Raw genomic sequence first — 70,816 nt, 5'->3', positions numbered from 1 at the left:
AGCCTCGCCCTGGGTGAACCACCTTCTTGATCACGGTATCGCCCCTGCCAGGTAAGTATGAATTGGACCGGTCTCGCCCGGAGGAGTCTCTCGCGCATGCCACATGCTAAGTGGTGGTCTCATCAGGTCGCCCGCAACAAGCCCAGCCACTGGACCTGTGTCCAAATTCAGAGAACGTACTCTGGTTGTCTCAAGGAGTCGGTCTGTGTGGCTCTCGTGTGACTTCATTCTGAGCAAAGGCAGCGGCAGCAAGTGGCTTAGTGCAGTTGCTGCAGACGTTCAATGGGGAGACTGGAGTACTGACTCCACGTGCCTAGTCACACCATGTAACATGAGAGGCCAATATGTTTAACCCTGACACGTGTAGACATGCGAGGTCGTCATGAGTCAGTGGGTTGTCAGGTTCAAACTCCTGTGACACTTGTAAAAAAAACACTTAAATGCAGAAATACAGAAGAGACAGACAACAATATTCAAAGTTACTCGCAGCGAGGACAGTGAAACCACATACCCAGTGGCATGCCGCTCCACTGTGAATATGCAGTTCACGCCCCTCTCGTTTTATTCTCTTTCAGGGGTCCCCTACGGTATGGTCGTGCAACACTGGGGGGAGGCAGTTGTACAAGCTGTGTTTGTTTGTCTATGTGTGTGTGTGTGTGTGTATGTGAGAGTAATTACTCTCATTGTTTTACGAGTTCTTTTCTTGACACATTCTTGCAGGATTAACGTGAACATCTGCAGGGTCGCTGTTGGCGCTTCCAGGCACCTCCAGGACCTGGGGCTCGCTGGGGGTCTCTGATCAGGGTCACGGGCACATTTCTTCTTCAGCACATTCAAACACTTTCTATTGTCTAAGCGAATGGATATAAGGGTGATAACTGATGCTATGTTTGTTCTGTCTACATTTTATTCGAACATGCGTGCAACCGGTCCTTTAGCTTGTCATGCCGGAAGTGCCCTCCTCCCCTACGAGCGCCCATCGGCATCGCTTCTCGGCCTTTTGGCTAAGACTGCGGTCACCTTCTTTGGGTGGAGAATTGTATGCTAGAGGTGCATAGAATTCTGCCAACATTCGGGAGGAAATTTCCTACGCTTTTCAGTGTATTTTAACTTTTCTTATTCCCGCAGCAGTGCAAGGTAAGTTTTATTTTTTGTATTTATTGCTTTTTTAAGTATTTATTTGTTTTAAAACTCTCATTGAGCAAGAAAATTTCAGTTGGTGGTGCCTCCACCATGTCGGCCAGCTATGCCGGTATGCGGAGGCACCACAGTGTGCGTTTCACATATAAGGAAATGGAGGTTGAGTCACTGGGACTGTCCAGATTGGATTTTTCCAGAAAAATCATCCAACAAATCCTTCAATTTAAACCTGATGACCTCAACTGCATTTTGGCACTGCCTTACAACAAAGGCTATGATGTAAGTTTCCAGTCTGCTGCAACTTTGAGAGAATTTTGGACGCGTTATGAAGATGTGAAATCCCAGTTGCCTGTGTTCAACGTTGAAAAACTGACTGACAATGCGGCTAAAACCGTTATTGTTAGAATGTTTAATGAGACAGTGACTGCAGATGACATTTGCTTTTGGCTGGGAAGATATTGCACGGTTAAAGGCCAGGCTATGAAGGTGAGAGGTCTGTGGAAACTGAACTGCTCCCTGCTGGAAGATCAAGATTTGGTCAACCAGTACAGGGAGCGGTTCAGGGACTGGCAGACCCTTCAAGACTTGCATGAGTCACGAACACAGTGGTGGGAAATGGTGAAGGCAAGGACCCGGACCTTTTTTTAAAAAAGCAGGGCGAAAAAAACGTAATAAAGAAAAGAGATGCATGCTGGGACTGCAAAAACGTTTACAACGTTATTTTTACTTAACACAAAAAGGGCTGAATTTTAATGAAGAAATCAAACAGGTAAAAAATGAAATGGCTGCCTTAGCGGAAATTAAAAGTAAAGGGGTGCTTCTAAGGAGTAAGGAAAAAGAAATTGAAGAAGGAGAAAAATGTACCCGGTACTTCTTTAAAAAGATTATGAGCAAAGCAGGAGGTATTTTTAAATTAAAAAACAAAGACGGGTACATGGTGGAGACAAAAAATGAGATAAATGAAACGGTAGAATTCTTCTACCAAGAACTATATGAAATCAAAAATACAAACCCAGAGGCCATCTCAAGAGCACTAGATTTTATGGAAAAAACAGTGGATGAAAACATAGTTTTAACACAGGATTTTAGTCACGAAGAGTTAAATAAATGTATCAGGGCTTTTAAGAAAGGGAAGTCCCCCAGGGAGGATGGACTTCCCTTGGAATTTTATTTAACTTTTTGGGACATTTTAGCACCAGACTTACTCACTGTTTTTAATGAATTTGACCAAAGTAGCCGACTACCTGACAGTTTTAGAGTAGGGATAGTGACACTCCTTTACAAAACTAAAGCCAAGACCGACTTGAAAAACTGGAGACCGATCACCCTTTTAAACTCTGACTGTAAACTTTTTAGCAAACTTTTAGCCACACGTATGACCATGGTTTTAGACGACTTGATCAACCCGGATCAAACCTGTGCCATCCCTGGGAGGAAGATCACAGACAGCCTCATGCTGATCCGTGACACCATCTGTCTTGTGAGAGACAGAAATATTCGGCTAGTAGTACTAAATTTAGACTTTGAGAAAGCCTTTGATCGGGTCTCGCACCAGTACCTTTTTAGGGTACTGCAAAAAGTGGGTTTTCCAAAAAGGTTCGTGCGTGGGTGGGACTGCTGTACCAGGATATTACCAGCAAATTTGTGGTTAACGGGAATCTGACAAAAGCAGTTAAAATCAACAGTGGCGTCCGTCAGGGATGTCCGTTATCTGCCCTCCTGTATATTTTATGTATAGAACCCCTGGCACAGATTTTGAGAAGGGACAAATGGATCAACGGGGTGACTATTCCAGGGGGACTGACGACAAAATGCATTTTATACATGGACGATTTTAACATTTTATGCACAAATATGTCATCAGTTAACAGAACACTGGACCTGACTGACTGGTTTGGAGGGGCCTCTGGGTCCAAACTCAATAGGGATAAGACCCAAGCCCAATTTTACGGACCCTGGACGGCAACAGAGAAAATAGGACTTCCACTGACTGTGACACAGACTGACCAAAAAATACTGGGAATTAAATTTGGCAAGGAAGGGGGAGGGGAAACCAACTGGGGAGACGTGGTAGGGAAAGTGAGACAAAGACTGGGCTTTTGGGGACTAAGACAACTGACTTTAGAGGGAAAGGTTTTAATCATAAAAGCTGTGATTTTACCTTTGCTTTTACTGATCAGCTCTGTTTTTATCCCCAAAAGACATGTGCTTTTAGAACTAGATCGAGCCATTTTTTATTTCCTTTGGGGCTCCAAGTGGGAGAGAGTGAGAAGAGATACTCTCAAAAAGGCAAAAGAAAAAGGTGGAAAAGCAATACCAGATCTGAAACTGTTTTTAGGCGCAAGATATATAGCATTGCACCTGGAAAATGCAGTGGGCTCATCCAGTACTCCCAAGACCAAAGCCTTGGTACGATACTGGATGGGCTCCTACTTAAGAAAACTAAAAATGATTCCAACAGATCTAACGATACCTGTGGCTTTTAACTTACCACCGGCATATATATTTATAAGGACTTTTTTAAAACATTTTAATTTGGAAAGACAAACATTAGACATTTTAAAAAAATCATCGCTCTGTCATTTCTGTTGTGCAGGAGCGGGACCCAGTGAGTCCAGTGCGCGGGCTTGCTTTCGGCGAGCCCACATCGGTTTGGCGCAATGTGAACCATCCTGCTCTCCCAAACAGACTTCGGGACCTGTCATGGATGGTGGCCCACGAGATCCTCCCAGTCAGGTCTGTTATGCACTCCCGAGGAATGTCAGCGAACCCAACTTGCCCCCGACCGGGTTGTGGCGCACCGGAGTCGGTGAGGCACCTCCTCTGGGAGTGCAGTGCTGCCGTAGACCTGTGGGCGACAGCCGGCGACCTAAATTTCCCGGACTTGCCAGCAAGGGAGGTCCTAAATGAACAGCTTGTTCTCTACGGGGTGAGCCACCAGAAGTCAACCGACAAAGACTTCGGAAAGCAGTGGCTCGCCCTCGCCGCCATCAAAGACGCCATCTGGACCTCCCGCACCTTTCTGGTAAGGAGGCACAGACAGATCCCCCCCCGCGGCTGTGATCCGAATGGCTGCAGCAACCCTCACAGCTGCAAGCGGCGGGCCAAGGACACAGCCACAAAGAAGAATCGTCTGTGCCCACCCGGAGGTGGCAACCGGAGCTTCACGGAAAAGGTCTCGGCAGCGGCAGCCTGACTCTCCGAGAGAAGAAGGAGGAGAAAGAGAAGAAGGATAAGGGTCTGAGGGTACCCTGACAGTGTCCTGGAGATTAGCTGTCTGGGAGAGTGGGATGTAGAGACTATTGATAAGGACTCACTGCGCTCCTGTAGAACAGAAGACATTGAAGCTTCTTTTTTATGATATTTTAAAATGTTTTGTACAAATTTTACACATTTTACTGCCCACAGCACTAGTTTTTAACAAAAACAAAAGTTAATTGAACACTTTTATATTAAATGTGGTGTGTATTTTACCTTTTTTTTAAAGGGCAGTTTTCAAAAATAATGAAATGTGGTGAAATTTTGTATTAGTGACAATAAACAGTTTCAAAAAAAAAATCTGTTCTTATCAGTTTAATATCTGATACGTCCCCCAACAGGGGACTAAATATTAAATTGCTTTTTGGAACAGGGAGCTGCGATTGGGGCTTGCGCCATCCGCTCCACGCATCGACCTGGTATTGCAGCGCTTCCAGGAACTGTGCACTTCTCCTTCTTGTGTAAACAGCAACAGCAGACTCTGGCAGGGTGCATCTTGTGGATGGTGCTGAAAGAAATGCACTGAACGTGCTCACGTTTGGTGCCCCCCTGAGCAGTAATTCTGCAGAGGAAATGGCTCCTGGTAGCGGGGCACTGTGTCTGCGCACTCCGTGGACCCCACTTCCCTCGCAGCAGCCGGTCTCCAGAGGGTGTCAGCCACTTTTTGTCAGCCTTGCCTCCTGCAGTCTCCCACCGGCTCCTGATGCTCAGGTTTCGTGCGCGTTTCCCGGGGCCCTGTGAGTGTCGCATTGATCAACTGCTGGATGGAATCTGACACGATGATCTTGTCTGGTGGAGGCCTTCCGAGTTTCCTCCACAAACCAGTGGCATAAGGGGCTTTTCCGTCTTCCGTTTGGCTTCTCAGGGTCGGGTTTGGTGGCCCTTTGTGTGTTGGCTATGACAAAAAAAGGAAAAAAAAAAAAACCACGTGGGATAGCCACAGGCGGTCAGAGCCTGTAAATTATGCGTCTGCCCCCTCGGTGAGTGAGTGACCCGGTATTTTCTGCTCTCTTGTTTGCGCTTCTGACAGCTTCTGGCTCGGGTTCCAGTGGGCGAAGGAACTCAAAGTGCAGGAGCTGGCCTGTGCGGGTAGGTTTACCATGAACCACAATGTTGTGGCTTCCATCTTGGGTGTCGCTGCTTGCCTTCCTTGGACATAAAGATCCCAAGCAGTTGCCTCTGCGGCTGGGAAGGCCGCTGAGAGCGACAACACAATTGGAGCCGCTTCCGCTTGAGTTGGACGGTCGTTTCTGACGGCCACCTCGTCCACTGTGGCCAGTGGTTCCGGTGTGCTGGTAAAGTGGAGGCGCTTGGCCGACGCCCCTTTTTCTGCCTGGTTGCCGTTTTTCATTGAGGTTTCCTGACTGAGAGCAGATCGGCCTCTCGGCTGGTTGGTTGGTTGTCTCCCGCGGACGGGCAGACCTTTCCAGCAAGCGTTGGTCGTGCTGGCCTGGTCGTTTCTTGCTCGAGTCCGGCTGCACTCGCAAGCCAAGGAGCTCAAAAACAAAGACGGGTACATGGTGGAGACAAAAAATGAGATAAATGAAACGGTAGAATTCTTCTACCAAGAACTATATGAAATCAAAAATACAAACCCAGAGGCCATCTCAAGAGCACTAGATTTTATGGTAAAAACAGTGGATGAAAACATAGTTTTAACACAGGATTTTAGTCACGAAGAGTTAAATAAATGTATCAGGGCTTTTAAGAAAGGGAAGTCCCCCAGGGAGGATGGACTTCCCTTGGAATTTTATTTAACTTTTTGGGACATTTTAGCACCAGACTTACTCACTGTTTTTAATGAATTTGACCAAAGTAGCCGACTACCTGACAGTTTTAGAGTAGGGATAGTGACACTCCTTTACAAAACTAAAGCCAAGACCGACTTGAAAAACTGGAGACCGATCACCCTTTTAAACTCTGACTGTAAACTTTTTAGCAAACTTTTAGCCACACGTATGACCATGGTTTTAGACGACTTGATCAACCCGGATCAAACCTGTGCCATCCCTGGGAGGAAGATCACAGACAGCCTCATGCTGATCCGTGACACCATCTGTCTTGCGAGAGACAGAAATATTCGGCTAGTAGTACTAGATTTAGACTTTGAGAAAGCCTTTGATCGGGTCTCGCACCAGTACCTTTTTAGGGTACTGCAAAAAGTGGGTTTTCCAAAAAGGTTCCTAGCGTGGGTGGGACTGCTGTACCAGGATATTACCAGCAAATTTGTGGTTAACGGGAATCTGACAAAAGCAGTTAAAATCAACTGTGGCGTCCGTCAGGGATGTCCGTTATCTGCCCTCCTGTATATTTTATGTATAGAACCCCTGGCACAGATTTTGAGAAGGGACAAATGGATCAACGGGGTGACTATTCCAGGGGGACTGACGACAAAATGCATTTTATACATGGACGATTTTAACATTTTATGCACAAATATGTCATCAGTTAACAGAACACTGGACCTGACTGACTGACTAAAGGTCACTGGTTCAATCCCATGTTTCAGCACAGTCCCTCCAGTTTGAGAAGGCCTTTGCTGAAAGGAATATCACTAAATTGGCAAGCAATTTAACCACTGGTCTTTTGGGGCAGTCATGGTGTCAGGACGCCTGTGACCACGATGGATCATCCGAAATCCCACTAAGTAGTTGTGAGCCCGAAGGGCCACAATGGGTCTTCCTAAATAAAGCTAACACAGGTTCAAACTAACCGGTTCAAATTCTGCCGACAACATGCAGTTTTGGGGGCACTTGTGGTGTCAGGACGTCTGTGACAATGGAGATCCAGGTGAAATTGCCTGGATCTTCATGGTTGCTGACTGAATTGGCAGTTTCCCTTGCATTTCAACTGAAAAACAACGGTATAATCGGCGAAGTTCTTTGCAAGTTGTTGTGGCCGAGTGGTTAAGGCGATGTCTTGGGAAAGTCTATTCCAGGGTGCTGGAGAGAAGGGTACAACTGTTGGTCGAACCTCTGCTACAAGAGGTCCAATGTGGTTTTCGTCCTGGTCGCGGAACACTAGACCAGCTCTTGTGACAAGTTGTTGTGGCCGAGTGGTTAAGGCGATGAACTAATCCATTGGGGTTTCCTCGCGCATCAAATCCTGCCGACAACGTACAGTTTTGGGGGCACTCTTGGTGTCAAGACATCACTGATGGTGGCGATCCATGGGAAGTCATCAGACCAAAATCGTGTCACAGGATTCATGGGAATTCATGAGAGAGTGCCCCCAATTCTGCCGACAACGTGCAGTTTTGGGGGCACTTGTGGTGTCAGGACGTCTGTGACAATGGAGATCCAGGTGAAATTGGCTGGATCTTCATGGTTGCTGACTGAATTGGCAGTTTCCCTTGCATTTCAACTGAAAAACAACGGTATAATCGGCGAAGTTCTTTGCAAGTTGTTGTGGCCGAGTGGTTAAGGCGATGGACTAGAAATCCATTGGGGTTTCCCCGCGCATCAAATCCTGCCGACAACGTACAGTTTTGGGGGCACTCGTGGTGCCAAGACTTCACTGACGGTGGCGATCCATGGCAAATCCTCAGACCAAAAACATGTCAGGGAATCCATGAAATCCTTTTCAGTCATGGTGTAAGGACACCTGTTACAATAGAGATCCAGGTGAAATTGCCTGCACTGGAAAAAGCAGAGAACCACATTCGCAGCTGAAATAGCTCAGTTGGGAGAGCGTTAGACTGAAGATCTAAAGGTCGAGGACAATGGACATGACCAGGAAAATGCCAGCTGTGGGATTTCAAGCAGTGCCTTCTGAGAGAAAAGAGTCTTAATCTGGTGCTTAAGACCAATCATCCACACAACCTAAAACGGTGCCCTGATCAGGAAAAAACTGTGACCTTGTGAGGTTGAAGGAAAAAAACATGTCAGGGAATCCATGAAAATTGCCTCCATTGGGGTTTTCCCGCGCATCAAATCCTGCCGACAACGTACAGTTTTGGAGGCACTCTTGGTGTCAAGACATCACTGATGGTGGCGATCCATGGGAAGTCATCAGACCAAAATCGTGTCAGGGGATTCATGGGAATTCATGTGAGATCCCCCAAAACCGTGAGCTGCAATACCACTCACGAGTTGACAAGTCTCATGGTTGCTCATAAAATTGGCAAACATTTTCCATTGCATTTCGACTGATATACAACAGCATAATCTGTGAGGTTCTGTGAGGTTTGTGACAATTTGTTGTGGCCGAGTGGTTAAGGCAATGGATTAGAAGTCCATTGGGGTTTCCTGGCACATCAAATCCTGCCGACAACGTACAGTTTTGGGGGCACTCGTGGTGTCAAGACACCTGAACAAATAGGTCAGCCAGAAGGACCACGATGGACCATCCTAAATCCCACTAAGTCGTGAGCTGGAAGGACCACAGTGGGTCATCCTGAATATCACTAAATTGGCAAGCAGTTGTCCTTGCAATTTAACCACTGGCCTTTTGGGGCAGTCATGGTGTCAGGACGCCTGTGACCACGATGGATCATCCGAAATCCCACTAAGTAGTTGTGAGCCCGAAGGGCCACAATGGGTCTTCCTAAATAAAGCTAACACAGGTTCAAACTAACCGGTTCAAATTCTGCTGACAACGTGCAGTTTTGGGGGCACTTGTGGTGTCAAGACGTCTGTGACAATGGAGATCCAGGTGAAATTGCCGGGATCTTCATGGTTGCTGACTGAATTGGCAGTTTTCCTTGCATTTCAACTGAAAAGCAACGCTATAATCGGCGAGGTTCTTTGCAAGTTGTTGTGGCCGAGTGGTTAAGGCGATGGACTAGAAATCCATTGGGGTTTGGGGTTGTCAACGTACAAGGAGCCGGACAAAGCAACACACTCCTCAGCCTCCCTGGGAAAGTCTATTCCACGGTGCTGGAGAGAAGGGTACAACTGTTGGTCGAACCTCGAATACAAGAGGTTCAATGTCCATGGCAAATCCTCAGACCAAAAACATGTCAGGGAATCCATGAAATCCTTTTCAGTCATGGTGTAAGGATGCCTGTTACAATAGAGATCTAGGTGAAATTGCCTGCACTGGAAAAAGCAGAGAACCACCTTTGCAGCTGAAATAGCTCAGTTGGGAGAGCGTAAGACTGATGATCTAAAGGTCCCTGGTTCAATCCCGATTTTGAGCCTTTGCTGAAAGAAATTTAACTTTACATCCAGCCAATGCCAGAGGAAATTAAAAGCCAAACCATCGACTGCAAGGGCACAAGTTGAGTCCACCGAGATACCAAGGTGACCCCAAAGGTAGCTCAGGTGTTTCCTTCACAACTGTTTTTTAAACCTCGCACAGGAATCACTGAAACACAGTGAATCGTGAATCGTGGTGGAGGGGTTTGAGTGCCCGGGTGATTCGAGGGGCTATGTTTTCTGGGGCTATATGCCCCTGGTCGGGTCTTCCAAGGCAAACAGGTCCAAGGTGACAGGACAGACCAAGAGGGATTCAGAAGACCCTTATGATGACAACAAAGAGGAGGAACTGCACCTCGCCCCAATGTGGGATACCAGGGCCTGTTCTGAATTCCGCTTTGGCCAATTGACACCACAAATGCTCAGGAGCAGTCCTCGTTAGTATAATGGACAGTATCTCCGCTTGTCACGTGGAAGACCGGGTTTTGATTCCCCAACGGGTAGTTGTTCTTTTGTATGTCACGTTGAACCTTGAGCAGGGTTGCGGTTGCAACAACCAGTCCGGGAAAACAAACCCTCCCCCCCCTCGAACAAGACGTCTTTTAATCATTTTCTCGAAGTGTTCAGCTGAGTTGTACAATCTGACAGTCCTTTGCTGCCAAATCATTCCAGTCGTGGATAATGGACCTGACCAGTAAAATGCCAGCTGTGGGATTTCAACCAGTGCCTACTGAGAGAAAGGAGCCTTAAGCTGGTGTAGGCCCTTTCCCTTATATGTGAAACTAACCTCTTTTGTCCCCCTACTGTGCTCAAGTACAGTATGCAAGAAGATTTCTGCTCCCTCATCCTCAGCACCGAGAAGGCCAAGGAGATGACCTGCACACAAGGAATAACTTGTTTAAGTAAACCTTTTCGACCTAGCTGACCCATCAAGAAGTCAATCTTTGTTTGCTAAATTCTCCCAGTCACCATGAGGATGTGCTGGTTTAGTGCATATGCATAGTTCCCATCGTGTAACGATGCATGGTGTGTTTGAGGGGGTATAGCTCAGTGGTAGAGCATTTGACTTGCAGATCAGGAGGTCCTGGTTCATATCCAGATGCCCCATGATGCACTGCCTTGGTTTTAGGATTATTTTATTTATTATTTACTATTTAAGAATAGTCTAAAAGTACATGGATGCGTGGCTCAAACACCCTTGAGAATTGCAACAACTTGTGGTAATGTGTCTCGAATCGGTGTAATATAACTCGATTGTTTCCGTTTTTGCATGGTTCCTTTGGTCAATCCAACTCAAGTGAGGTTGGTTTTGGTTTGTTTCCATAAAGGTATGGGAAGGTTACTGTTGTAACCCTAGATTGTATCCATTTTGGCTCCATTTTGCATGGGAGTTTATTGTTCAGTTGCATAAATATTGAAGTCAAAAGTCGATATTCCTTCTGATTATGACTTGCTAACTGCAGGCTGTATCTATGGCAATTTCGGGACCGGGGCTTCTTCATCTCTGTCCATGGCAAGGTCAAGTACAGTATGTCTAAGTATGTAAGTTTTTGCCTTGTGAGTTCCCCTCATTCATCAAGGGCCTGTATAGCGCAGTTGGAGCATCAGCTTTTTATTCGCAGGGTCCAGGGTTCAAGACCTGTTCAAGTGACCCCTTCCCTTAAATGTCAAACCAACCTCTTTTGTCCTCCTACTGTGGTCAAGTACAGTGGGTGCAATGAATAACGCATCTGACTACGGATCAGAAGATTCCAGGTTCAACCCCTGGGACTCGCCAACCTTTCCAATTGACCTGAGTCTAAAATTAAAGTTTTGCCTGCAGACAAATTTGGAGCAGCTGAAATGGGCAAACTGCACCTCCGAGTCCGAGTTCATGGGTTTTGGCCGGAAAAGGACAGCTCTGCTCTTCATGAGGTGGTCGGGTGTGTTGCACCAGCCTGCAGACATCCTGTACACTACCATGTCACATTGCTCATTTATAACAGCAGGAATAGAAGTAATCCTTTTGTGCAGAGCTTCGACCAGGTTCAGAGGAGGCAGGGGTGTTCTGTGCTTCCATTGTCGAGGCGGCTGTGGCCGTAAGGTGGTCGGTGCTTGCCGTGGCGGTAATCTTAGAACCCATTGGTGGATACCATTGGTAAGGGATGCCGTCAAGCTGAAGACCTTTTTGGCTCATAGGACTTCAGCTGACAGGGGGGGGTTGGGGAAGCCATGGAGAATGACTTCCGGACGGCTTCGAAGAGATTCTGGACCACCATCCGGCGTCTCGGGAAAGGAAAGCATTGCCCAGTGAAGTTCTATCAACTCTAATGTAATCTGACAGTGTGTACTTCAGGACCCTACAATGCACTTGTAGGTTCTGTAGTGTAATGGTTAGCACTCTGGACTCTGAATCCAGTGATCCAAGAACCTTCTTGCCCTGCAGCAATCGAGTGTTTGGACTGTGTCTTCCTTTAACAGTAAGTGTATGATGACTTATTTACTTACTCTCCAAATCAGTGGTGACCGTGGATCAGGATGAGTTCCTCAAATGACGCGAATGTCTGTGACAGCTGATGTCAAGGATCAGCTGGCAGCATGTGAGGAAGACACTTGGTTTGTGTGCGGGGCTACACAAGTCTTTCCAGTTCCAGTTAAAAGCCAGGCTCCTCATGTAGTTTCCATAAAGTACCAAGGGATTGTCCTGTTGCCCTTTTTTGAGGGCAAAAATGAGGCATTTGCAAAGTGGACCTCAGACCTGGTCACCTGAACAGGGACTCGAATCCCGGACGCTCAGATCAAAAGTTTAATGTTCAGGTGACTGGCTCAACCTTTGTCTTGTCTGACCATGAACTCTTTTTGTCCAGAAGATATTTGGATTGTCCATATGGGCAGTTTAAGACCTCAGTCGATCTTGGAGGTGACAATTTCAGGACCACGGTTTATTCATGTCTGCAAGGTCAAGTACAGTATGCTAGCAGATTTTGCCTTGTGAGTTCTCCTCTTTCATCAAGGGCCTGGATAGCTCAGTTGGTAGAGCATCAGACTTTTAATCTGAGGGTCCAGGGTTCAAGTCCATGTTCCCTTAAATGTCAAGCCAACCTGTTTTTTCCTCCTACTGTGGTCAAGTACAGTATGCCAGCAGATTTCTGCTCCCTCGTCCTCAACAGTGAGAAGGCCAATGAGCTGACCGTGCACACAAGGAATAACTTGTTTAAGTAAACCTTTTTGACCATGCACCTTTGCCATCTTCCAGGACTGGTGCATCACACCCGAGCACCTCATGAAGACCAGAGGACAATCAGTCGTAACAATCAAGACGGGTTTGCTTTACCCTACTGGTTGTTGCAATCGTAACCCTGCTCAAGTTTCAACATGAAATTGTGACATACAAAACAGGAGCTTCCCGTCGGGAAATCACACAACTGTCTACAATTCTGAAAATTGTTGTGGTGTCGATTGGCCAAAGGGGAATTCAGAACAGGCTCGTGGCGCATGACCGTTTTTGTGGTAGCTGACAACTTCAACCAGTGAAATCCATCCATTTTCTGTACCGCTTATCCTCATCAATGGACTGTATTCCCCACCCGTTGCCAGCATGGGGACATTCCAACCCAAGATGAGAACACATTGGGCCAGGTATAAAACAACATAGGACGTGGCACAGAAACAGCTTCCCCCTACCCCCACTTTTCGCCCAGACCACAAAAGCAGAACGCCACCTTTGCAGCTGAAATAGCTTACTTGGGAGAGTGTTAGACTGAAGTTTTAAAGGTGCTTGTTTCAAGCCCGAGTTTCAGCACAATTCCTGTCCATGTTGCGACTTTGCAAATAGTTTGAAAAGGCTCATTGGCTGGCTGAAAGGACATTAACTTCATTCTTCAAAAGGCCACCCATCCAGTCAATGTTAGAGGCGGTGACAAGCCAAATCATTGACTCCAAGCGCACAAGATGAGTCCACTGAAACATCAAGGTGAGCCCGAGGGTGGCTCAGGTGTTTGTTTCACAGCTAGCTTTTAAACCTTTAAAGCCACAATTGTGATTTCTTATTTTGTTGAAGAAAAGCCCATTATTCCCCAACAATTTTCCCTACAAAGGAGAAATATTTGTCAATTTGGACAATTGTCAATCTGCCCCCAATTTGGACACATTGTCGTGTTTCATTGTTTGGTAACTGCTTTGTGACTTCGCCAGTCCCCTTAAAAGCCCCTTCTTTCAGGTTTCCACAGTGTATCACGTTTGCCTCAAACGCAAAGGGTCCCTATATCCAAACTGGGTGGAAACATGGCTTTTCAATTCCTTCTTTTACAAAAAAATCAAGGTGACAAAGAGCACAAGAGAACAAGGATATCTGCTTGATCTCTGAAGGTGTGTACACGAGCATCTGTCCCTAGTTTGGACACACAATCCATATTTCCCAGATGACTGATCGGGTGCATTACAGGCCTGCACGAAGGGGCTTTTAGGAAGGAGGTGGCCGCTGTGGTGTCGTTGCGTGCAAACAACATCCTCATCCTTGACACAGCGAAGACCAAGGAGGTGAATAATCGTCGGTTCTGTCCGCTTAGACTGGCGTGATTTCACCAGTACTGTTGAAAGCCTGGCCACTCGTGTGGTTTCCTTCACGCAGTGGTTCACCTAACACTGACGACAGCCCTTCACCGGCGCTGTGGATTAGTTGGTCAAAGTTCCTGTCTTGTAAACAGGAGACCCTAGGTTCAAATCCCAGCAGTGCCTTGTCGGTGTTTCTGCGACTCCTTTGCTGTTTTTTTTCTCTCCAACATGTCAAGTAAATGTTTTGAATTAGATGTCTTGTTCTGTTGAAGAAATATCCATCATTTCTGATGTCATATGTAGTATACATGTCATATGTACTACAATGCTCTCAAAGGCAAAACCATTGTGAATTTGGACATTTGTGGGGCTAAGAAAATAGACCAGATTAGCAAGAGCAAAGAGGTTGGGGTTTAACATTTAAGGGAAGGGGCCCACAACTCACCGCCTGAACAGATCTTGAACCTTGGACCCTCAGATTAAAAGTTTAATGCTCTATGAACTGAGCCAGCTAATTAATTCATGGCTAAAGGCAAATGCACCCGATCAGTCATCCGGGAAATATGGATTGTGTGTCCAAACTGGGGACAGATGCTCGTGTGCACACCTTCAGAGATCAGGCACATATCCTTGTTCCCATTCGTCACCTTGATATTTTTTTTGTAAAATAATGAATTGAAAGGCCATATTTCCACCTATTCGACCGAGGCCAAAGACAAATCCGATCTATAGTCATTACCTGCCCAAAGTCAGTTCCCTGAACAGGTATGGAACCTGTGCCGCGGCAGTGAGAGCACTGACTCCCGACCACTAGACCACCAGGGACGGTATTCTGGCTGCACTCAGAAAGGTCCTGACAGTGTGTCCATCAAAAGAACCCAAATAGTTATGAGACCTTCGCTGCCTACAGTACAACAGCAGGGGAATTAGCTCAAATGGTAGATCTCGCTTTGCATGTGAACGGTAGTGGGATTCGATACCTGCATTCTCCAAGGAATCCTTTGTTTTATAATAGAATAGATGTTGGGATCAGAAATGAGTCCAGGATCAGTCCCTCAGCATCCTCAGTCAGTGAGTAAATTACCAAGTCCCAATCCCAATTTTGACGTCATAAACAGCCACAGATATCAATCAAAACCCAGTCCCAATTACATTCTCCTGCCAAGCATCTTGTCTTATTGTGTAGGCAAGTGGTGCAATGGATAAAGCATCCGGCTACAGATCAGAAGATTCCAGGTTCAACTCCTGGCTCGCTCGGCAACCTTTCCAAAATAAAATGCAATTTTGCCTGCAAATGGGCAAACTGCACCTCCAAGTTCATGGATTTCGCCCGGAAAGGACAGCTCTGCTCTTCATGAGGTGCTCGGGTGTGTTGCACCAGCCTGAAGACGTCCTGTACACTACCATGTCACATTGCTTATTTATAACTGTAGGAAAGAAAAGTATTCCTTGTGTGCAGAGCTTCGACCATGTTCAGAGGGAAGCAGGGGTGTTCTGTGCCTCCATTGTCGAGGTGGCTGTGTCCGTAAGGTGGTCGGAGCTTGTCGTGGCGGTTATCCTAGAACCCATTGGTGGATACCATTGTTGAGGGATGCCGTCAAGCTGAAGGAGTTCTGTTAGGCCTTTTTGGCTTATGGGACTGAAGTTCCTGTCAGCTGAAGCTGACAGGAACCGACAGGCCAAGCGGTCCGTGGCATTCGCTGAGGCAAAAACTCTGACATGGGAGGAGTTTGGAGAGGCCATGGAGAATAACTTCCGGACGGCTTCGAAGAGATTGTGGACCACCATTCGGCGTCTCGGGAAAGCAAAGCAGTGCACAGTGAAGTTCTATCAACTCTAATGTAGTCTGACAGTGTGTACTTCAGGACCCTAAAATGCGCTTGCAGGTTCCATGGTATAATGGTTAGCACTCTGAATCCAGTGATCCAAGTTCAAGTCTTGGTGGAACCTACTTGCCCTGCAGCAATCGAGTGTTTGGACTGTGTCTTCCTTTAACAGTAAGTGTATGGTGACTTATTTACTTACTCTACAAATCAGTGGTAACCCTGGATCAGGATGAGTTCCCCAAATGACTTGTGTCTGTGACAGCTGATGTCAAGGATCAGCTGGCAGCATGTGAGGAAGATACTTGTTTTGTGTACGGGGGTACACTAGTCTTTTTGTCCAGAAGATATTTGGCTTGTCCATGTAGGCAGTATAAGACCTCAGTCGATCTTGGAGGTGGCAATTTCGGGGCCGTACTATTTTTTTTTACCTTTCCCCGGGCGGTTGGCAGCCTTGATGGGGGTGTTTCACAGTTGACTGGGTTGTGCGCTGTTGGTTATGGGGCCCGGGGAGTTTTAGGCCTGGGCTTTTGTCACCGCCATGCTGTTTTCCTTGTGGCGGTGTACTGTTGGTAATGAGGGCTGGGGTGTTGTCGACATGGGCTTTTGTTGTTCCTTCACAGTCCGCATTCTCTGCACTTGTGGTCTAAATTTTGGATAATGGGGTCCACTGCCCCCATTGATCTGCTCCTTGCAGTCTTGGTGACCAAGGTGTTTGTTGCCGCTCTGTTTTGACATGCTGTTTTCTCTACCTCTCCCTGGTCTTTCTGCAGCCTTGTCAAGGTTGTTTCACACGTGGGTGCGTGATCACCCACCTATGGATGGGGTCCACTCTCTGGTGGGTTGTCACCATGAGCTTTTGTTGTTCCTGGAGCACATAAAGATCAATACAGGTCAATACAGGGGTTGAACCTTGGCGTTATTAGCACCACACTCTGACCAACTGAGCTAACCGACCACAGGTGGTGGTGTACTGATCGTTGCTCATGGTCGAAATTTGTGTTCCAGGACAATGGGGTCCACCTGCCCCCGTTTGTCTTTTCCATGCAGTCACGGTGGCCGAGCGGTTAAGGCGTTGGACTCGAAATCCAATTTGGTCACTTATGAGCTTTTTTTCCCCATTGGCAAACTATTATTGTGTCCGTGCCAGATACACAGGATTTCCTTTTCTACTAAAGGCACCATTGTCAAGTTTGCATGCTTTGCAGGCACTATGCTTGAGTTGTTAAATTACATGCCTAGGAAAGAGGGGCTCGTTGGTTCCAAGTCCAGTAGTCCTCTACTGGTATTTCCATGACTCTGGTTTTCATACTTTTTATCAGAGGTCATCTTAAGGTACAAAGACTGTTTTCTGGAGAAATGCAAGACCCCATGGTGCGATTGGTCTTCTTTGTACACTTTTCAGCAGCAGACATGTTAAAAAGCACCCCTGGTTTACTGCCCAGGAGCAGAAGCCTCAGACACTTTAGAATGGGGGTGACGCCACTTCAAGACGCAAGAAGCTGTCAGAAGTGTGACACTTGTGTTGGAGCCCTTGCATTCTTCCCAATTTGCAACCCTTTGTATCGGTGCCAAATGTACGGGATTCCCCCTGCTGACTAAATGACACACGACTTATGGTGGAGCCTGTGCAGGTCTTCCCGTTCCACCACAGAGAAGGAAGTCGACAGCAACTGTGCAAAGGCGCTGTATAAAGGGTGATGTTCTGAGGCACACTCACAAAGAAGCCGTCGCATACAGTGGAACAAGTCCAGCTTGATGACTATACTGTTGTTGTAGGAGGTCCTTGATGCACATGTATTCAACAGGTTCCCAGATGTGGCCTCAGTAACAATTGTGTCAGTTGTTTGCCATGCATCCCAGTTGAGATGTTCCTCTGCAGAAGAGCCTGAAACCCTGAACGGTGCAAAGCAATCTCTGAGAAACACAAATAACAGTGCACATGTGAAATAATGACACTTAATAGAGTTAATTTTTGATTAAACATTTGTGGTTAAAGTGATGAAGTCTTATCTGTCAACCCACTGAAAGCACGCAGCATGTTCAACTTTGATATCTGCCCACAGAAGAACAAGTTCAAGTCCAGGTGGAACCAACTTGCCCTGCACAATTCAAAACATTTATTTGAAATGTTGAAGAAAAAAAAACAGCAAAGGAGTTGCTGAAACACCAGCAAGGTACTGCTGGATTTGAATCCAGGATCTCCTGTTCACCAGACAGGCACTTTGATCAACTAAGCCACAGCTCTGGTGAAGAGGTGTCTTCAGTGTTAGGTGAACCACTGCATGAACGAAACGACACGAGTGACCAGGCTTTCAACAGGACTGGTGAAATCTTAAAAAAATGGTTAGATCAGTCGGTAGAGCATGGGCGTCTTAATCTCAGCGTTGTGGGTTCGAACACTACGTTTGCAGATCAGCACTTTTGTGGATACATTTGAAAGATATCTTTCTCTTTGTCAGAGGACCTCACAAGGTCACAGTTTTTTCCTGATCAGGGCATCCAGTTTCTGTCCCTTTTGCTGCTGTGCAATGTAAATTTCCTCACTGAGGGACGAATAAAAGTACATCTAATCTAATCTACAATTCTGAAAATTGTTGTGGTGTCGATTGGCCAAAGGGGAATTCAGAACAGGCTCGTGGCACATGACCGTTTTTGTGGTAGCTGACAACTTCAACCAGTGAAATCCATCCATTTTCTGTACCGCTTATCCTCATCAACGGACTGTATTCCCCACCCGTTACCAGCATGGGGACATTCCAACCCAAGATGAGAACACACTGGACCAGGAACACAGCAACACACGTGGCACAGACACAGTTTGACCCTGACCGCCCCGACTGAAAAAGCAGACCACCGCCTTTACAGCTGAAATAGCTCACTTGGGAAAGCGTTTGACTGACATTCAAAGGGTCCATGGTTCAAGCCCAGGTTTGAACACAATCCCTGTTTCTGTTGCGACTTTTCAAATAGTTTGAAAAGCCTCATTGGCTGGCTGAAAGGACCTTAATTTCATTCTTCAAAAGGCCACCCATTCAGACAATGTTAGAGAAGGTTACAAACCAAATCATTGACTCCAAGCGCACAAGTTGAGTTGAATCGTTTACCACTGATATGTGTTTGAACTCAAATCTACAAGTAAACTAGGAATCTTACTCTGACTCTTAGAGAAGACACTGTGCACTGTTGTGATTTTTTTGACGGACATGAATTAGGAACCAAATGGTCCTTCGACTTCGACCTGCAACACAATTCCACTGTGCCTATGCAGGCATTGGTGGATCAGTGGTAGAGTTCTCGCCTGCCATGCCACGACCTGGGTCCGATTCCCAGGCAATGCAACAGGGCTGTTATTATACCTTTCATTGGTGAAAAAAGTGCCAAGACCGTTTTCGGGACCAACACATGACCTCTGAATTCGATCAGAAAAGTCGATCATCTCTACCTGAGACTTGATTATCTTGAAAATTCTGTCAAAAGTGGCATTCTCAGCCACAGCGTGTTGGAGCCCGCAACCTCAATGAGACGCCGTGGAACACTCAGATGTACTCACTCGCCCCAAACCAACAAGACCTTCGATAGCTCAGTTGGAAGAGTGGGGGACTGTAGTGGTTCAAGCTTGCATCCGTAGGTCGCTGGTTCAAGTCGGGCTCGAAGGACAAGCTGTTTGCTCTTGTCTGAAGGACCTCAGAGGAAGTGTGCTGGGCTCATAACCCAGAGGTCAATGGATCGAAACCATCCTCTGCCATCTGCATATGTTCCCATTTGTCACCTTGCTTTTTTTGTAAAAGTAGTAATTGAACGGCCATGTCTCCACCCAGTTTCAAACTGGAGACCTTTTGCGTGTTATGTGATAACCACTACACTGTGGAAACCGGGGGAAAGGGACTGCCGAAGTCACAAAGCAGTTGCCGAACAATGAAACAAGACAATGTCTCCAAAGTGGAGGCAGATTGACAATTGTCCAAATTGACAAAGATTTATCCTTTGTTGGGAAAATTGTAGTTCATTTTACATGTTCCAGAAATAATGCTTTACAGAATTAAAAACAATTAAAAAGAAAAAAAATTAAAAGAAAAAAAAACCCAAATACTAAGAATGTACTGTTATCACATTTATTTTTGCATTTTTCAAGACAAATCTTAGTTAATCACACACTCTCACGCTGTCCCCTTGTGGCCAAACTTGAGATAGCTTTCGTTTTTGCCCAAACGTGTTCCAGCTACTCAGTCTGCACACAGCCACCACACAGTGCACATCAGTGACGGTTCATCTGCAGTTTTCAGCCTTGGGGTATCTTAGTCCGTAAGTTTTGAAGTTTTATATGTGTTTCTGCAAATATGAGTGTTTAATAAAACGTAAACTAGCATTTTGAGCTACAGTTGAATGTGAATGCTATGCTAGATTTGCACATGTGACTGTTAGCTAGGCTAAACGTTTTCATTTTGAGTTTTTTATACTTTCACTTTGCATTTTCTTTCATTTTTGATGGAGCCTGTACACATTGCTGATACACTGTTTTATTTGTGTATTACAGTTTTACAACTTGTTACAAGAGATTACTGCCTGCAAGCCAAGTAAAGCTCTAAGAACATACATGGCCACGGAGTATTTCTTTGGTTGTTTGCTATCTGTCTAGCCTTGGTAGACGTCACACCATCATGAGGACAGAATAGTAAAAGGACTGTTACACAGCGGGCTAAAACACCATCTGCTGTTACTAAAGCACGTGTCCAGACGATACAAGATGGAGCAGCAAAACGAGTCGGACCAGCCGCAAAAGCTCTACGACACCAGGTCAGTCGCCTCAAAAACAAAGACTTCAAGGTCCAGCAGGTCCTCAACCAGCTCCGCAGCCACCAAAGCAAGGGCTAGTGCTGAAGCAGCCCTGGTGGAGGCGAAATATGCAGTCCGAGAAGCAGAAATGATGAAAGTAAAGGCTAAAATAGAGGCTGAAGCAGCACAACGCAAAGCAGAACTGGAGGCCAGTCTGTATGTGCTAAAGATCGAGAGAAGTGCCACGGCAGCCGCAGCTGAAGCAGCAGTCTATGAAGGCGCAGCAGCAGTGGAAGGCAGCTCTCTCAAAGACTCAAAGAGGTTATGTTTGATTACAATCAAAATAGGTCCTCACATTGTCCTCCTGCTCCAGTGTGTCACACAGCTAGCCTCAGAGACTATCCTTGTGAACCAGCACAAATGACTGATCTTACTAAACATCTCGTTAGAAGAGAACTTGTGAGCTCTGGACTTTTGAAATTTGATGACTGTCCAGAATACTACTGGGCCTGGAAAACCTCTTTCCAGGATGTGATTAGAGGGCTTAATTTAACAGCTAGAGAAGAGCTTGATTTACTGTTAAGGTGGCTCGGCCCCGAGTCTTCACACAGGCTATGCGTATCAGGTCCGCACATGTTCACAACATTACAGCAGGAGTAGCTTTGGTGTGGGAGAGGTTAAATGATAACTATGGCTCACCAGAGGTAATTGAGAATGCTCTTTTGTCAAAACTAGAGAACTTCCCTAAAATCTCGAACAAAGATAATCAGCGTCTCAGAGAGTTAGGGGACATTCTTTTGGAGATTCAGGCAGCTAAGGCAGAGGGATATCTGCCTGGTCTAGCTTATCTTGACACAGCTAGGGGGGTAAATCCTATTGTCGAGAAGCTTCCCTACGGTCTGCAAGAACGCTGGATATCACTCAGGTCTATGTACAAAGAAGAACACAGGGTTTCCTTTCCACCATTCACTTACTTTGTAAGTTTTATATCCAGGCAAGCAAAAACCCGAAACGATCCAAGTTTTGCGTTCTCATCGAACTGCGCTGTAACTCAGACAAAACATGAAAGATATACAAAACAATATAACAATCCCAAAACAGTTTCAGTGAGAAAAACAGAGGTAACAGCAAAACCTACAAGTAACAGTGTTAAAGAAAAGAAAACAGATGAGCCAGCAGATCAATGCCCAATACATAACAAGCCACACCCCTTATCAAAATGTCGTGGGTTTAGGGTCAAACCGTTAGATGAGAGAAAAGCTTATCTAAAAGAAAACCCAATCTGTTTTCGCTGTTGCGCTACCACAAAACATGTAGCCAAAGACTGTAAAATAGCTGTGAAATGCAAAGAGTGTGGCAGCGACAGGCAGCAGTTTTATTGATACATCTGAAAGATATCTTTCCTGTTGAAAATTGTTCAACATGCAGAAAACATTTCATTCCAAATACACAAAAACAAATCTTCTGACCAAAGGCCTGGGGGCTCACTTCGTAGGGCATCAGACTCTGAGTATCAAGAGTTCAAGTCCCTTCAGAGATCAAGCACATGTCCTTGTTCCTATTTGTCACCTTGACTTTTTTTGTAAAAGAAGGACTTGAAAGGCCATCTTTCCACCCAGTTTCGACCTGGGGACCGTTTGCGTGTTAGGCAAATGTGATAACCATTACACTATGGAAACCTGAAGGAAGGGGCTTTTAAGGGGACTGGTGAAGTCACAAAGCAGTTGCCAAACAATGAAACGCGACGATGTGTCCAAAGTGGGGGCAGATTGACAATTGTCCAAATGGACAAAGATGTCTCCTTTGTAGGGAAAATTGTTCCAGAAATAATGGGCTTTTCTTCAACAAAACAAGACATCACAATCGCGGCTTGAAAGAAACACCTTAGCCACCCTCGGGGTCACTTTGATATCTCGATGGACTCAACTTGTGCCCTTGGAGTCAATGGTTTGTAAATAGGCTTGTAACCTCCTCTAACCTTGTCTGGATGGCTGGATGTCTGGCCTTTTGAAGAATGAAGTTAAGGTCCTTTCAGCCAGCCAATAAGCATTTTCAAACTATTTGCCAAGTCACAAAATAAACAGGGATTGTTCTGAAAACCGGGCTTGAACCAGGGACCTTTAGAACTTCAGTCTAACGTTCTCCTAAGTGAGTATTTGTCAGGTTCAAACCCCTGTGACACTTGTAAAAACACTTAAATACAAAAATACAGAAGAGACAGACAACAATATTCAAAGTTTCTCGCAGCGAGGTGAGTGAAACCACATACCCAGTGACATGCCGCTCCACTCTGAATATGCAGTTCACACTCCCCTCTTTTTATTCTCTTTCGGGGGTCCCTACTACATGGTCGTGCAGGTTGGAGAAGACAGTTGCACGAGCTGTATTTGTTTGTCTATGTGCGTGTGTGTATGTGAGAGCAATTACTTTTAATGTTTTATGAGTTCTTATCTTAACACATTCTTGCAGGATTAACATGAGCATCTGCAGAGTCGCTGTTGGTGCATCCAAGCACCTCCAGGACCTGGGGGTCGCTGAGGGTCTCTGACAGCACATTCAAACACTTTCTATTGTCTAAGCAAATGGATATAAGGGTGATAACTAACAAAATAATACCTGTATCTACATTTTATTCTAACACTCGATATGTGCTCCGCAGCGCCTTGTCATTCCAGCCGCTCTCTGTCGCTATCCAATCGACTCGACAACCGGCTGCGGGAGCGCAGCACACAGCAGAGGGCGGAGCCTCTCCGACCCACACGTCGGCTCCAAATCCCTCCTCCTGGGGCTCTTCCGGCACCACTCCTCCCTCCCTGCTCCAGCAGTGGCTGTGCCTGTACTGTGGGAGTCCTACACACAATTTCCCGCTGTCCAGTTCGCCCAGCACGCCAACGCTCTTCCTCCACCAGGGATATTCCCCAGCTGCTGGCACTGCCCGCTCCAACCACACCGGCTGCGTCATCCGCTTTGGTGGGCCGACTTCAGGTGGAAGGTACGATATCCTGGGCGGGGGAAGCTTCTCCTACCACAGCATTAATTGACTCTGGGGCGGACGAGAACTTCATTGATAGCGGACTGGTCAGTTCTCTCAACATTCCTGCTGTTGAGCTTGTCCCCCACAAGAATGTCCGCTCGCTAGATGAACATCACCTGGCATGCATTACGCATCAGACGCGCACCATATCCTTGGTGCTGTCGGGTAACCACCACAAGGTCACAATTTTTTTTCTTATGCCCTCTCGCTCAGCTCTGTTAGTACTCGGCCTCCCCTGGCATCCCGTGTGTGTGTTGTGATTGTGATGTTTTGTCACTCAGCGCCACTTTGCAGTTTGTTGACATTTGCTGCCAGCCAATCAGGATGCGACACAGACGTCAGACAAGTAAAGAGACTCGCCTGCCACGCGGGCATGATTACCATTACCATTACCATCGATCAGGGATGGCAACTGAATTAAGAATCAATGCCAGAAACCTGCAACAGGATTTCAGGACCTGACTTAAGGTGACTACACTTCCAAAGTTCCCAGTGATGACTGAACCTCTCGCTTCTTGTCTTCCCCGAGAAACTTGGTCAGCTGTGGATTTGGCCAGGTTGTAGCGGCGAAAAGGCCAGGTTAAGCAGAAAAAGGCCTGCTCGCGGGAGACAGGGGTTCGATTCCCCGACGGGGAGTTCCTCTTTTGTATGTCACAATGTCAACAAACAAACCCTTCTCATTAGAACAAAACCTCTCTTAATCTTCTTCTCAAGGTGTTCAGGTGTCTTGTACAATCTGACAGTCTTTTGCTGCCAAATCATTCCAGTCGTGGATAATGGAGCTGACCAGGAAAATGCCAGCTGTGGGATTTCAACCAGTGCCTCCTGAGCGTAAGGAACCTTAATCGGGCGCTTTGGATCACTCATCCACCCAACCTAAAACGGTGCCCTGATCAGGAAAAAAAACTGTGACCTTGTGAGGTTCACTGACAACAGAGGACACTCAAAAGGAGCCACACAAAGCTGGGTACTTGTACAGATGTCAGCAGCAGAGTGGCGCAGCGGTAGCGTGCTGGGACCATAACCCAGAGGTCGATGGATCGAAACCATCCTCTGCTATGGCTGTACTCTTTACGTGTCCTTTGAAGAGCTTGCAGATGTATGGTCTTTGTTACTTAGCTGACCTGGTCCAGTAAAGAGTTCACGCTTCCTTTACTGCTGTTCTCGATGCATTTATTGCTCTTGAGTGCATTCACACGCCATTGCGGGACATTGAAGCATCGTGAAACACCGTAACTGTCCTCACTAGTCCATTGTCACTCTTATGGACTTGAAAAATCCCAGCCAGTTTCCATTCGTTTCGGGGAACCTCCTCTTCTTTGACGATCACCTCATCTCCAACTTGCATGTTTCTTCTTGGCGTATGCCATCTTTGTCTCAGAGCAGTGTTGGTCAGATACTCCTTCCACCATTTGTTCCAGAACTATTCCGACAAATATTGCAATTATCTCCATCTCATTTTTAGTATACAAGTCCATCCATCCATCCATCCATTTTCCTCCGCTTATCCAGGTCCAGGTCGCGGGGGGCAGCAGTCTTAGTAGGGAAGCCCAGATTTCCCGGTCCCCGGCCACCTCCTCCATCTCCACCGGGAGGACACCAAGGTGTTCCCAGGCCAGCTGTGAGACATAATCCCTCCAGCGTGTCCTAGGTCTGCCCCGGGGCCTTTTCCCGGCTGGGTATGCCCGGAACACCTCACCAGGGAGGCGTCCGGGAGGCATCCGGACTAGATGCCCGAGCCACCTCAACTGACTCCTCTCGATGTGAAGGAGAAGCGGCTCTACTCTGAGCCCTCCCGGATGACTGAGCTCCTCACCCTATCTCTTAAGGTGAGTCCAGCTACCCTACGGAGGAAACTCATTTCAGCCGCCTGTATCCGAGATGTCATTCTTTCGGTCATGACCCAAAGCTCATGACCATAGGTGAGGGTGGGAACATAGATCGACCGGTAAATTGAAAGCTTTTTTAACCACGACGGTTCGTTACAGCGACCGCATTACTGCCGAGGCTGCGCCGATCCGTCTGTCGACCTCACGCTCCAACTTTCCCTCACTCGTGACCATACCTAAGATACCTAAACTCCTCCACCTGGGGTAGGACCTCATTCCCAACCCGGAGGGAGCACTCCACCCTTTTACGACTGAGAACCACGGCCTCTGATTTGGAGGTACTGAGTCTCATCCCAGACGCTTCGCACTCAGATGCAAACCGTCCCAGTAAGCGCTGAAGGTCACAGCCCGTAGAGGCCATAAGAACCACATCATCTGCAAATAGCAGAGATGAGATTCTAAGGCCCCTGAAACAGATTCCCTCAACACCTTGGCTGCGCCTAGAAATTCTGGGATGTCCATAAGTGCACTTGGCACCAGGACACCCTTGGCTGCAGGTCTATGATCGACTTTGCAGTCGTGTCATCAGACCTGCGTCCGCATGTTCTGGACAGGCGGGTGAAGAGAGGGGCTGAGCTGTCAACTGATCACCATCTGGTGATGAGTTGGATTAGATGGCGGGGGAGGATGCTGGACAGACCTGGTAGACCCAAACGAGTAGTGAGGGTGTGCTGGGAACGTCTGGCAGAGTCTCCCGTTGTCTCCCGACGTGGGCGGTTGTCGAGGCAAAAACTTGGGTGTGGGAGGAATTCGGTGAGGCCATGGAGCACGACTTTTGGTCGGCCTCGAAGGGGTTCTGGCAAACCGTCCGGACCCTCCGAAAAGGGAAGCATTGCTCAGTCCACACTGTTTACAGTGGAGACGGGGCCTGCTGACCTCGACTGGGGATTTGTTTTGGTGAAGTAGGTGCAGACACATCTATTAAAAAATGAAAATACAAAATATACAGTATACAGTATAAATATATGTACACAGTCTGTTTTTTGTTTGTTGTTCCGGAACTGCAGTCTGATTGTTTTTCCTAAGAGTCCAAACTGAGCGTTAATTTAACGCATATAGAGTGTCAAAGTGGCAGGATGAGGCAGAGGTGGGGTGTGAAAAGTGTCGGGGGGGGGCGTTCCAGGACTTGTTGATGAGGCTGACAGCAGATGGGAAGAAACTGTTCTTGTGGCGTGAGGTTTTGGTCCTGATGGACCGCAGCCTCCTCACAAAGAGACTGTGTCCGGGTTGAGAAGGATCGGCCACAATCCATTTCTGCACGCCTTAGGTCCTGGAGGCGTACAGATCCTGGAGGGAGGATGGACTCAATGATGGAGCTGTAGAAGTGCACCAACATTGTCTTTGGCAGGATGAATTTCTTCAGCTGCCATAGGAACGTAGGAAGTACATCCTCTGCTGTGCCTTCTTGATGAGGGAGCTGATGTTCGGCTCCCACTGGAGGTCCTGGGAGATGATGGTACCCAGGATGCGGAAGGACTCCACAATGTCAATCGTAGAGTCACAGAGGGTGATGGGGACAGGAGAGGCTGAGTTCTTCCTGTTGTCCACAACCATCTCCACTGTTTTTAGGGCGTTGAGCTCCAGGTTGTTCAGGTTGCACCAAGTCACCAGATGGTCAACCTCTCACCTGTAGGCAAACTTGTCGCCGTCAGAGATGAGTCCGATGAGGGTGGTGTCGTCCGCAGACTTCGGGAGCTTGACAGACTGGTGACTGGAGGTGCAACTGTTTGTGTACAGGGAGAAGAGCAGAGGAGAAAGAACGCAGCCCTGGGGGGATCAGGTGCTGACGGTTTTTGTATCTGAGATGTGTTTCCCCAGCTTCACGCACTGTTTCCTGTCAGACAGGAAGTCTGTAATCCACCTGCAGGTGGAGTCAGGCACGCTCACCTGGGAGAACTTCTCCTGGAGCAGAGTTGGGAGGATGGTGTTGAAGGCGGAGCTGAAGTCCACAAACAGGATCCTAGCATCGGTCCCTGCGGAGTCCAGGTGCTGGAGGACCAACACACCAAGGCAGCCGTCCGCAGCGCCATTTTGGAAACACGTGGTGGCATGGGAATGAATGACTACATGGTAATCAGGTGGTTAGGTGTCAGTGGTTCCAGACACATGGGTTGTTTACATTGTCCACAGTAAGAGGGTGATTATTCACAACAGACATGGCTTCCCAAAGAAAGGTTCTCAAGGAACTGTCACTCAACCTGCCAGCACTGTTTGCTAGGACTGAAATGAGCACGCTTTTGATGGTTCTGATCTGGCGCTCCCAAACACCTCCCATATGGCTTGCATTTATGACAAAGTTGCTTTGCTTGTCTGCCAGGTATTCTGTTACTCTTTCTGTGTTTATTTCCTTTAGAGACGTTTCCATTTCATTTTTAGTTCAAACTAAGTATGTTCCCTGATCTGATCGGATGTGCCAAACAGCACCTCTGATGGCAATGAAGCATCTTGGGGCATTGATGAATGAGTCAGTGGTCAAGTCCTCCAGCATCTCTATGTGAACACCTCCAGAACATAGACAAGTGAATAGTAGACTGTACTGTTTTTGTTCTTTACGCCCTTGTTTTGTGTGAAAGGGGCCAAAACAATCCATGCCACCATAGGTAATTGGTGGAGAAGGCTCAATGTGGTCTTGAGGTAAGTCAGCCATCTTTTGTTCCTCTGTGGCTCATCGAGCTTTCCGGCATGGGATGCACTGTCAAATATGTTGAGCCACTGCTTTGCTCCCTCCCACGATCCACTAGTCATTTGCTCTGAGTTAATTCAAGAACCAATATAGTTCTGAGACTGGACCTTCTCTGCCAATTCAGGAAAAGCAGGGGAATTAGCTCAAATGGTATAGCGCTTGCTTTGCATGTGAGAGGTAGCGGGATTGATTGCCTAAATTCTACAAGGAATCCTTTGTTTTATTGGCTAATTGTAGGCCATTCGCACACCCCGAGGTTACAGAGGTCAAAGGTAAGCCCATATTCAGCAGCACAGTGGCGAAAGGTAAATTTATGTGCATTACCGTTTCCACAGGTTCCCGATTTGTACAACCCGGCATTAATACTGTGGCAGAGAAGAGAGGAAACCTCAAATAATTCTGGCCACCTGAGCAGGAGAAGGACGGGGGAGTGATTAATTAGGGAACACCTGTGAGCATGAAGAGAACAAAAGGGCAGAGTAAAAGGAGATTCAGTGTGTGAAGTGAGAGTGGAAAAGAAAGGAGACGATCAGAACTAAGAGCAGATTATTTTTAAGTCATTCAAGACACTAATCGAAAAAGGAATGAACTCAAGTAAATGTGGAAACTGAAGGAGAAACTGAGACAAGACAAATTATCAGCGGTAAAGAAGAAAGTTTCTTGAAGCAGGTTGTATCTGAGGCTCTGTTGGACCTGCTGTCCGTGGCTGTTTTGTCCCTCCTCTTTTGTCGGCAAAAGCTAAGTCTGGTCTCCTTCCTTCGACTCTCCTGGCTTCCTCCATTTTCCTTTCTCCTCACATTCCCCTTACCTTCTGGTTTCCTCAGCTCCTGGAACATTACAGCTCCCAACCCATACACCTACACTAATCATTGCCCCTTCTTTCATATCAAACTGGACTGAACTGATTGTGAAAGGACTTGTGAACTATTTAACCCCCTGCAAACACTACAAACACACATACACATACACACACACACTCCCACGCCTCACGGAGAGAACAGACTATCTGGGTTCCTAATTTATCGAATTTAATTAATGGACATTTAATTTATTTTTTGTGAATCCGCTTTTGAGTTTGCAGTAGATTATTTTGTGAATATGAATTTTTTCATTATGAGAATTTGAGGGATTTTTTTTGTGATTACATGAAATGCAAATGATGATTTGAATAATTTGAATGTTCTTTTTCTGGATTTGAATATATAAGTTATATTGACTTTGAGTATCTTATGTATTTTTTTTCACTTCTGTAGCACAGGTTAGGCTAGCCGGATGAATAAATCCAAAGGTTATCTTGTTAATTGACAGGTCAGGTTATCTTTTCCCTGTCTGGTGCCCAACCATTGTTCCTATTTGTAATCGTTTTGATACCTTTGGTAAAAGCCTACGCTACAATACCTCTAAGTGTAATTCTACCTTACTGGTGGATGCCTTCTTCTGGTCGCTCCTCAGGGCTGACCTCTGGTAGTGGTGCGGTGGACCCGACGTGAGTGATAGGTTACCGACCGAGAACATGACTGGTGTTTGTGCCCTGATTTCTTTCCTTCCTCCAATAACAGTATTGTCAATTGATGCGGAGCGCCTAGTGCATAGTGCTACTTCCGTAGGGTCTCACCTCATGCCACGGACGCCCTGAGGACCAGACAAGGTGTGTCAACCTCACCCTGGTTCGACGCTTCCAACCTGACGTACATTGACCCTTGGATAGGTTTTCCTGGTGTCCTGTTGGTTATGAGGGCGGGGTGTTGTCGACGTGGGCTTTTGTTGTTCCTTCACGGTCCACGTTCTTTGCACTCGGGGTCTAAATTTTGGGTAGCGGACAATGGGGTGGCCGCCCCATTGATCTGCTTCATGCAGTCACGGTGCGCGAGAGGTTTGCCACCGCTCTGCTTTGCCATGCTGTTTTCTTGACCTTTCCCCGGTCAGTTAGCGGCCTTGATGGGGGTGTTTCGCAGTTGATTGGGTTGTGCGCTGTTGGTTATGGGGCCCGATGGGTTTTTGCCGTGGGCTTTTATTGTTCCTGGAGCAGATAAAGAAGAGTGGTCAGTACGGGGGTGAACCCATGACCGTGGCTTTATTAGCACCACGCTCTGATCAACTGAGCTAATCGACCACAGGACACCATTGCATCAAATGTTTCCAGCTAAAATCGACTAACTCATCCTTAACAGACCGCATTCTCCGTGCCATGCTGTTTTCTTTACCTTTACCTGGTCGGTTGGTTGCCTTGATGGGGGTGTTTCGCAGTTCACTGGGTTCTGCGCTGTTGGTTATGGGGCCGGGGGGTTATGAGGGGCAGGGTGTTATCGACGGGGGCTTTTGTTGTTCCTTCACGGTCCGCATTCTCTGCACTCGTGGTCTAAATTTTGGGTAGAGGATAATGGGGTCCACTGCCCTCCTTGCAGTCTTGGTGACTGAGAGGATTGTTGACGCTCTGCTTTGACATGCTGTTTTGTTTACCTCTCGAGGGTGTTTCACTGGTGACAATTGACACTTTGGTCTCCCTCCCTTGTATGAACATGTTTCCCCATTGGTGAACTGTTTTTGTGTCCGTGCCAGATGCACAGGATTTCCTTTTCTACTAAAGGCACCATTCAAGTCAAGTTTGCATGCTTCACCGGCACGATGCTTTAGTTGGTCAAATTACATGTCTAGCAAAGAGGGGCTCATTGGTTCCAATTCCAGCAGTCCTCTACTGGTAGTTCCATACTTTTTTATCAGAGGTCATGTCAGAGCCTGTTTTCAGGAGAAATGCAAGACCCCGGGATACAATAGGTCTTCTTTGTACACTTTTCAGCAGCAGACATTTTGAAAAGCACCCCTGGTTTACTGCCCAGGAGTAACAGCCTCGGCCACTCTGGAATGAAGGGTGACGCCACTTCAAGATGCAAGAAGCTGTCAGGAGTGGGATTCGAACCCACCCCTCATTCGAGACTGCATCCTGAAGGCAGTGCCTTCGACCACTCGGCCACCCTGACCCTCCAGAGCAGGGGTGGGCAAATATTTGGACTCGAGGGCCGCATTGAGTTAACAAAATTGTCTGGGGGGCCAGAACATATACGTATTTAACACACACACACTATTTTATGCTTATCATTTTCCTTGAATTATTTGTCTAATTTTATCTGTAAAAGTGTTATCCTATATCAGTTGTATGTTCTCATGTCCCTTTTTTAGGAGCACTTTAAACATCACACCACATCAAACTATGTCATTTAATTTGACAGTTTTGTTGTTTATTTTTTACTAAATCAGACATCCGACTTGCAAGTCATGTTGCCAGTTTGTATGTTAAAAGTTGAAGTTACTTAGAAAGCAACTGGCGGGCCGGATTCAAACGCTTGGCGGGCCGCATGTGGCCCCCGGGCCGTAGTTTGCCCACCCCTGCTCCAGAGGCTACTTTTTAAAAGGCATTCACACACTCTGCGTTTTGTTTCCCATGTGGGTATTATGTTATGTTAGTCCAGATTAACAGCCTAGTTATTTGTGTCAGTCCCAGGGACCATTTCCAGACCCTCGTGTGACACTTGTGTTGGACTCTTTTGGAGAGCCCTTGCATTCTTCCCAATAGGTAAACCCTTTGTATCGGTGCCAAATATATACGGGATTCCCCACCTGCTGACCAAATGACACTTGATTCAGTGGTAGAGTTCTCGCTTGCCAAGCGGGAGTCCTGGGTCCAATTCCCAGCCAATGCAGTGTATCTCAGCTTGTACCTTTCTTTAGAGTTCATGTGAAAAAGTACAAAGGCTCTTTTTCCTGCGAAAGGGCAGAACTCAGAATGACACCTGAAAAGAGAACGGACCACCTGACAATTAAGGTGGACAGCACTTGAGTATTTGCACATTTCTGTCAGAAGTAGAAACTTATTGAAACCTTACTGCAGTGATGCTGATGTAGTCTCTGTGCAATTGGTCAGAGCGTTGGCCGGGCCGCGCTTATGTTGTTGACATTTGCTGCCAGCCAATCAGGATGCGAGACAGATGTCAGACAAGCAGAGAGACTTTGGAGAAATGAAGTCAGGTATTTGAATCCCGTCTAAGCCAGCAGTCAAGTTACAGTTTTCTTCTCCACAATATTATTTTTTTCCAATTAATCCCTATATAATTACAAATTATTCCTATCAGGCTTATATTGATACCAGTGCTTGAAATAAAATACAAAATCAATGCAATGTCACAAAGAATATTTATCAGGTTGCCACACTCAAGAACACTCTCAATAATAATAAAAAAATCTACATGTAAGCAGTTATGAATAATGAATATACACATTGTTCACTTATTTTGCCGCCTTTGTTTCTCCTTTTCATAGAAAGGAGAGGCCTGGAACTCCCTCCAGCTCATCTCTTTTTCCATCCTGTGCTCTCTATAGATGGAGAACACTTTGGCAGGACAGTAGATGTACTTCTCTGAAGCCAGTGTGGATGCGGGGGCTTTTCAGGCCCTGCTTCAGCTGCATCCTGCAGAGGCACTTTCGGACAGGGGGTGGAGGAGATTCATCCCTCTTTCTCTTCTTCTGCTGTTTTTCCTCCACCCTCTTTCTTGTCTCATCCACCTCTCGCTGGAAGAAGTCTGTTTGACTGAAATCTTTAAATGGCATCTTAGGGTCTGTCAGACCTTCTGCAGCAATAAGATTATCTGACAGGGCCTTGTTGATGAACGTCGTGGTTGATGTCCCATCCACTTGATATTTTGATTTTGGTTGGCCACAGCACAGACATGGTTTTTGTTTGAGTTTTTTGGCACAGGAGGTGTTTGCTGCTGCTCCAACGGGGTATGAGCAGGTGGTGGTGGTGAAATAACCATCTCTGCAGGCAGTGTCACTACAGGCACAAGATGCAACTATTCCAACAAAGGGACAAATGATTACGTTTTTACCTGGCTTTGCTTTGGCTGAGCGAGAAGTCCTTTCAGGCAAGAAAACAGCAAAAAGCAACACACACCAGCCGTGACTCAGACAAAACACAGAATACAAACAACAACACGATTACGGCTATAAGCTATCCTTTTTTAGGTGAGAACCATGAACTCCTACTCAGAGGTGCGGATTGCTCATTCTCGCTGCTTCAAATTTGCCTGCGAGCAAACCTTGAACTTTAGACGTAGATCAATCGAAATGGTTGCCGACGCCCCTTTCTCTGTCTTGTCGCCGTTTCTCATTGAGGTTTCCTGGTTGTCTCCCGTGGACGGGCAGACCTTTCCAGCAAGCATTGGTAGTGCTGGGCTGGTCGTTTCTTGCTCGGTCTGGCTGCACTCGCAAGCCAAGGAGCTCGGCGCGGTGCTGTGCCTGCCTCTTGTTTTAAACACGGGATAAGGGGAGAGCGCGAGCGCAGTCCCCCACTACCACAAATTATGCAGTCGAGATTCCCGCATTTGGGGAATTCGCAGAGGTCAGCTCAACCCATGTGCAATGGCTGAGCCTCGCCCTGGGTGAACCACCTTCTTGATCATGGTATCTCCCCTGGCAGGTAAGTATGAGTTGCACCGGTCCCGCCCGGACTAGTCTCTCGCACATGTCACATGCTGAGTGGTGATCTCATCAGGTCGCCCACAACAAGCCCAGCCACTTGACCTGTGTCCAAATTCAGAGACAGGACTCTGGTTATCTCAAGGAGTCAGTCTGTGTGGCACTCTTGTGACTTCATTCTGAGCTAAGGCAGCGGCAGCAAGTGGCTTAGGGCAGTTGCTGCAGACGTTCAATGCGGAGACTGAAGTACTGACTCCACGTCCCTAGTCACACCATGTAACATGAGAGGCCAATATGTTGAACCCTGACACGTGTAGATGTGCAAGGTCGTTGTGAGTCAGTGGGTTGTCAGGTTCAAACTCCTGTGACACTTGTAAAAACACTTAAATGCAGAAATACAGAAGAGACAGACAACAATATTCAAAGTTACTCGCAGCGAGGAGAGTGAAACCACATACCCAGAGACATGCCGCTCCACTGAGTATGTGGTTCAAACTCCTCTTTATTTATTCTCTTTCGGGGGTCCCTACTACATGGTCATGCAACTCTAGGGGTGGCAGTTGCACGAGCTGTATTTGTTTCTCTATGTGTATGTGTGTGTATGTGAGAGGAATTACTTTTATTGTTTTATGAGTTCTTATCTTGACACGTTCTTGCAGGATTAACGTGAACATCTGCAGGGTTGCGGTTGGCGCATCCAGGCACCTCCAGGACCTGGGGGTTGCTGGGGGTCTCTGATCAGGGTCACAGGAACATTTCTTCTTCAGCACATTCAAACACTCTTTCTATTGTCTAGGCAAATGGATATAAGGGTGATAACTGATGCTATATTCATTCTATCTACATTTTATTCTAACAAGGATCTATCCCTGAGCATCCGACAAATGCTCTGTCTCACCCTAAACCCAGTCCTGACAGCATTCTCAGTCGAGGACCTTGTCTTATTGTCCATGTTTTGTTTATATTTCTGCTGTCAGTCGCTTCAGGATGACAACGGTTTATGCTTCAAGATGACCCGAACCATTCGACCGAGGCCGAAGTCAAAACCTACCCAAATGTCAATTCCCTGACCGGGAATCGAACCCGGGCCGCGGCGGTGAGAGCGCCGAATCCTAGCCACTAGACCACCAGGGACTGCTTTATGTCTGCACTCAGCAAGGCAGAGACAGTGTCACTCTGACGTACTCCAGCAAAGGAACCAAAATAGTTCTGTGACTGGACCTTCTCTGCCAACATTGCAGCAGCAGGGGAATTACCTCAGATAGTAGAGCGCTTCCCTTAAATGTTAGACCCGAACCTCTTTTGTTTTGCTAATGTGGTCTGTTTTCTTAGCCCCGCAAATGTCCAAATGCACAATGTTTTTGCCTTTGTCGAGAGCATTGTAGTACATATGACATTTATGCTACATAAGACATCAGAAATTATGGATATTTCTTACACAGAACATGACGTCTGATTCAAAACATTTACTTGACATGTTGGAGAGAAAAAAATGGAGTCGTTGAAACACATATGCAAGGCACTGCTGGGATTTGAACCCAGAACCTCCTGTTTACGAGACAGGAACTTTGACCAACTAAGCCACAGCGCCGGCGAAGGAGTGTCTTCAGTGTTAGGCGAACCACTGCATGACGGAAACCACACCAGTGGCCAGGCTTTCAACAGGACTGGTGAAATCCTGCCAGTGTAAGCGGACCGAATCCACGATTATTCTCCTCCTTGGTCTTCGCTGTGTCAAGGATGAGGATGTTGTTTGCATGCAACGACACCACAGCGGCCACCTCCTTCCTATAAGCCCCTTCGTGCAGGCCAGTGACGCACCCGATCAGTCATCCGGGAAATATGGATTGTGTGTCCAAACTGGGGACAGATGCCCGTGTACACACCTTCAGGGATCAAGCACATATCCTTGTTCCCATTTGTCACCTTGATTTTTTTGTGAAAGAAGGAATTGAACGCCCTTGCTTCCACCCAGTTTCCAACTAGGGACCTTTTGCATGTAAGGCAAACGTGCTAACACTACACTATGAAGGGTGAGCCCTTTAAGGGGACTGGTGAAGCAGTTGCCAAACAATGACACAAGACGATGTGTCCAAAGTGGGGGCATATTGACAATTGTCCAAATCGACAAATGTTTCTCCCTTGTAGGGAAAATTGTTCCACAAATTATGGGCTTTTCTTCAACAAAACATGAAATCTCAATCACGGCTTGACAGGTTTGGCTTGTAACCTCCTCTAACGTTGTCTGGAGGGGTGGCCCTTTGATGAATGAAGTTAAGGTCCTTTCAGCCTGCCAATAAGCATTTTCAAACAATTGGCAAAGTCGCAACGTAAACAGGGATTGTGCTCAAACCCAGGCTTGAACCACGGACCTTTAAATCTTAATTTTCGCACTCGCCCGACTGAGCGATTCAGCTGCAAAGGTGGTGTTCCACTTTTTCAGTAGAGGCTAAAAGAGGGGCCAGGGTGAAGCTGTGTTTCTGCCACATGTGTTGCTGTGTACCTGGCCCAGGGTGTTCTCATCTTGGGTTGGTATGTCCCCATGCTGGTAATGTGGGGTCTACTCTTCTCCGCCTGAACAGGGACTTGAACCCAGGACGATCAGATTAAAAGCCTGATTCTCTACCGACTGAGCTATCCAGGCCCTTGATGAATGAGGACAACTCACAAGGCAAAATCTTCTGGCATACTGTACTTGACCTTGCAGAGATGAAGTTGCCGAAATTGCCACCTCCAAGATCGACGGAGGTCTTAAACTGCCCACATGGACACGCCTAATATCTTCTGGACAAAAAGAGTTAATGGTCAGACAAGACAAAGGTTGAGCCAATCACCTGAACAATAAACTTTTGATCTGAGTGTCCGGGATTCAAGTCCCTGTTCAGGTGACCAGGTGGCCACGAGCCCTCCAACTAATGCACCTGCAGTTTAAGGCTATGTTCTGGATTATCAGTGTTTCGCCAAGAGTAAAATTGGGTCGAGCGAGAAGTCCTTTCAGGCAAGAAAACAACAAAAAGCAACACACACCAGCCGTGACTCAGACAAAACACGGAGCGCCATCTGATGACGTCGGGAGTGTCGTCCCCATGCAACTGGGAGCCAGTCGCCTTTCGTCAGCGGAGAGGAGTCACCCTCCACGCCTGTGGCTGTGCCTGTACTGTGGGAGTCCTACACACAATTTCCCGCTGTCCAGTTCGCCCAGCACGCCAACGCTTTTCCTCCACCAGGGATATTCCCCAGCTGCTGGCACTGCCCGCTCCAACCACACCGGCTGCGTCATCCGCTTTGGCGGGCCGACTTCAGGTGGAAGGTACGATATCCTGGGCGGGGGAAGCTTCTCCTACCACAGCATTAATTGACTCTGGGGCGGACGAGAACTTCATTGATAGCGGACTGGTCAGTTCTCTCAACATTCCTACTGTTGAGCTTGTCCCCCACAAGAATGTCCGCTCGCTAGATGAACATCACCTGGCATGCATTACGCATCAGACGTGCGCCATATCCTTGGTGCTGTCGGGTAACCACCACAAGGTCACAATTTTTTTTCTTATGCCCTCTCGCTCAGCTCTGTTAGTACTCGGCCTCCCCTGGCATCCCGTGCGTGTGTTGTGATTGTGATGTTTTGTCATTCAGCGCCACTTTGCAGCGGCACATCCACTCGACAATTTAATTTGTTCTCCGACAGTGTTTCCCAATGTGGCATTGGTGGTTCAGTGGTAGAATTCTCGCTTGCCAAGCGGGAGGCCTGTGTCCGATTCCCGGCCAATGCAGTATATCTTATCTTGTACCTTTCTTTAGAGCTCATGTTGAAAAAGTACAAAGGCTCTTCTCCTGCTAAAGGGCAGTATTCAGAATGACACCTGAAACGTAACAGACCGGACCACCCGAGAGTTAAGGTGGACAGCACTTAGTGAAACCTGACTGCAGTCATGCTGTTGTAGTCTCTGTCGCGCAATTGGTCAGCACGTTTGGCTGTTAACTGAGAGGTTGGTGGTTCGAGCCCACCCAGGGACTCTCAATTCACACATTTGTTGGACTTTGGACTCCCTCCCTTGTATGAACATTTTTCCCCATTGGCGAACTGTTTTTGTGTTGGTGCCAGATGCACTGCCGGCACTGTGGCTAAGCTGGTCAAAGTGCCTGTCTAGTAAACAGGAGATCCTGGGTTCAAATCCCAGCAGTGCCTGGGTGCTTGGTCAGTGAAACTTTGGCAGCTGATTTGTCAACCATGTACTTCTTTTTGTCACTTGCCCTTCAAGAACGAATTGACGTTGCATCCACAGCTGACGTGATTGTTGTGGATCCCATTACGCCAGAAAGTGCTTGAATACAAAGAGTATGACATTGTGATGTGTTGTCATTCAGCGCCACTTTGCAGAGGCTCATCCACTTGACGGTTGATTTTTTTTTCTCTTACAGTGTGTCCCCACGTGGCATTGGTGGTTCAGTGGTAGAATTCTCACTTGCCAAGCAGGGGCCGCGCGCGTGTTGTTGACATTTGCTGCCAGCCAATCAGGATGCGACACAGACGTCAGACAAGCAAAGAGACTCGCCTACCACGCGGGCATGATTACCATTACCATTACCATCTATCGGGGATGGCAACTGAATTAAGAATCAATGCCAGAAACCTGCCACAGGATTTCAGATAATGTTTTGATGCAGACTGGTCATGATGCCTTTGATTCATTCAATTAATTAATTAATTAATTAATTAATTAAAATTAATTAAACCACTACCTGTGAGAGGTAAGGTACACCATTGCTCTAAACATTGATAGAATAGTTAGTAATGGAGTTAGTCGTGAATAACTAACAATGCTTGTGGGGATTTTTTTGGTGTTGGACATCTTTCAGATAAATAAACATGCAAACTGACCCGGGAACATCATGGCTGTTCCTGGCAAATGAACATAACAGGAGGGTTAAGATGACTACACTTCCAAAGTTCTCAGCTATGACTGAACCTCTCGCTCCTTTGTTCCCTGAGAAACCTGGTTGGGTGTGGAATTGATCAAACATCAAGAAGACCACATCAATTCAAAAAAATTAAAAAGTGATATTGTGGCAGAAAAATGCCCGGTTAGCTCAGTCGGGAGAGCATGAGACTCTTAATCTCAGGGTCGTGGGCTCGAGCCCCACATTGGGCGGTTCAGCTCTTTTGGTGATACATCTTAAAGATTTCTTTCCTGTGGAAAATTCTGCAACATGCGGAAAACATTTCATTCGAAGTACACAAAAACAAATCCCATTCTTGTAGGACCACAAATGGTAGAGCGCTCACTTCGCATGTGAGATGAAGTGGAATCCATGCCTGCATTCTCCAAATGGTATATTATGCCTTTTTCTTGCCAAAAAAGCATTCTCAATCTCCCACATCGTACCGGATGCTTGGATTAATTGCATTCTAATGATGTTTCCTAAAAACACAGGTGGTGTCAAAACTGATGCATTAGTATAGTCCGATGAGGATGGGATTCGAATCCATGCGTGCAGAACACAATGGATTAGCAGTCCATCACCTTAACCTCTCGGTCACCTCATCTCCTTTGTGGATATGGTCTTGTTGACTCAAAATGACACATCTTAATTAGTGTTTTGGTGTTGCAGAAATTGTGGCAGCCTTCCTGTGCAGCGGGGGGATTTCACTCAAAGGCTAGAGTTCTTGCTCTACATGCAAGAAATAGCGGGTTTGATACCCGTATTGTCGAAATGATATGTTATGGCTTTTTTTGCCAACAAAAGCGTTCTTGATCTCCGACATCGTACCTTATACTTTGATTCATTGCATGCTAATAATGTTTACTAAAATAACAGGTGTGGTCAAAACTAGTGTACTTTTACATCACCACACTTCAAGTGGACAGACAATCTTGTCTTTTCAGACAATACAATTACAAAAGCAACACACACCTGCCATGACCCTGAATCGGCCGGGGTTGTTGCGGCCACAACACAGAGTAGGAACCACTATACAATTACGGCTGTGAGCTATGCTTATCTGGGCAAGAACCATAAACTCATGTTGATGAAATCAAGAGAACAAAGTCACCCCTTTACAAATTATTTGCCAACTCACGATGTAAACAGTAATTGTGCTGAAAACTGGGATTGAACCAGGGACCTTTAGAGATTCAATCCAACGCTCTCCCAACTGAGCAATTTCAGCTGCAAAGGGGGTTCTCTGCTTTTTCAGTCTGGGCTAAAAGTGGGGGTAGGGTGAAGCTGTGTCTGTGCCACGTACCATGTTGCTGTGTACCTGGTCCAGTGTGTTCTCATCTTGGGTTGGAATGTCCCCATGCTGGTAAAGGGTGGGGAATACAGTCCGTCGATGAGGATAAGCGGTACAGTGGAGTTCACTGGTTGAAGTCGCCAGGTACCATAAAAATGGCAATGGGCCACGAGGGTGTTCTGAATTCCCCTTTGGCCAAATTGGCTAAATGGCCGTACAAAAAGCACCATACTTGGAGCCTGTGGTCAATGTCAACAGTTGGGCTAATTCAGTTCCGTTGAGACGGTGATTATGTACCAAGTCAGTTATGTCAGTCAGGATTTGGTCAAGGTTGTTGTGTGGTTTTGGCATGGATAAGGCTATGTATCTAAATTTAGGAGGAGTCCATGGTCTGTAAACATACTGAGGTACTCCCACTGCTGTTGCGGAACTTGCGGGACCTTGCAAATTTCCCCACTGAGGGACGAATAAAGGCATATCTTATCTCCTACCATAAGGTAGGCTTTTGGCAAGAAGTAGGATTAAGAATCCTACTTCTTGCCATTCTTAATGCTTTCCCAAGTTCCAACATTTCCTTGGGAGCGAGTTTGATAACCGAGCCCACCCAGGGACTCTCAATTCACACGTGTTGGACTTTGGACTCCCTCCCTTGTATGAACATTTTTCCCCATTGGCGAACTGTTTTTGTGTTGGTGCCAGATGCACAGCTGGCGCTGTGGCTAAGCTGGTCAAAGTGCCTGTCTCGCACTGTATCTTCAATTTAATTATTGAGAATGGCGTTTACCCACAGTCCTGGAAGATCGCAAAGGTGCTTGGTCGAAAAGGTTTACTTAAACAAGTTATTCAGGGAAGGGGCCTGCCTACCTTCACCGCCTGAACAGGGACTTGAACCCTAGACCCTCAGATTAAAAGTCTGATGCTCTACCAACTGAGCTATTCAGGCCTCTGTTGAACGAGGACAACTCACAAGGTAAAATCTTCTGGCATACTGTACTTGACCTTGCAGAAATGAGAGCTTCTTCTCTGGCTCTCAACAAAGGCGGTCGCATCTTCCCCTCTCCTCCCTGTCCCTTATCTTCCCTGCTTTGTTGTCCCCTGTCCATCCTGTCGATGGAGTTTGACTTGATTCTTTGTCACGCAGTCTGAAATTGGCAAACTGAGAAATTCTGATTGAGTGACCAATGCAGTCTGTCTATTTTAATACATTTCGTCTCAACTCATGTTGAAAAAGGACAGAGCCATTTCCGTGAGAGCACAAGACCCCTGGATTGTACCCAAAAATACTTTGCGTTCATCAAAGAGTAAAGCTGGTGTCCTGGTTTGCAATGCCTCGATTGTTACACCAGAAGGTGCGAGTCACATCCAAAACAAAGGGCATGCTGGACGCATAGCATGCGTTAGTATGGCTTCAACTGAACAGAAGTTGATAGTGTGTGAGTCTCTGTGGCGCAATCGGTCAGCGCGCTCGGCTGTTAACCGGGAGGCTGGTGGTTCGAGCCCACCCAGGGACGTTCTCTGGATGCATCAGTGTCGCTGTTCATTCATGTTTGCGCTCCACTCTTGCACAGCACTTGTGTGGTTCCCAGCAGTGCCTTCTCTGTGTTTCAGCAGCTCCTATGCCGTTATTTAAAAGAAATGTTGTTCTTGTTCTGTTGAATAAAGACCCATCATTTCTGATGTCATATGTAGTATACATGTCACATGTCACTGCAATGCTCCCTACAAAGACAATACCCTTGTGTATTTGGACATTTGCAGGTTTAAGAAAACAGACCACATTAGCCAAATATCTTCTGGACAAAAGAGTGGTCAGACAAGACAAAGTTTGAGTCAGTCACCTGAACATTAGACTTTTGATCTGAGTGTCCGGGATTCAAGATTCAAGTCCCTGTTCAGGTGACCAGTGATAGGGTCTGAGGTCCACTTGCAAACGCCACCTTTTTGCCCACAAAATACAAGGGCAACAGGACAATCCCTTGGTACTTTATGGAAACAATGTGAGGTGCCTGGCTTTTAACTAGAAGTGGAAAGACTTGTGTAGCCCCTCACACAAACCATGTGTCTTCCTCCCATGCACATGTTGCCAGCTGATCCTTAAGCAAAATTTTGGTTCTAGGACAATGGGGTCACCTGCCCCCATTGGTCTTTTCCAAGGAGTCACGGTGGCCGAGAGGTTAAGGCGTTGGACTCGAAATCCAATGGGGTTTCCCCGCACAGGTTGGAATCCTGTTTGTGACGCTTTGGCTGGGCATTTGTTGCCGCCATGCTGTTTACCTTGTGGTGGAGTACTGTTGGTTATGAGGGCCGGGGTGTTGTCCTTTCACGGTCCGCATTCTCTACACTGGAGGTCTAAATTTTGGGTAGAGGATAATGGAGTCCACTGTCCCCATTGGTCTGCTTCTTGCAGTCTCGGTGGCCGAGAGGTTTGTTGCCACTCTGCTTTGACATGCTGTTTTCTTTACCTCTCCCCGGTCTTTCAGCGGCCTTGTCGAGGGTGTTTCACAGGTGGGTGGGTGGTGTGATGTTGGATATGGGGGCCAGTGGGTTGTCGCCCTTTTGTTGTTCCTGGAGCACATAAAGAAGAGTGGCCAGTACGGGGGGTCGAACCCATGACCTTGGCGTTATGAGCACCACACGCTGACCGGGATAGCGGCAGAGAGCTGCTGGAATGACAAGGCGCTACGAAACGCGTATCGGGCGAGCCTCAGCGTCTGGGTCTCATCCCGAGCGGCCAGCTCATCTTGCACTTGTTGGCTGAGGCTCGCCCGATATGCGCTCCGCAGCGCCTTGTCATTCCAGCCGCTCTCTGTCGCTATCCATTCGACTCGACAACCGGCTGCGGGAGCGCAGCGCACAGCGGAGGGCGGAGTCTCTCCGACCCACACGTCGGCTCCAAATCCCACCTCCTGGGGCTCTTCCGGCACCACTCCTCCCTCCCTGCTCCAGCAGCGGTGCGCCGTCTGATGACGTCGGGAGTGTCGTCCCCATGCAACTGGGAGCCAGTTGCCTTTCGTCAGCGGAGAGGAGTCACCGTCCACGCCTGTGGCTGTGCCTGTACTGTGGGAGTCCTACACACAATTTCCCGCTGTCCAGTTCGCCCAGCATGCCAACGCTCTTCCTCCACCAGGGATATTCCCCAGCTGCTGGCACTGCCCGCTCCAACCACACCGGCTGCGTCATCCGCTTTGGCGGGCCGACTTCAGGTGGAAGGTACGATATCCTGGGCGGGGGAAGCTTCTCCTACCACAGCATTAATTGACTCTGGGGCGGACGAGAACTTCATTGATTGATTGAGCGGACTGGTTCTCTCAACATTCCTACTGTTGAGCTTGTCCCCCACAAGAATGTCTGCTCGCTAGATGAACATCACCTGGCATGCATTACGCATCAGACGTGCACCATATCCTTGGTGCTGCCGGGTAACCACCACAAGGTCACAAATTTTTTTCTTATGCCCTCTCGCTCAGCTCGGTTAGTAGTCGGCCTCCCCTGGAATCCCGTGCGTGTGTTGTGATGTTTTGTCATTCAGCGCCACTTTGCAGGGGCACATCCACTCAACAATTTAATTTGTTCTCCAACAGTGTTTCTCAACGTGGCATTGGTGGTTCAGTGGTAGAATTCTCATTTGTCAAGCGGGAGGCCCGGGTCCGGTTCCCGGCCAATGCAGTATATCTCAGCTTATACCTTTCTTTAGAGCTCATGTTGAAAAAGTACAAAGGCTCTTTTCCTGCGAAAGGGCAGTATTCAGAATGACACCTGAAACGTAACAGACCGGACCACCCGAGAGTTAAGGTGGACAGCACTTTGTGAAACCTTACTGCAGTCATGCTGTTGTACTCCCTGTCGCGCAATTGGTCAGCACGTTTGGCTGTTAACTGAGAGGTTGGTGGTTCGAGCCCACCCAGGGACTCTCAATTCACACACGTGTTGGACTTTGGACTCCCTCCCTTTTATGAACATTTTTCCCCATTGGCGAACTGTTTTTGTGTTGGTACCAGATGAACTGCTGGCACTGTGGCTAAGCTGGTCAAAGTGCCTGTCTAGTAAACAGGAGATTGTGGGTTCAAATTCCAGCAGTGCTTGGTCAGTGAAACTTTGGCAGCTGATTTGTGAACCATGTACTTCTTTTTGTCACTTGCCCTTCAAGAACGAATTGACGTTGCATCCACAGCTGACGTGATTGTTGTGGATCCCATTACGCCAGAAGGTGCTTGAATCCAAAGAGTATGACATTGTGATGTTTTGTCATTCAGCGCCACTTTGCAGAGGCTCATCCACTTGACAGTTGAATTTTGTTCTCTTACAGTGTGTCCCCACGTGACATTGGTGGTTCAGTGGTAGAATTCTCACTTGCCAAGCGCGTGCCGCGCTTGTGTTGTTGACATTTGCTGCCAGCCAATCAGGATGCGAGACAGATGTCAGACAAGCAGAGAGACTTTGGAGAAATGAAGTCAGGTGTCCGAATCCCGTCTAAGCATCAGTCAAGTCACCATTTTCTTCTCCACAATATATATTTTTTCCAATTAATCCCTATATGATTACACACTATTCCTATCAGGCTTATATTGATACCAGTGCTTGAAATAAAACACAAAATCAATGCAATGTAACAAAGAATATTTATTTATCAGGTTGCCATGCCACACTCAAAAATACTCTCAGAAATAAAAAATGAATACTAATCACAAGCTATGAATAATAAAAAAAAATGTTCATTTATTTTGCTGCCGTTGTTTCTCCTTTTCATAAAAAGGAGAGGCCTGGAACCCCCTCCAGCTCATCTCTCTTTCCATCCCGTGCTCTCTATAGATAGAGAAGACTTTGGCAGGGCAGTAGATGTACTTCCCTGCTTGCCCTGGAAAGCCAGTGTGGATGTGGGGGCTGTTCGGACCCTGCTTTAGCTGCATCCTGCAGAACCGGCACTTTCGGACAGGGGGTGGAGGAGATTCCTCCCCCTTCCTCTTCTTCTGCTGTTTTCCCCTCCACCCTCTTTCTTGTATCATCGAGCTCTCGCTGGAAGAAGTCTGTTTGACTGAACTTTTGTTTGACTGGGTTTGTCAGACCTTCTGCACCATATTTTTGGAAAACTTTTGTGGGGCAATAAAAGTATCTGACAGGGCCCCGCTGATAAAAGTCATGTATTGATGTCCCATCCCCTTGATATTTTGATTTTGGTTGACAACAGCACAGACATGTTTTTGTTTGAGTTTTTTTGACACGGGAGGTGGTTGCTCCTGCTCCAATGGGGTATGAGCAGGTGGTGGTGGTGGTGGTGATGGTGGTGGTGGTGGTGATGGTGGAATGACCATAGCTGCAGGCAGTGTCACGACAGGCACAGCAGAGGTAGTGCTTAGCAACTGCCAAAGCTGCTGTGTATGTTGCAGCTTCTCTGGGCTGGTATTTAGTGAAGATGATGTATTGAGAAATTTACTGTTGTGTATTATGTATTTGGGAATATGCAATTTTGATGTTGGATGCAGCATGCTGTTGGGGTCTTTGCTGGTCAAGAGTGCCATACTCCCGAACCACAAGCTTGATCATGTCCTCGTGCCCGCGGTGTTTATTAAGGAGCTCGTCAATTGCCAGAAGCTTTATTGTCCAAGTCAGATGCTGGGATAGGGGCCACACGACTAGACGTAGTCACAGTAGCAGTTTGAAGAGGGTGAACAAAGCTGAAAAGCCTGGTGGGAGGTGTGGAGGAAGGCTGCACTGGGTCTGCTCCCTGATCAGGCAGGATGCCTGGAGAAGGAGCACTTGTGGCGTGGCCGGGGTCCTTCTTGGTTATATGTTTGTCCCAGTCTAAAGGGACCGGACAACATTCTGGCTCCCTGTACTCCAGGCCAAACCTCTCCCCGGTGTCTTCAGCTGCCAGACGAAGAGCAGGGTACTTTTCTTCGCCAAAGACCCATCTGGAAACAGCATTCAGGGAGCATATCAGTGCAGGGTTGAAAACAGGCGGGAGAGAAACGCCTGGCAGTTTCAGGTCCAGCAGACGCTGATAGTTCCAGCGACACACTCCTGTCATGGCCTGGGCCTGGAACAGCTCTGGGGAGACCTGCGTGCCGGTCACCCATTTGGCCTGGTGAAAGTGGTAGCCCTCCTGCTGCGACGTGCCTCTGATGGGGATCCAGACGGGGACTGCTGCACGCTCACCTGGCACGTGGTTTAACTGTATCGTTCCTCCACGGCGGTACAGTATGCCCCCTTCCACCTCAGGATCACTGAGGCAACCGCGCAGAATGTGGACTCGTTGGATCCTCAATCTCTTTAGCATGGAGGGCTTGAGGGATGCCATTCGGATCTGTGGTCAGGTGAAAGTGCTTCAACACCCCTTCCACTCTCTGAATAAGCGTCCCGGGCGGAGGAATCTTTATCCTGCAGTGCTCACGAATATGCTGCTTGGTGGGATTTGCAGGCTGGATGCCACAGAAGACGTATGCATCCTGGAGCCTCTGCAGGTCTTCCTGGTCCACCACAGAGAAGGCAGCCGACAGGAACTGTGCGAAGGTGCCGTATAACGGGTGATATTCTGAGGCACACAGATGTGGCCTCAGTAACAATTGTGTCAGTTGTTTGCCATGCATCCCAGTTGAGGTGTTTCTCCGCAGAAGACTCTGCAACCCTGAACGGTGCGCAGCAATCTCTGAGAAACACAAATAACATATGAAATAATGACACTTAATAGAGTTAATTTCTACCTGAAGTTCAGGATGGATGTGGTGGGTGGGTGTAGCAGAAGCTGCCACAGCGCCACTCATGGACAAAAGTATATTACATTCATAGTGGCCTTTCTCTCTCATTGGAAATGAATGGGGAAAATTTAGCTCGTTTCAGCTGAACTATCACCGCCAGCCGCGCGGGAGACCGGGGTTCGATTCCCCGACGGGGAGTTCCTCTTTTGTATGTCACAATGTCAACAAACAAACCCTTCTCATTAGAACAAAACCTCTCTTAATCTTCTTCTCAAGGTGTTCAGGTGTCTTGTACAATCTGACAGTCTTTTGCTGCCAAATCATTCCAGTCGTGGATAATGGAGCTGACCAGGAAAATGCCAGCTGTGGGATTTCAACCAGTGCCTCCTGAGCGTAAGGAACCTTAATCTGGTCAGTTGACAGCTCAGCCCCTCTCTTCACCCGCCTGATCAGAACATGCGGACGCAGGTCTGACGACACAACTGCAAAGTCGATCATAGACCTGCAGCCAAGGGTGTCCTGGTGCCAAGTGCACTTATGGACATCCCTATGTTCGAACATGGTGTTAGTTATGGACAAACTGTGGTTCGCACAGAAGTCTAATAACATCACACTGCCCGGGCTCAGATCAGGGAGGCCGTTTCTCCCAATCACGCCCCTCCAGGTCACACTGTCATTGCCCACATGGACGTTGAAGTCTCCCAGTAGAACGACGGAGTCACCAGGACTCCAAAAAGACCGGGTACTCCGCACTGCCGTTCGGCACGTACGCACAAATGACAGTTAGGACCTTTTCCCCAGCCCGAAGGCGTAGAGAAATTACCCTCAGTGAAGTTAGCTTAGTTGGTCAGAGCGTGGTGCTAATAACGCCAAGGTCACGGGTTCAACCCCCGTACTAGCCACTCTTCTTTATGTGCTCCAGGAACAACAAAAGCCCAGGGCGGCAACTTACCGGCCCCCATAACCGACATCACACCACCCACCCTCGACAAGGCCGGGGAAAGGTAAAGAAAACAGCATGTCAAAGCAGAGCGGCAAAAAACCTCTTGGTCACCAAGACTCAAGGAGCAGATCAATGGGGGCAGTGGACCCCATTGTCCTCTTCAGACCACGAGTGCAGAGATTGCGGACCGTGAAGAAACGACAAAAGCCCCCGTTGACAACAACTAACAGTACACCACAACAAGGAAAACAGCATGGCGGCGACAAAAGCCCAAAACCCCCCAGGCCCCATAACCAACAGCGCACAACCCAGTCAACTGCGAAACACCCCCATCAAGGCTGCCAACCGACCGGGGAAAGGTAAAGAAAACAGCATGGCAAAGCAGAGCAGCGGCAAACCTCTCGCCCACCGTGACTGCATGATCAATGGGGGCAGATGACCCCGTTGTCCGAGAAGCAAATTTCGACCACGAGCACAGAGAATGCGGTCTGTTAAGGATGAGTTAGTTGATTTGAGCTGGAAACATTTGATGCAAAGGTGTCCTGTGGTTGGTTAGCTCAGTTGGTCAGAGCGTGGTGCTAATAACGCCAAGGTCACGTGTTCAACCCCCATACTGACCATCCATCTTTATGTGCTCCAGGAACAACAAAAGCCCACGGCGACAACCCGCTGGTCTCCATAACCAACATCACCCCACCCACCGGTGAAACACCCTCGACAAGACTGCCGAAAGACCGGGGAAAGGTAAAGAAAACAGCACGTCAAAGCAGAGCGGCAACAAACCTCTTGATCACCAAGACTGCAAGGAGCAGATCAAAGGTGGCAGTGGACCCTATTATCCTCTACCCAAAATTTTACATCACGAGTGCAGAGAATGCGGACCGTGAAGGAACAAAAAAGCCCTCGTCCACAACACCCCGCCCCTCATAACCCCCCCGGTCCCCATAACCAACAGCGCACAACCCAGTCAACTGCGAAAACACCCGCATCATGGCCGCCAACTGACCGGGGAGAGGTATTCTCGGACAAGCCCTCCCTCCCCCGAACTACTTTTCAACACAATTCCCAGAACACCACCATCAGTGAAGTTATATGAACGCTAATGTAATCTGACAGGATGTACTTCAGGGCCCGGCGCTGTCTGTACCCTTGCAGGTTCCGTGGTGTAATGGTTAGCACCCCAGTCTTTGAATCCAGTGGTCTAAGTTCAAGTCTTGGTGGAACCAAGGGATTGTCCTGTTGCCCTTGTATTTTGAGGGCAAAAAGGAGACGTTTGCACCGTGTGCCACCGCACCACCACCAGAGGTCAGCCCTGAGTATCGGCCGGAAGAAGGCATCCATCTGTAAGGTAGAATTACACCAAGAGATATTAATGCCGGGTTGTACCAATCGGGAACCTGTGGAAACGGTAATGCACATAAATTTACCTTTCGCCAGTGTGCTGCTGAATATGGGCTTACCTTTGACCTCTGTAGCCTCGGGGTGCGCTATGGCGAATGGCCGACAATTAGCCGAGGCTGCTTCTGGAGCAGTGGATGTATTCATCAGGGACACTCGGCGGAAATCACAGCGGGAACTATTTGCAATAAGGGGCCCACTCCCAGGCGCGCTAAACAATTTGTTTTCCTTGTTTTAGCTTGTTCCACCATCAAAAGCCAATTGTTAAACTGTCCCGAAATACCTGTCAAGAGCACAAACAAGGTGTCCACCCAGGTACCCACTTATCGCCCTCAGACCCCAGCGTACCGATTGAGTCTGCTTCGGAGTACATAAAATTAAAAAAAACATAAAATATTGCAATGGTGTCCAGTGGCCGGTTAGCTCAGTTGGTCAGAGCGTGGTGCTAATAACGCCAAGGTCACGGGTTCAACCCCCGTACTAGCCACTCTTCTTTATGTGCTCCAGGAACAACAAAAGCCCAGGGCGGCAACTTACCGGCCCCCATAACCGACATCACACCACCCACCCTCGACAAGGCCGGGGAAAGGTAAAGAAAACAGCATGTCAAAGCAGAGCGGCAAAAAACCTCTTGGTCACCAAGACTCAAGGAGCAGATCAATGGGGGCAGTGGACCCCATTGTCCTCTTCAGACCACGAGTGCAGAGAATGCGGACCGTGAAGAAACGACAAAAGCCCCCGTTGACAACAACTAACAGTACACCACCACAAGGAAAACAGCATGGCGGCGACAAAAGCCCAAAACCCCCCAGGCCCCATAACCAACAGCGCACAACCCAGTCAACTGCGAAACACCCCCATCAAGGCTGCCAACCGACCGGGGAAAGGTAAAGAAAACAGCATGGCAAAGCAGAGCAGCGGCAAACCTCTCGCCCACCGTGACTGCATGATCAATGGGGGCAGATGACCCCGTTGTCTGAGAAGCAAATTTCGACCACGAGCACAGAGAATGCGGTCTGTTAAGGATGAGTTAGTTGATTTGAGCTGGAAACATTTGATGCAAAGGTGTCCTGTGGTTGGTTAGCTCAGTTGGTCAGAGCGTGGTGCTAATAACGCCAAGGTCACGGGTTCAACCCCCATACTGACCATCCATCTTTATGTGCTCCAGGAACAACAAAAGCCCACGGCGACAACCCGCTGGTCTCCATAACCAACATCACCCCACCCACCGGTGAAACACCCTCGACAAGACTGCCGAAAGACCGGGGAAAGGTAAAGAAAACAGCACGTCAAAGCAGAGCGGCAACAAACCTCTTGGTCACCAAGACTGCAAGGAGCAGATCAAAGGTGGCAGTGGACCCTATTATCCTCTACCCAAAATTTTACATCACGAGTGCAGAGAATGCGGACCGTGAAGGAACAAAAAAGCCCTCGTCCACAACACCCCGCCCCTCATAACCCCCCCGGTCCCCATAACCAACAGCGCACAACCCAGTCAACTGCGAAAACACCCGCATCATGGCTGCCAACTGACCGGGGAGAGGTAAGTATTTGCCCAAGCAGGGGCTTGTTGGTCTAGTGGTATGATTCTTGCTTAGGGTGCAAGAGGTCCCGAGTTCAATTCTCGGACAAGCTCTCCCTCCCCCAAACTACTTTTCAACACAATTCCCAGAACACCACCATCAGTGAAGTTATATGAACGCTAATGTAATCTGACAGGATGTACTTCAGGGCCCGGCGCTGTCTGTACCCTTGCAGGTTCCGTGGTGTAATGGTTAGCACCCCGGTCTTTGAATCCAGTGGTCTAAGTTCAAGTCTTGGTGGCGCAAGTGTGCCTGACGCAGCTTCTCATCCCGTTCTATCTGCAACAGTTTCGTGTTGCTGAGAACCACTGCTGTGGACTTACAGCTAAAATGAGAAAATGTGTTTCTCTCGCTGTGATAATGTATTTCAAGCAACCTATAGGCTTTGTGGTAAAAAAATTTCTCCATATATGGCACATGTGTGCCACGTCCAAAAAAGCACTCCACTCGCTCAGAGAAGAGCGTTTTGGCACTTATGGAACACATTTAGTGTGATGTGCTTTATTGCTTGGCTCACACAACCATTGTTCAAAAAAGCACTTTATTCGCTCTCAAATACATTGTGAGCAAAGGCTGATACGGCGCGTCATTGTGAACCAGCGGAAGGTGCCAGGAGGCTCATTCCAAGTGTGCCTGACGCAGCTTCTGATCCCGTTCTATCTGCAACAGTTTCGTGTGGTTGAGAAGCACTGCTGTGGAGTTACAGCTAAAATGAGAAAATGTGTTTCTCTCGCTGTGATAATGTATTTCAAGCAACCTATAGGCTTTGTGGTAAAAATTTTCTCCATATATGGCACATGTGTGCCACGTCCAAAAAAGCACTCCACTTGCTCAAAGAAAAGCGTTTTGGCACTTATGGAGCACATTTAGTGTGATCTGCTTTATTGCTTGGCTCACACAACCATTGTTCAAAAAAGCACTTTATTCGCTCTCAAATGCATTGTGAGCAAAGGATGATACGGCGCGTCATTGTTAACCAGCGGAAGGTACCAGGAGGCTCATTCCAAGTGTGCCTGACGCAGCTCCTCATCCCGTTCTATCTGCAACAGTTTCGTGTGGCTGAGAACCACTGCTGTGGACTTACAGCTAAAATGAGAAAATGTGTTTCTCTCGCTGTGATAATGTATTTCAAGCAACCTATAGGCTTTGTGGTAAAAAAAATTCTCCATATATGGCACATGTGTGCCACGTCCAAAAAAGCACTCCACTCGCTCAGAGAAGAGCGTTTTGGCACTTATGGAACACATTTAGTGTGATGTGCTTTATTGCTTGGCTCACACAACCATTGTTCAAAAAAGCACTTTATTCGCTCTCAAATACATTGTGAGCAAAGGCTGATACGGCGCGTCATTGTGAACCAGCGGAAGGTGCCAGGAGGCTCATTCCAAGTGTGCCTGACGCAGCTTCTGATCCCGTTCTATCTGCAACAGTTTCGTGTGGTTGAGAAGCACTGCTGTGGAGTTACAGCTAAAATGAGAAAATGTGTTTCTCTCGCTGTGATAATGTATTTCAAGCAACCTATAGGCTTTGTGGTAAAAATTTTCTCCATATATGGCACATGTGGGCCACGTCCAAAAAAGCACTCCACTTGCTCAAAGAAAAGCGTTTTGGCACTTATGGAGCACATTTAGTGTGATCTGCTTTATTGCTTGGCTCACACAACCATTGTTCAAAAAAGCACTTTATTCGCTCTCAAATGCATTGTGAGCAAAGGATGATACGGCGCTCATTGTTAACCAGCGGAAGGTGCCAGGAGGCTCATTCCAAGTGTGCCTGACGCAGCTTCTCATCCCGTTCTATCTGCAACAGTTTCGTGTGGCTGAGAACCACTGCTGTGGACTTACAGCTAAAATGAGAAAATGTGTTTCTCTCGCTGTGATAATGTATTTCAAGCAACCTATAGGCTTTGTGGTAAAAATTTTCTCCATATATGGCACATGTGTGCCACGTCCAAAAAAGCACCCCACTTGCTCAAAGAAAAGCGTTTTGGCACTTATGGAGCACATTTAGTGTGATCTGCTTTATTGCTTGGCTCACACAACCATTGTTCAAAAAAGCACTTTATTCGCTCTAAATTAAATTGTGAGCAAAGGATGATACGGCGCGTCATTGTGAACCAGCGGAAAGTGCCAGGAGGCTCATTCCAAGTGTGCCTGACGCAGCTTCTCATCCCGTTCTATCTGCAACAGTTTCGTGTGGCGGAGAAGCACTGCTGTGGAGTTACAGCTAAAATGAGAAAATGTGTTTCTCTCGCCGTGATAATGTATTTCAAGCAACCTATAGGCTTTGTGGTAAAAATTGTCTCCATATATGGCACATGTGTGCCACGACCAAAAAAGCACTCCACTTTCTCAAAGAAAAGCGTTTTGGCACTTATGGAGCACATTTAGTGTGATCTGCTTTATTGCTTGGCTCACACAACCATTGTTCAAAAAAGCACTTTATTCGCTCTCAAATGCACTGTGAGCAAAGGATGATACGGCGCGTCATTGTTAACCAGCGGAAGGTGCCAGGAGGCTCACTCCAAGTGTGCCTGACGCAGCTCCTCATCCGGTTCTATCTGCAACAGTTTCGTGTGGCTGAGAAGCACTGCTGTGGAGTTACAGTTAAAATGAGAAAATGTGTTTCTCTCGCTGTGATAATGTATTTCAAGCAACCTATAGGCTTTGTGGTAAAAAAAATTTTCTCCATATATGGCACATGTGTGCCACGTCCAAAAAAGCACTCCACTCGCTCAGAGAAGAGCGTTTTGGCACTTATGGAACACATTTAGTGTGATGTGCTTTATTGCTTGGCTCACACAACCATTGTTCAAAAAAGCACTTTATTCGCTCTCAAATACATTGTGAGCAAAGGCTGATACGGCGCGTCATTGTGAACCAGCGGAAGGTGCCAGGAGGCTCATTCCAAGTGTGCCTGACGCAGCTTCTGATCCCGTTCTATCTGCAACAGTTTCGTGTGGTTGAGAAGCACTGCTGTGGAGTTACAGCTAAAATGAGAAAATGTGTTTCTCTCGCTGTGATAATGTATTTCAAGCAACCTATAGGCTTTGTGGTAAAAATTTTCTCCATATATGGCACATGTGGGCCACGTCCAAAAAAGCACTCCACTCGCTCAGAGAAGAGCGTTTTGGCACTTATGGAACACATTTAGTGTGATGTGCTTTATTGCTTGGCTCACACAACCATTGTTCAAAAAAGCACTTTATTCGCTCTCAAATACATTGTGAGCAAAGGCTGATACGGCGCGTCATTGTGAACCAGCGGAAGGTGCCAGGAGGCTCATTCCAAGTGTGCCTGACGCAGCTTCTGATCCCGTTCTATCTGCAACAGTTTCGTGTGGTTGAGAAGCACTGCTGTGGAGTTACAGCTAAAATGAGAAAATGTGTTTCTCTCGCTGTGATAATGTATTTCAAGCAACCTATAGGCTTTGTGGTAAAAATTTTCTCCATATATGGCACATGTGGGCCACGTCCAAAAAAGCACTCCACTTGCTCAAAGAAAAGCGTTTTGGCACTTATGGAGCACATTTAGTGTGATCTGCTTTATTGCTTGGCTCACACAACCATTGTTCAAAAAAGCACTTTATTCGCTCTCAAATGCATTGTGAGCAAAGGATGATACGGCGCTCATTGTTAACCAGCGGAAGGTGCCAGGAGGCTCATTCCAAGTGTGCCTGACGCAGCTTCTCATCCCGTTCTATCTGCAACAGTTTCGTGTGGCTGAGAACCACTGCTGTGGACTTACAGCTAAAATGAGAAAATGTGTTTCTCTCGCTGTGATAATGTATTTCAAGCAACCTATAGGCTTTGTGGTAAAAATTTTCTCCATATATGGCACATGTGTGCCACGTCCAAAAAAGCACTCCACTTGCTCAAAGAAAAGCGTTTTGGCACTTATGGAGCACATTTAGTGTGATCTGCTTTATTGCTTGGCTCACACAACCATTGTTCAAAAAAGCACTTTATTCGCTCTAAATTAAATTGTGAGCAAAGGATGATACGGCGCGTCATTGTGAACCAGCGGAAAGTGCCAGGAGGCTCATTCCAAGTGTGCCTGACGCAGCTTCTCATCCCGTTCTATCTGCAACAGTTTCGTGTGGCGGAGAAGCACTGCTGTGGAGTTACAGCTAAAATGAGAAAATGTGTTTCTCTCGCCGTGATAATGTATTTCAAGCAACCTATAGGCTTTGTGGTAAAAATTGTCTCCATATATGGCACATGTGTGCCACGACCAAAAAAGCACTCCACTTTCTCAAAGAAAAGCGTTTTGGCACTTATGGAGCACATTTAGTGTGATCTGCTTTATTGCTTGGCTCACACAACCATTGTTCAAAAAAGCACTTTATTCGCTCTCAAATGCACTGTGAGCAAAGGATGATACGGCGCGTCATTGTTAACCAGCGGAAGGTGCCAGGAGGCTCACTCCAAGTGTGCCTGACGCAGCTCCTCATCCGGTTCTATCTGCAACAGTTTCGTGTGGCTGAGAAGCACTGCTGTGGAGTTACAGTTAAAATGAGAAAATGTGTTTCTCTCGCTGTGATAATGTATTTCAAGCAACCTATAGGCTTTGTGGTAAAAAAAATTTTCTCCATATATGGCACATGTGTGCCACGTCCAAAAAAGCACTCCACTCGCTCAGAGAAGAGCGTTTTGGCACTTATGGAACACATTTAGTGTGATGTGCTTCATTGCTTGGCTCACACAACCATTGTTCAAAAAAGCACTTTATTCGCTCTCAAATACATTGTGAGCAAAGGCTGATACGGCGCGTCATTGTGAACCAGCGGAAGGTGCCAGGAGGCTCATTCCAAGTGTGCCTGACGCAGCTTCTGATCCCGTTCTATCTGCAACAGTTTCGTGTGGTTGAGAAGCACTGCTGTGGAGTTACAGCTAAAATGAGAAAATGTGTTTCTCTCGCTGTGATAATGTATTTCAAGCAACCTATAGGCTTTGTGGTAAAAATTTTCTCCATATATGGCACATGTGTGCCACGTCCAAAAAAGCACTCCACTTGCTCAAAGAAAAGCGTTTTGGCACTTATGGAGCACATTTAGTGTGATCTGCTTTATTGCTTGGCTCACACAACCGTTGTTCAAAAAAGCACTTTATTCGCTCTCAAATGCATTGTGAGCAAAGGATGATACGGCGCGTCATTGTTAACCAGCGGAAGGTGCCAGGAGGCTCATTCCAAGTGTGCCTGACGCAGCTCCTCATCCGGTTCTATCTGCAACAGTTTCGTGTGGCTGAGAAGCACTGCTGTGGAGTTACAGCTAAAATGAGAAAATGTGTTTCTCTCGCTGTGATAATGTATTTCAAGCAACCTATAGGCTTTGTGGTAAAAAATTTTCTCCATATATGGCACATGTGTGCCACGTCCAAAAAAGCACTCCACTCGCTCAGAGAAGAGCGTTTGGCACTTATGGAACACATTTAGTGTGATGTGCTTTATTGCTTGGCTCACACAACCATTGTTCAAAAAAGCACTTTATTCGCTCTCAAATACATTGTGAGCAAAGGCTGATACGGCGCGTCATTGTGAACCAGCGGAAGGTGCCAGGAGGCTCATTCCAAGTGTGCCTGACGCAGCTTCTCATCCCGTTCTATCTGCAACAGTTTCGTGTGGCTGAAAAGCACTGCTATGGAGTTACAGCTAAAATGAGAAAATGTGTTTCTCTCGCTGTGATAATGTATTTCAAGCAACTATAGGCTTTGTGGTAAAAATTTTCTCCATATATGGCACATGTGTGCCACGTCCAAAAAAGCACTCCACTCGCTCAGAGAAGAGCGTTTTGGCACTTATGGAACACATTTAGTGTGATGTGCTTTATTGCTTGGCTCACACAACCATTGTTCAAAAAAGCACTTTATTCGCTCTCAAATACATTGTGAGCAAAGGCTGATACGGCGCGTCATTGCTAACCAGCGGATGGTGCCAGGAGGCTCATTCCAAGTGTGCCTGACGCAGCTTCTGATCCCGTTCTATCTGCAACAGTTTCGTGTGGTTGAGAAGCACTGCTGTGGAGTTACAGCTAAAATGAGAAAATGTGTTTCTCTCGCTGTGATAATGTATTTCAAGCAACCTATAGGCTTTGTGGTAAAAATTTTCTCCATATATGGCACATGTGTGTCACGTCCAAAAAAGCACTCCACTTGCTCAAAGAAAAGCGTTTTGGCACTTATGCCAAAAGCAATAAAGCAGATCACACTAAATGTGCTCCATAAGTGCCAAAACGCTTTTCTTTGCGCAAGTGGAGTGCTTTTTTGGACGTGGCACACATGTGCCATATATGGAGAAAATTTTTACCACAAAGCCTATAGGTTGCTTGAAATACATTATCACAGCGAGAGAAACACATTTTCTCATTTTAGCTGTAACTCCACAGCAGTGCTTCTCAGCCACACGAAACTGTTGCAGATAGAACCGGATGAGGAGCTGCGTCAGGCACACTTGGAATGAGCCTCCTGGCACCTTCCGCTGGTTCACAATGACGCGCCGTATCAGCCTTTGCTCACAATGCATTTGAGAGCGAATAAAGTGCTTTTTTGAACAATGGTTGTGTGAGCCAAGCAATAAAGCACATCACACTAAATGTGTTCCATAAGTGCCAAAACGCTTTTCTTTGCGCAAGTGGAGTGCTTTTTTGGACGTGGCACACATGTGCCATATATGGAGAAAATTTTTACCACAAAGCCTATAGGTTGCTTGAAATACATTATCACAGCGAGAGAAACACATTTTCTCATTTTAGCTGTAACTCCACAGCAGTGCTTCTCAGCCACACGAAACTGTTGCAGATAGAACGGGATCAGAAGCTGCGTCAGGCACACTTGGAAGGAGCCTCCTGGCACCTTCCGCTGGTTCACAATGACGCGCCGTATCATCCTTTGCTCACAATTTAATTGAGAGCGAATAAAGTGCTGTTTTGAACAATGGTTGTGTGAGCCAAGCAATAAAGCACATCACACTAAATGTGTTCCATAAGTGCCAAAACGCTCTTCTCTGAGCGAGTGGAGTGCTTTTTTGGACATGGCACACATGTGCCATATATGGAGAAAATATTTACCACAAAGCCTATAGTTGCTTGAAATACATTATCACAGCGAGAGAAACACAATTTCTCATTTTAGCTGTAACTCCACAGCAGTGCTTTTCAGCCACATGAAACTGTTGCAGATAGAACGGGATGAGAAGCTGCGTCAGGCACACTTGGAATGAGCCTCCTGGCACCTTCCGCTGGTTCACAATGACGCGCCGTATCAGCCTTTGCTCACAATGCATTTGAGAGCGAATAAAGTGCTTTTTTGAACAATGGTTGTGTAGCCAAGCAATAAAGCAGATCACACTAAATGTGCTCCATAAGTGCCAAAACGCTTTTCTTTGAGCAAGTGGAGTGCTTTTTTGGACGTGGCACACATGTGCCATATATGGAGAAAATTTTCACCACAAAGCCTATAGGTTGCTTGAAATACATTATCACAGCGAGAGAAACACATTTTCTCATTTTAGCTGTAACTCCACAGCAGTGCTTCTCAACCACACGAAACTGTTGCAGATAGAACGGGATCAGAAGCTGCGTCAGGCACACTTGGAATGAGCCTCCTGGCACCATCCGCTGGTTCGCAATGACGCGCCGTATCAGCCTTTGCTCACAATGTATTTGAGAGCGAATAAAGTGCTTTTTTGAACAATGGTTGTGTGAGCCAAGCAATAAAGCACATCACACTAAATGTGTTCCATAAGTGCCAAAACGCCCTTCTCTGAGCGAGTGGAGTGCTTTTTTGGACGTGGCACACATGTGCCATATATGGAGAAAATTTTTTACCACAAAGCCTATAGGTTGCTTGAAATACATTATCACAGCGAGAGAAACACATTTTCTCATTTTAGCTGTAAGTACACAGCAGTGGTTCTCAGCCACACGAAACTGTTGCAGATAGAACGGGATGAGAAGCTGCGTCAGGCACACTTGGAATGAGCCTCCTGGCACCTTCCGCTGGTTAACAATGACGCGCCGTATCATCCTTTGCTCACAATGCATTTGAGAGCGAATAAAGTGCTTTTTTGAACAATGGTTGTGTGAGCCAAGCAATAAAGCAGATCACACTAAATGTGCTCCATAAGTGCCAAAACGCTTTTCTTTGAGCAAGTGGAGTGCTTTTTTGGACGTGGCACACATGTGCCATATATGGAGAAAATTTTTACCACAAAGCCTATAGGTTGCTTGAAATACATTATCACAGCGAGAGAAACACATTTTCTCATTTTAGCTGTAACTCCACAGCAGTGCTTCTCAACCACACGAAACTGTTGCAGATAGAACGGGATCAGAAGCTGCGTCAGGCACACTTGGAATGAGCCTCCTGGCACCTTCCGCTGGTTCACAATGACGCGCCGTATCAGCCTTTGCTCACAATGCATTTGAGAGCGAATAAAGTGCTTTTTTGAACAATGGTTGTGTGAGCCAAGCAATAAAGCAGATCAAACTAAATGTGCTCCATAAGTGCCAAAACGCTCTTCTCTGAGCGAGTGGAGTGCTTTTTTGGACGTGGCACACATGTGCCATATATGGAGAAAATTTTTTACCACAAAGCCTATAGGTTGCTTGAAATACATTATCACACCGAGAGAAACACATTTTCTCATTTTAGCTGTAAGTACACAGCAGTGGTTCTCAACCACACGAAACTGTTGCAGATAGAACGGGATCAGAAGCTGCGTCAGGCACACTTGGAATGAGCCTCCTGGCACCATCCGCTGGTTCGCAATGACGCGCCGTATCAGCCTTTGCTCACAATGTATTTGAGAGCGAATAAAGTGCTTTTTTGAACAATGGTTGTGTGAGCCAAGCAATAAAGCACATCACACTAAATGTGCTCCATAAGTGCCAAAACGCTTTTCTTTGCGCAAGTGGAGTGCTTTTTTGGACGTGGCACACATGTGCCATATATGGAGAAAATTTTTACCACAAAGCCTATGGGTTGCTTGAAATACATTATCACAGCGAGAGAAACACATTTTCTCATTTTAGCTGTAACTCCACAGCAGTGCTTCTCAGCCACACGAAACTGTTGCAGATAGAACGGGATCAGAAGCTGCGTCAGGCACACTTGGAAGGAGCCTCCTGGCACCTTCCGCTGGTTCACAATGACGCGCCGTATCATCCTTTGCTCACAATTTAATTGAGAGCGAATAAAGTGCTGTTTTGAACAATGGTTGTGTGAGCCAAGCAATAAAGCACATCACACTCAATGTGTTCCATAAGTGCCAAAACGCTCTTCTCTGAGCGAGTGGAGTGCTTTTTTGGACGTGGCACACATGTGCCATATATGGAGAAAATTTTTACCACAAAGCCTATAGTTGCTTGAAATACATTATCACAGCGAGAGAAACACATTTTCTCATTTTAGCTGTAACTCCACAGCAGTGCTTTTCAGCCACACGAAACTGTTGCAGATAGAACCGGATGAGGAGCTGCGTCAGGCACACTTGGAATGAGCCTCCTGGCACCTTCCGCTGGTTAACAATGACGCGCCGTATCATCCTTTGCTCACAATGCATTTGAGAGCGAATAAAGTGCTTTTTTGAACAATGGTTGTGTGAGCCAAGCAATAAAGCAGATCACACTAAATGTGCTCCATAAGTGCCAAAACGCTTTTCTTTGCGCAAGTGGAGTGCTTTTTTGGACGTGGCACACATGTGCCATATATGGAGAAAACTTTTACCACAAATCCTATAGGTTGCTTGAAATACATTATCACAGCGAGAGAAACACATTTTCTCATTTTAGCTGTAGCTCCACAGCAGTGCTTCTCAACCACACGAAACTGTTGCAGATAGAACGGGATCAGAAGCTGCGTCAGGCACACTTGGAATGAGCCTCCTGGCACCATCCGCTGGTTCGCAATGACGCGCCGTATCAGCCTTTGCTCACAATGTATTTGAGAGCGAATAAAGTGCTTTTTTGAACAATGGTTGTGTGAGCCAAGCAATAAAGCACATCACACTAAATGTGTTCCATAAGTGCCAAAACGCTCTTCTCTGAGCGAGTGGAGTGCTTTTTTGGACGTGGCACACATGTGCCATATATGGAGAAAATTTTTTACCACAAAGCCTATAGGTTGCTTGAAATACATTATCACAGCGAGAGAAACACATTTTCTCATTTTAGCTGTAACTCCACAGCAGTGCTTCTCAGCCACACGAAACTGTTGCAGATAGAACCGGATGAGGAGCTGCGTCAGGCACACTTAGAATGAGCCTCCTGGCACCTTCCGCTGGTTAACAATGACGCGCCGTATCATCCTTTGCTCACAATGCATTTGAGAGCGAATAAAGTGCTTTTTTGAACAATGGTTGTGTGAGCCAAGCAATAAAGCAGATCACACTAAATGTGCTCCATAAGTGCCAAAACGCTTTTCTTTGCGCAAGTGGAGTGCTTTTTTGGACGTGGCACACATGTGCCATATATGGAGAAAACTTTTACCACAAAGCCTATAGGTTGCTTGAAATACATTATCACAGCGAGAGAAACACATTTTCTCATTTTAGCTGTAGCTCCACAGCAGTGCTTCTCAACCACACGAAACTGTTGCAGATAGAACGGGATCAGAAGCTGCGTCAGGCACACTTGGAATGAGCCTCCTGGCAACATCCGCTGGTTCGCAATGACGCGCCGTATCAGCCTTTGCTCACAATGTATTTGAGAGCGAATAAAGTGCTTTTTTGAACAATGGTTGTGTGAGCCAAGCAATAAAGCACATCACACTAAATGTGTTCCATAAGTGCCAAAACGCTCTTCTCTGAGCGAGTGGAGTGCTTTTTTGGACGTGGCACACATGTGCCATATATGGAGAAAATTTTTTACCACAAAGCCTATAGGTTGCTTGAAATACATTATCACAGCGAGAGAAACACATTTTCTCATTTTAGCTGTAAGTCCACAGCAGTGGTTCTCAGCCACACGAAACTGTTGCAGATAGAACGGGATGAGAAGCTGCGTCAGGCACACTTGGAATGAGCCTCCTGGCACCTTCCGCTGGTTAACAATGACGCGCCGTATCATCCTTTGCGCACAATGCATTTGAGAGCGAATAAAGTGCTTTTTTGAACAATGGTTGTGTGAGCCAAGCAATAAAGCACATCACACTAAATGTGTTCCATAAGTGCCAAAACGCTCTTCTCTGAGCGAGTGGAGTGCTTTTTTGGACGTGGCACACATGTGCCATATATGGAGAAAATTTTTTACCACAAAGCCTATAGGTTGCTTGAAATACATTATCACAGCGAGAGAAACACATTTTCTCATTTTAGCTGTAACTCCACAGCAGTGCTTCTCAGCCACACGAAACTGTTGCAGATAGAACGGGATCAGAAGCTGCGTCAGGCACACTTGGAAGGAGCCTCCTGGCACCTTCCGCTGGTTCACAATGACGCGCCGTATCATCCTTTGCTCACAATTTAATTGAGAGCGAATAAAGTGCTTTTTTGAACAATGGTTGTGTGAGCCAAGCAATAAAGCAGATCACACTAAATGTGCTCCATAAGTGCCAAAACGCTTTTCTTTGCGCAAGTGGAGTGCTTTTTTGGACGTGGCACACATGTGCCATATATGGAGAAAACTTTTACCACAAAGCCTATAGGTTGCTTGAAATACATTATCACAGCGAGAGAAACACATTTTCTCATTTTAGCTGTAGCTCCACAGCAGTGCTTCTCAACCACACGAAACTGTTGCAGATAGAACGGGATCAGAAGCTGCGTCAGGCACACTTGGAATGAGCCTCCTGGCAACATCCGCTGGTTCGCAATGACGCGCCGTATCAGCCTTTGCTCACAATGTATTTGAGAGCGAATAAAGTGCTTTTTTGAACAATGGTTGTGTGAGCCAAGCAATAAAGCACATCACACTAAATGTGTTCCATAAGTGCCAAAACGCTCTTCTCTGAGCGAGTGGAGTGCTTTTTTGGACGTGGCACACATGTGCCATATATAGAGAAAATTTTTTACCACAAAGCCTATAGGTTGCTTGAAATACATTATCACAGCGAGAGAAACACATTTTCTCATTTTAGCTGTAAGTCCACAGCAGTGGTTCTCAGCCACACGAAACTGTTGCAGATAGAACGGGATGAGAAGCTGCGTCAGGCACACTTGGAATGAGCCTCCTGGCACCTTCCGCTGGTTAACAATGACGCGCCGTATCATCCTTTGCGCACAATGCATTTGAGAGCGAATAAAGTGCTTTTTTGAACAATGGTTGTGTGAGCCAAGCAATAAAGCAGATCAAACTAAATGTGCTCCATAAGTGCCAAAACGCTTTTCTTTGAGCAAGTGGAGTGCTTTTTTGGACGTGGCACACATGTGCCATATATGGAGAAAATTTTTACCACAAAGCCTATAGGTTGCTTGAAATACATTATCACAGCGAGAGAAACACATTTTCTCATTTTAGCTATAACTCCACAGCAGTGCTTCTCAACCACACGACACTGTTGCAGATAGAACGGGATCAGAAGCTGCGTCAGGCACACTTGGAATGAGCCTCCTGGCACCTTCCGCTGGTTCACAATGACGCGCCGTATCAGCCCTTGCTCACAATGTATTTGAGAGCGAATAAAGTGCTTTTTTGAACAATGGTTGTGTGAGCCAAGCAATAAAGCACATCACACTAAATGTGTTCCATAAGTGCCAAAACGCTCTTCTCTGAGCGAGTGGAGTGCTTTTTTGGACGTGGCACACATGTGCCATATATGGAGAAATTTTTTTACCACAAAGCCTATAGGTTGCTTGAAATACATTATCACAGCGAGAGAAACACATTTTCTCATTTTAGCTGTAACTCCACAGCAGTGCTTCTCAGCCACACGAAACTGTTGCAGATAGAACCGGATGAGGAGCTGCGTCAGGCACACTTGGAATGAGCCTCCTGGCACCTTCCGCTGGTTAACAATGACGCGCCGTATCATCCTTTGCTCACAATTTAATTGAGAGCGAATAAAGTGCTGTTTTGAACAATGGTTGTGTGAGCCAAGCAATAAAGCACATCACACTAAATGTGTTCCATAAGTGCCAAAACGCTCTTCTCTGAGCGAGTGGAGTGCTTTTTTGGACGTGGCACACATGTGCCATATATGGAGAAAATTTTTACCACAAAGCCTATAGTTGCTTGAAATACATTATCACAGCGAGAGAAACACATTTTATCATTTTAGCTGTAACTCCACAGCAGTGCTTTTCAGCCACACGAAACTGTTGCAGATAGAACGGGATGAGAAGCTGCGTCAGGCACACTTGGAATGAGCCTCCTGGCACCTTCCGCTGGTTCACAATGACGCGCCGTATCAGCCTTTGCTCACAATGCATTTGAGAGCGAATAAAGTGCTTTTTTGAACAATGGTTGTGTGAGCCAAGCAATAAAGCAGATCACACTAAATGTGCTCCATAAGTGCCAAAACGCTTTTCTTTGAGCAAGTGGAGTGCTTTTTTGGACGTGGCACACATGTGCCATATATGGAGAAAATTTTTACCACAAAGCCTATAGGTTGCTTGAAATACATTATCACAGCGAGAGAAACACATTTTCTCATTTTAGCTGTAACTCCACAGCAGTGCTTCTCAACCACACGAAACTGTTGCAGATAGAACCGGATGAGGAGCTGCGTCAGGCACACTTGGAATGAGCCTCCTGGCACCTTCCGCTGGTTAACAATGACGCGCCGTATCATCCTTTGCTCACAATGCATTTGAGAGCGAATAAAGTGCTTTTTTGAACAATGGTTGTGTGAGCCAAGCAATAAAGCAGATCACACTAAATGTGCTCCATAAGTGCCAAAACGCTTTTCTTTGCGCAAGTGGAGTGCTTTTTTGGATGTGGCACACATGTGCCATATATGGAGAAAACTTTTACCACAAAGCCTATAGGTTGCTTGAAATACATTATCACAGCGAGAGAAACACATTTTCTCATTTTAGCTGTAGCTCCACAGCAGTGCTTCTCAACCACACGAAACTGTTGCAGATAGAACGGGATGAGAAGCTGCGTCAGGCACACTTGGAATGAGCCTCCTGGCAACATCCGCTGGTTCGCAATGACGCGCCGTATCAGCCTTTGCTCACAATGTATTTGAGAGCGAATAAAGTGCTTTTTTGAACAATGGTTGTGTGAGCCAAGCAATAAAGCACATCACACTAAATGTGTTCCATAAGTGCCAAAACGCTCTTCTCTGAGCGAGTGGAGTGCTTTTTTGGACGTGGCACACATGTGCCATATATGGAGAAAATTTTTTACCACAAAGCCTATAGGTTGCTTGAAATACATTATCACAGCGAGAGAAACACATTTTCTCATTTTAGCTGTAAGTCCACAGCAGTGGTTCTCAGCCACACGAAACTGTTGCAGATAGAACGGGATGAGAAGCTGCGTCAGGCACACTTGGAATGAGCCTCCTGGCACCTTCCGCTGGTTAACAATGACGCGCCGTATCATCCTTTGCGCACAATGCATTTGAGAGCGAATAAAGTGCTTTTTTGAACAATGGTTGTGTGAGCCAAGCAATAAAGCACATCACACTAAATGTGTTCCATAAGTGCCAAAACGCTCTTCTCTGAGCGAGTGGAGTGCTTTTTTGGACGTGGCACACATGTGCCATATATGGAGAAAATTTTTTTACCACAAAGCCTATAGGTTGCTTGAAATACATTATCACAGCGAGAGAAACACATTTTCTCATTTTAGCTGTAACTCCACAGCAGTGCTTCTCAGCCACACGAAACTGTTGCAGATAGAACCGGATGAGGAGCTGCGTCAGGCACACTTAGAATGAGCCTCCTGGCACCTTCCGCTGGTTAACAATGACGCGCCGTATCATCCTTTGCTCACAATGCATTTGAGAGCGAATAAAGTGCTTTTTTGAACAATGGTTGTGTGAGCCAAGCAATAAAGCAGATCACACTAAATGTGCTCCATAAGTGCCAAAACGCTTTTCTTTGCGCAAGTGGAGTGCTTTTTTGGACGTGGCACACATGTGCCATATATGGAGAAAACTTTTACCACAAAGCCTATAGGTTGCTTGAAATACATTATCACAGCGAGAGAAACACATTTTCTCATTTTAGCTGTAGCTCCACAGCAGTGCTTCTCAACCACACGAAACTGTTGCAGATAGAACGGGATCAGAAGCTGCGTCAGGCACACTTGGAATGAGCCTCCTGGCACCATCCGCTGGTTCGCAATGACGCGCCGTATCAGCCTTTGCTCACAATGTATTTGAGAGCGAATAAAGTGCTTTTTTGAACAATGGTTGTGTGAGCCAAGCAATAAAGCACATCACACTAAATGTGTTCCATAAGTGCCAAAACGCTCTTCTCTGAGCGAGTGGAGTGCTTTTTTGGACGTGGCACACATGTGCCATATATGGAGAAAATTTTTTACCACAAAGCCTATAGGTTGCTTGAAATACATTATCACAGAGAGACAAACACATTTTCTCATTTTAGCTGTAAGTCCACAGCAGTGGTTCTCAGCCACACGAAACTGTTGCAGATAGAACGGGATGAGAAGCTGCGTCAGGCACACTTGGAATGAGCCTCCTGGCACCTTCCGCTGGTTAACAATGACGCGCCGTATCATCCTTTGCTCACAATGCATTTGAGAGCGAATAAAGTGCTTTTTTGAACAATGGTTGTGTGAGCCAAGCAATAAAGCAGATCACACTAAATGTGCTCCATAAGTGCCAAAACGCTTTTCTTTGCGCAAGTGGAGTGCTTTTTTGGACGTGGCACACATGTGCCATATATGGAGAAAATTTTTACCACAAAGCCTATAGGTTGCTTGAAATACATTATCACAGCGAGAGAAACACATTTTCTCATTTTAGCTGTAACTCCACAGCAGTGCTTCTCAACCACACGACACTGTTGCAGATAGAACGGGATCAGAAGCTGCGTCAGGCACACTTGGAATGAGCCTCCTGGCACCTTCCGCTGGTTCACAATGACGCGCCGTATCAGCCCTTGCTCACAATGTATTTGAGAGCGAATAAAGTGCTTTTTTGAACAATGGTTGTGTGAGCCAAGCAATAAAGCACATCACACTAAATGTGTTCCATAAGTGCCAAAACGCTCTTCTCTGAGCGAGTGGAGTGCTTTTTTGGACGTGGCACACATGTGCCATATATGGAGAAAATTTTTACCACAAAGCCTATAGGTTGCTTGAAATACATTATCACAGCGAGAGAAACACATTTTCTCATTTTAGCTGTAACTCCACAGCAGTGCTTCTCAGCCACACGAAACTGTTGCAGATAGAACCGGATGAGGAGCTGCGTCAGGCACACTTAGAATGAGCCTCCTGGCACCTTCCGCTGGTTAACAATGACGCGCCGTATCATCCTTTGCTCACAATGCATTTGAGAGCGAATAAATGCTTTTTTGAACAATGGTTGTGTGAGCCAAGCAATAAAGCAGATCACACTAAATGTGCTCCATAAGTGCCAAAACGCTTTTCTTTGCGCAAGTGGAGTGCTTTTTTGGACGTGGCACACATGTGCCATATATGGAGAAAATTTTTACCACAAAGCCTATAGGTTGCTTGAAATACATTATCACAGCGAGAGAAACACATTTTCTCATTTTAGCTGTAACTCCACAGCAGTGCTTCTCAGCCACACGAAACTGTTGCAGATAGAACGGGATCAGAAGCTGCGTCAGGCACACTTGGAAGGAGCTTCCTGGCACCTTCCGCTGGTTCACAATGACGCGCCGTATCATCCTTTGCTCACAATTTAATTGAGAGCGAATAAAGTGCTGTTTTGAACAATGGTTGTGTGAGCCAAGCAATAAAGCACATCACACTAAATGTGTTCCATAAGTGCCAAAACGCTCTTCTCTGAGCGAGTGGAGTGCTTTTTTGGACGTGGCACACATGTGCCATATATGGAGAAAATTTTTACCACAAAGCCTATAGGTTGCTTGAAATACATTATCACAGCGAGAGAAACACATTTTCTCATTTTAGCTGTAACTCCACAGCAGTGCTTCTCAGCCACACGAAACTGTTGCAGATAGAACCGGATGAGGAGCTGCGTCAGGCACACTTAGAATGAGCCTCCTGGCACCTTCCGCTGGTTAACAATGACGCGCCGTATCATCCTTTGCTCACAATGCATTTGAGAGCGAATAAATGCTTTTTTGAACAATGGTTGTGTGAGCCAAGCAATAAAGCAGATCACACTAAATGTGCTCCATAAGTGCCAAAACGCTTTTCTTTGCGCAAGTGGAGTGCTTTTTTGGACGTGGCACACATGTGCCATATATGGAGAAAATTTTTACCACAAAGCCTATAGGTTGCTTGAAATACATTATCACAGCGAGAGAAACACATTTTCTCATTTTAGCTGTAACTCCACAGCAGTGCTTCTCAGCCACACGAAACTGTTGCAGATAGAACGGGATCAGAAGCTGCGTCAGGCACACTTGGAAGGAGCCTCCTGGCACCTTCCGCTGGTTCACAATGACGCGCCGTATCATCCTTTGCTCACAATTTAATTGAGAGCGAATAAAGTGCTGTTTTGAACAATGGTTGTGTGAGCCAAGCAATAAAGCACATCACACTAAATGTGTTCCATAAGTGCCAAAACGCTCTTCTCTGAGCGAGTGGAGTGCTTTTTTGGACGTGGCACACATGTGCCATATATGGAGAAAATTTTTACCACAAAGCCTATAGTTGCTTGAAATACATTATCACAGCGAGAGAAACACATTTTGTCATTTTAGCTGTAACTCCACAGCAGTGCTTTTCAGCCACACGAAACTGTTGCAGATAGAACGGGATGAGAAGCTGCGTCAGGCACACTTGGAATGAGCCTCCTGGCACCTTCCGCTGGTTCACAATGACGCGCCGTATCAGCCTTTGCTCACAATGCATTTGAGAGCGAATAAAGTGCTTTTTTGAACAATGGTTGTGTGAGCCAAGCAATAAAGCAGATCAAACTAAATGTGCTCCCTAAGTGCCAAAACGCTTTTCTTTGAGCAAGTGGAGTGCTTTTTTGGACGTGGCACACATGTGCCATATATGGAGAAAATTTTTACCACAAAGCCTATAGGTTGCTTGAAATACATTATCACAGCGAGAGAAACACATTTTCTCATTTTAGCTGTAACTCCACAGCAGTGCTTCTCAACCACATGACACTGTTGCAGATAGAACGGGATCAGAAGCTGCGTCAGGCACACTTGGAATGAGCCTCCTGGCACCTTCCGCTGGTTCACAATGACGCGCCGTATCAGCCCTTGCTCACAATGTATTTGAGAGCGAATAAAGTGCTTTTTTGAACAATGGTTGTGTGAGCCAAGCAATAAAGCACATCACACTAAATGTGTTCCATAAGTGCCAAAACGCTCTTCTCTGAGCGAGTGGAGTGCTTTTTTGGACGTGGCACACATGTGCCATATATGGAGAAAATTTTTTACCACAAAGCCTATAGGTTGCTTGAAATACATTATCACAGAGAGAGAAACACATTTTCTCATTTTAGCTGTAAGTCCACAGCAGTGGTTCTCAGCCACACGAAACTGTTGCAGATAGAACGGGATGAGAAGCTGCGTCAGGCACACTTGGAATGAGCCTCCTGGCACCTTCCGCTGGTTAACAATGACGCGCCGTATCATCCTTTGCTCACAATGCATTTGAGAGCGAATAAAGTGCTTTTTTGAACAATGGTTGTGTGAGCCAAGCAATAAAGCACATCACACTAAATGTGCTCCATAAGTGCCAAAACGCTTTTCTTTGCGCAAGTGGAGTGCTTTTTTGGACGTGGCACACATGTGCCATATATGGAGAAAATTTTTACCACAAAGCCTATAGGTTGCTTGAAATACATTATCACAGCGAGAGAAACACATTTTCTCATTTTAGCTGTAACTCCACAGCAGTGCTTCTCAGCCACACGAAACTGTTGCAGATAGAACGGGATCAGAAGCTGCGTCAGGCACACTTGGAAGGAGCCTCCTGGCACCTTCCGCTGGTTCACAATGACGCGCCGTATCATCCTTTGCTCACAATGCATTTGAGAGCGAATAAATGCTTTTTTGAACAATGGTTGTGTGAGCCAAGCAATAAAGCAGATCACACTAAATGTGCTCCATAAGTGCCAAAACGCTTTTCTTTGCGCAAGTGGAGTGCTTTTTTGGACGTGGCACACATGTGCCATATATGGAGAAAATTTTTACCACAAAGCCTATAGGTTGCTTGAAATACATTATCACAGCGAGAGAAACACATTTTCTCATTTTAGCTGTAACTCCACAGCAGTGCTTCTCAGCCACACGAAACTGTTGCAGATAGAACGGGATCAGAAGCTGCGTCAGGCACACTTGGAAGGAGCCTCCTGGCACCTTCCGCTGGTTCACAATGACGCGCCGTATCATCCTTTGCTCACAATTTAATTGAGAGCGAATAAAGTGCTGTTTTGAACAATGGTTGTGTGAGCCAAGCAATAAAGCACATCACACTAAATGTGTTCCATAAGTGCCAAAACGCTCTTCTCTGAGCGAGTGGAGTGCTTTTTTGGACGTGGCACACATGTGCCATATATGGAGAAAATTTTTACCACAAAGCCTATAGTTGCTTGAAATACATTATCACAGCGAGAGAAACACATTTTCTCATTTTAGCTGTAACTCCACAGCAGTGCTTCTCAGCCACACGAAACTGTTGCAGATAGAACGGGATCAGAAGCTGCGTCAGGCACACTTGGAATGAGCCTCCTGGCACCTTCCGCTGGTTCACAATGACGCGCCGTATCAGCCTTTGCTCACAATGCATTTGAGAGCGAATAAAGTGCTTTTTTGAACAATGGTTGTGTGAGCCAAGCAATAAAGCAGATCAAACTAAATGTGCTCCATAAGTGCCAAAACGCTCTTCTCTGAGCGAGTGGAGTGCTTTTTTGGACGTGGCACACATGTGCCATATATGGAGAAAATTTTTACCACAAAGCCTATAGGTTGCTTGAAATACATTATCACAGCGAGAGAAACACATTTTCTCATTTTAGCTGTAACTCCACAGCAGTGCTTCTCAACCACACGACACTGTTGCAGATAGAACGGGATCAGAAGCTGCGTCAGGCACACTTGGAATGAGCCTCCTGGCACCTTCCGCTGGTTCACAATGACGCGCCGTATCAGCCCTTGCTCACAATGTATTTGAGAGCGAATAAAGTGCTT

General features: G+C 46.7%; 13 non-coding genes and 1 pseudogene across 13 annotated transcripts in view; 8 read left to right on the top strand and 6 right to left on the bottom strand.

Moving 5' to 3' along the window:
• Positions 1–59, bottom strand: part of LOC131124125 (U1 spliceosomal RNA) — a 164-nt gene extending 105 nt beyond the window's left edge. Inside the window, exon 1 of the small nuclear RNA XR_009128802.1 lies at positions 1–59. This exon is cut by the window's left edge and continues 105 nt beyond it. This is a non-coding gene — a small nuclear RNA (U1 spliceosomal RNA).
• A 4,621-nt stretch (positions 60–4,680) lies between these two features.
• LOC131124138 (U2 spliceosomal RNA) lies at positions 4,681–4,851 on the top strand (annotated as a pseudogene).
• A 9,327-nt stretch (positions 4,852–14,178) lies between these two features.
• trnat-ugu (transfer RNA threonine (anticodon UGU)) lies at positions 14,179–14,252 on the top strand. The gene has a single exon. It is a non-coding gene; the product is annotated as a tRNA-Thr (tRNA).
• A 19,336-nt stretch (positions 14,253–33,588) lies between these two features.
• LOC131124126 (U1 spliceosomal RNA) lies at positions 33,589–33,752 on the bottom strand. The gene has a single exon (XR_009128803.1). It is a non-coding gene; the product is annotated as a U1 spliceosomal RNA (small nuclear RNA).
• Positions 33,753–34,805: 1,053 nt separating this feature from the next.
• On the bottom strand, positions 34,806–34,877 carry trnae-cuc (transfer RNA glutamic acid (anticodon CUC)). The gene has a single exon. It is a non-coding gene; the product is annotated as a tRNA-Glu (tRNA).
• Positions 34,878–35,260: 383 nt separating this feature from the next.
• On the bottom strand, positions 35,261–35,334 carry trnat-cgu (transfer RNA threonine (anticodon CGU)). The gene has a single exon. It is a non-coding gene; the product is annotated as a tRNA-Thr (tRNA).
• A 2,521-nt stretch (positions 35,335–37,855) lies between these two features.
• trnat-agu (transfer RNA threonine (anticodon AGU)) lies at positions 37,856–37,929 on the top strand. Its single transcript has one exon. It is a non-coding gene; the product is annotated as a tRNA-Thr (tRNA).
• Positions 37,930–39,206: 1,277 nt separating this feature from the next.
• trnas-gcu (transfer RNA serine (anticodon GCU)) lies at positions 39,207–39,288 on the bottom strand. Its single transcript has one exon. It is a non-coding gene; the product is annotated as a tRNA-Ser (tRNA).
• Positions 39,289–40,845: 1,557 nt separating this feature from the next.
• trnak-uuu (transfer RNA lysine (anticodon UUU)) lies at positions 40,846–40,918 on the bottom strand. The gene has a single exon. It is a non-coding gene; the product is annotated as a tRNA-Lys (tRNA).
• A 494-nt stretch (positions 40,919–41,412) lies between these two features.
• Positions 41,413–41,486, top strand: trnan-guu (transfer RNA asparagine (anticodon GUU)). The gene has a single exon. It is a non-coding gene; the product is annotated as a tRNA-Asn (tRNA).
• A 645-nt stretch (positions 41,487–42,131) lies between these two features.
• trnas-cga (transfer RNA serine (anticodon CGA)) lies at positions 42,132–42,213 on the top strand. Its single transcript has one exon. It is a non-coding gene; the product is annotated as a tRNA-Ser (tRNA).
• Positions 42,214–49,421: 7,208 nt separating this feature from the next.
• trnai-aau (transfer RNA isoleucine (anticodon AAU)) lies at positions 49,422–49,495 on the top strand. Its single transcript has one exon. It is a non-coding gene; the product is annotated as a tRNA-Ile (tRNA).
• A 587-nt stretch (positions 49,496–50,082) lies between these two features.
• On the top strand, positions 50,083–50,156 carry trnai-aau (transfer RNA isoleucine (anticodon AAU)). The gene has a single exon. It is a non-coding gene; the product is annotated as a tRNA-Ile (tRNA).
• Positions 50,157–50,572: 416 nt separating this feature from the next.
• Positions 50,573–50,644, top strand: trnap-agg (transfer RNA proline (anticodon AGG)). The gene has a single exon. It is a non-coding gene; the product is annotated as a tRNA-Pro (tRNA).
• The last annotated feature ends 20,172 nt before the right edge of the window (positions 50,645–70,816 follow it).

This window comes from Doryrhamphus excisus, chromosome 2 (genome assembly GCF_030265055.1).
Source record: "Doryrhamphus excisus isolate RoL2022-K1 chromosome 2, RoL_Dexc_1.0, whole genome shotgun sequence".
Lineage (NCBI taxonomy): Eukaryota > Metazoa > Chordata > Actinopteri > Syngnathiformes > Syngnathidae > Doryrhamphus > Doryrhamphus excisus.
The sequence above is the reverse complement of the archived record's forward strand: the minus strand, read 5'-3'. Positions and strand labels throughout refer to the sequence as shown.